Source organism: Castor canadensis, chromosome 10 (assembly GCF_047511655.1).
Source record: "Castor canadensis chromosome 10, mCasCan1.hap1v2, whole genome shotgun sequence".
Taxonomy (NCBI): domain Eukaryota; kingdom Metazoa; phylum Chordata; class Mammalia; order Rodentia; family Castoridae; genus Castor; species Castor canadensis.
The window spans coordinates 38,294,745-38,366,833 of NC_133395.1; the positions used below are offsets into that span (position 1 = coordinate 38,294,745).

Genomic DNA, 72,089 nt, shown 5'->3' on the forward strand with positions numbered 1-72,089 from the left:
AAAATGCATTCCAAATATACATGTCTTTCTTTCTCTCAGTTGCTATATATATGAGATAAAATATCCAATTTTTTATATTTTGTCAGTAATGGGACTTGAACTCAGGACCTCATGCATGCTAGACTGGCACTCTTCCACTTGAGCCACTCTGCCAGCCTTATTTTGTTTTGTGTGTGTGTGTGTGTTTCCTAGCACACACATGTGCATGCATGTCTTGGAATTTTAGAGATAGGGTCTAGTGAACTATTTGCCTGGACTGGCTTCAAACTGTGATCCTCCTTATCTCTGCTTCTTGAGTAGCTGGGATTACAGGCATGAGCCACCAACATCTGGCTAAAGTAACTAAATTTGTAACTGATATCTTACCCATTTTTTTTGTGGTCTATGACCACAATTTCATTATGACTATACCCTGTGAATTACAACAATTTTATAATGCTGGATTCTTAAATCCTTACTCTGAAAGGGAATCAAGTAAAGCTATTACTTCTGCTTGTCAATCTAGGATGAGACATTGTTTGCTTCCAAACATCTATGATAGTTTGGAGTGGCAGAGAGGATAACCACAGGTTGAATGTTAAACGTGAGTATTGGGCAAAGCAGCAAGTGAGGGCAAGAGAATAATGAAGGGCTTGTGATAGCTAATTTTGGGGCATGCTGTTTGTTTTGGTTTTTATTTACAATTGGACTTTTACCAAAATTCAAATGGAAAGACAGAAATTTGGATAAAAGGAATGCAGAAAAAGGTTTTTAGAAGGTCAAGAGGTAGGGTTGGCAAAGTGGCTGAAGTGGTAAGAGTGCCTGCCTAGCATACATGAGGCCCTGAATTCAAGCCCCAGTGCTGCCAAAAAGAAAAAAAAGAAAGATGAAGAGGTGCAGACAGTGCAAGGTTTACAATTTGCTCTGGACAGGGTGTCTGTAGCTATACCCATATCATGACTAAATCCTATTTGCTTGATGCTCACCTTTGTAAGGATCTAGATCTTTTCATATCACAAGGTGAACTCCTTAACTTGCATTTCCAAGCTCAACCTCACCTATATTTTTCAGCACCGTAATCCAAACTTTGTTTCCTCAGGAACAATATGGAATCAATCCCGTTAAACAGGAACTTTCTTTTCCCTACTACAGAATTTCTTCACGGAAGCATTTGGAAATATGATTCAGGGTGAGATAAGCAATATTTTATTGAAATAATTTTGTTTTTGCTTTTAGGGCAGATTTTAAATCTCCCTCTCTCTCTCTCTCTCTCTCTCTCTCTCTCTCTCTCTCTATATATATATATATATATATATATATATATATATATCAGAATGGAAGAGTATATAACTCTTGTGATGTGAAGGTACAACACACACAGACACACAGACACACACACACACACACACACACACACACTTACTCACACAAGGCATTACGCCTGGTGCCAGTGGCTCATGGCCATAATCACAGCTACTTGGGTGGTGGTGATTGGTTGGACAGTGGTTGCAGGCCAACCTGGGCATAAAATTCAAGAGACCTCACCTTAACAGAAAAAGCTTGTCATGGTAGTTCATGCCTGTCATTCCATCTGTTTGGTTACTGTAAAATAACAGGATCACCGACCAAGGTTGCCTGGGCAAAAAGCAAGACCCTATCTCAAGAATAACCAAATCCAAACAGGCTGGATGCATGGTTCAAGTGGTTGAGTGCCAGCAAGAAGTCTAAGTTCAAGCCCAGTACCAATAAAAAGCCCCCAAAAGCCCACATACTATATAAAGAATGAAAATACTGTCCTAAAGGAAGAATTGGACTAGAAATATAAAACAAATAAATTAATATGTAATTTACATTAGTGTGTTGAAAATATGGAGGTATTTGTCCACCCAGAGCATCTAGACATCAAGGAGTCTAGTTACACCAACTCACTATGCACAGATTTAGTGGGAAAATCCAGGCTCTTTCTCTTATCACCTTATACTGAGTCTCATTTTGACATTCACACTTAACACACAAAGCACTTTGAAAAGAATAACAATTTTACCATCTCATAAATATTACACAGAAAGAGTTTGGAGAAAACACGCACTTTTAAATGCCAAGATTTTCGTGTCTAAAGCATGACACTGACTACCTAGTATTGAAATGTCAAATATGCAGAATAGGTCATACAGATCTGAAAGAGAAGTCCAGGTGTAGAGAGAATTCTAAAGGTGCTTCCCTGTGATTACCTTTATATGTTTATTCAAGCAAATATAAATCTAGATACCATTGTGAGGAGGCTGCACGTGAAATTAGGGTACTAATTAGATTGACTTTTAAATGAGAGAACATCATAACTCATCACAGATAGTATCTGGAAAGCATAAATACATTGACAATCTGCATTTAGTAATAAATTATTTAATCCAATAATTTCTTTGAAATATTTTTAACTCTTGATAAATATTAAAATTCCCTTTTTCTGTTTCATTTTCCCAGATTATTCCCTGTCCTGAAATAAGTATTTTCTGTTTTCTTCACCATCTTCTATCCCTCACAAACATTTCTCTCTACAACCAATGCTCCTTACTCCAGGATCTCAAATACTTTTCTTTGGTTCCATGCAACTCCGTATCTTTATTACATGTTCTACTTACATATTTACTATGCATCCTGCAAAATTAATAGAAGTAAAATTAAATTGATGTGTCTCAAATTTTTAATGCTAAGTATTGACATTCATTTCATCTGCTTGCTGTACATTTTCCTCCAGATTTTCTGCTACCATGGTCAATTCAGCATGTCTGAAATCCCCTTTATAATAAATCCCTTTTCCAGTTATTTTTCACACTGGAGTATTGTCTACCCTACTACATTTCTCATATGTAACACCTCCTTTCCAATCTGATTATTCTATTACAAAGATTCCTGCAACAGTATTGCAAATAATTCCACATCTTCCCAAATCATCCTGCCTAATGCTTTATTTTACAAGACACCACTCCTTTAGTCATTCACTTGGTCAAATACATTCTAATCACATTGCATGCAAATTTTCCTTTCCATTCTTTGGCCACACCCAAGATATCACCTTAACATATGTTTTTCAACATCATGCAAACTTATCCTGAAGTTTACTGTCATCAGGTCTTTCCTCTGCCAGGAATCCTTTGGATTTCAGAACTACCTGATGACTAGACTTTTGAATACACGGTGGGCTTCTATTTTATTTATTTATTATTGTTGGACTAGGAAGACACTGTGATATATACAAAAATATTTACAATATATCATAGTTGAATTCCCCCCTCCATCATTCTCCTTTATCACCTCTTCTCCTCATTCTTGTAATAGTTTCAATAGCTCTCATTTTTACATTTACATGCATGTATACAGTGAACTTCTTTGGTGATGTTTACCTTACTCCAACTTACATTGAACTTTGTCACTCTTATACACATTCATTCCTAAAGAATTCTGGAGATAGGATCTCATTTTCTTGCCCAGGCCAGGCTGAACTGTGATCCTCCTAATTTATACTTCCCACAATCGCTAGGATGACAGGCATGCAGCTACATGTAAAGTTTTTTCCATTAAGAGAGGGTCTTGCAAATTATTTTGCCTAGGGTGGTCTGGTATCAGCCTTCCATGTAGCTTGGGATGACAGGTATACACCACCATGCCCGTTGGTAGAAATAAGGCCATATGAACAGCCTGCCTGGGCTAGGTTTGAACCACCATCTTCCTGATCAGGGCCTCTCAAATAGCTAGGATTGCATATTTCAGCCACCAACTTCCTTCTTATTTTTATCATTTAATTTGTTGATTTGATGGACAAACAAAATAGCAAAAACTATTAAATTAACATTAATAATAAATAATACACACATTTATGTTTGTATTATATTTTACTTTTTTATTAGTGTATGTGATAAACCACTAATCCATTTAGAGCATTATATAAAATTTTCAGCAAAGTAACATAACTATTGATGTGTCATGACTTCCTGCAAAGTGCAGTAGTGAAAGGTTTATTATTCTGTCAATTATTTCCAAAGAATGACCATTCTTTTCTTGAACTGGTTTATGTGTACTCTAACAATTCTAATACAACCTGACACTAAATAGAGATAGATGACAGAATAAACTAATATTAGAAAAGGACAACATGTTACTGGCTCACAAAAAAAATGTAAGAGCTGAAACTCACTTTCCATAATATGAGATGTACTGGGATTGCCACCTTACCACTGTAGGGGGAAATTTTACATAAGATGATAGAAGTGTAACGTAAGTGCGATACTGTATACATACAGATGTGTTTGTGTGAATGTGTGTGTCCAGCACAACTGAATAGGCAAAATGACAGCACCAATAAACCTCTTTTTAAAGTCTTATTAATCATCTTCATTTCTCACAGATAAAATTCATTTGACTTTCACTAGATTTTAGTGTACATATTATGCAGTGTTTCTCAGAATAAAAATGTACATGTACCATCCAATGTTCTTGGACCTCGATTTAGCAGGCCTGGGATAGCTCTGTTGTTCTGGATTTTTAATATACTGCTTTAATATGTTTCAGTTAAATGTGGTACACACAAGAAGACTACACTTACAGAAATGAAAAAGTAAACAAATAAATAAATTGTTAACTAGCTTTAACAAGTCTCAAAAATCCCTACAAAATCTCTTGGACTGAAATTAAATCTGATAGAATTTGAAAAGACAACCAGAAAATAATGTATATTTATCTCATATTTAATGACATTAGGAAATTTTCCTGTGTTGAATGTATACTCTCACTTCTAGAGAATACAAATTATAATTTTGTACTGAACTTTGAAAATAACAATGTGGAGCTTCGTCTAATGATGATGACACAATACAGGACAGTTCTAACCTTTCATTCTGAACAGCTGGGCAAAACACACAGCAAATACTTTTCAGTTATCATATCTTACCTTAACAGAGCTTAATTGACTTTTTGTGTTGAGGGCATAGAGCCTGGTGTTAAAAATTACAATTAAGTGAAAGCTGCATGCAGGTGTTCTTACTATGGAAGAAGCTTGCATGAGAAGAGCACTGGGAATCAGCACAGAGGAGATTTGAATCTCTGCATTAAAATGAGATGTGCATTCATAGGCTAACACCATCTATTAATTAAAGTGTTATTGGGGTCTTCAAGCTAACAGTTTCAAAACTTACCAGCTGGAGTAGTGTGTCTTTGTCAAACATATGAGATATTTCATAGAAGCCCCAGAAGTGTCAAATCTTAGTATCAGGTATTAAATTCTCCCATAGTAAAAATTTTTTGATGCACATGTCAGGAAAGTGGAGAATGTAACCCAAAGACAAAAATAATCTGTGAAGAGAGATAGAAGCAATGTGGTAAAATGATAAAATTAGCACAGTGTGTAATTTAAGTACTAAACTTTGCTCAGATCTTAGAGGGAAACATAAACATAGCAAGGAAAGAAAAGATAATCAAGAAAAGACCTGAATACAAGAAGGCAGATGAAAAATATATGAAATGAAAATTTCACTAGATCATGATCTGGAACAGAGGTTAGGCAATATAGAAGACAAGATTAATAAAGTTGAAGATATAGTTAAAAGAATAATTCAAAATGAAGCATGACTAGGCAAAGATGCAAAAACTAATTCACTCTCAGAACTCTATCAGAATATCGGCTTGTGCAATGTAATATGCATTTGGACTTCTGGCAAAAAAGAGGTGAGAGAAGACAACAGAAAAAAAATAAGTAAATGAGGAAATAATGACCAGAAAATGTTCAATTCTAATGAAACTAAATTCAATGTTTCAATAAACTCAGCCAGTCTCAAAAAGAATATACACAAAGATAACTACACCTATTACACTGTCATCAAATTCCTAAAAGCCAATGATGATGAAGAACTCTACAGAACAGTTAGAGAAGTATTAGGATCTTAAACACAGAAAAACAAATATAAACATTACAACAGACCTTCATCAGAAACCGAAACCTAGGCATAGAACAATGGAGCAGTGTTTTTCTGTACTGAAGGAGATATAAACTATCAACCTATATTTGTATACTCAGTGAAACTTATTTTTCAGAGATAAAGGTGAAATGAAGACATTTAGATAAAGGCTGAGAACATATGTTCCTAGCAGATACTGACTCCAAGGATTATTAAAAACAGTGTTTCAGAATAAGAAAAATACAATTAGTAGGAGACTTGGCAAGATAAAGATAAATAAAAGTTATCATGAATGACAAACGTGAACATGCACAACTCCTTTTTTTCTCAATTTCTGCCTTGTTTCTTGACATTTGACTAATTTAAACAAAAAATTGTATACTGTGGAGTGAGTCACATATGTCAAAGTATAACAGGTGAAAATAACACCATGAAGATGTAAAGTGAAAATGGAATTATATCAGTTTAATTTTTTCCCATCACATGTGAAACAAAACAATACTGTATAAAGATAACTGTGATCAGCTAAAGATGCATATTTTATGTGTACATTAAAGTCAGTGAAAACATATTGATTGCTAATAGGACAACTTAGGATAAAGTGGAATACAAAAAAATCAATTATTCCATAAAGGAAATGGAAGGAAAGCTAGAAAGTAAAGAGCAAGTTAGTAGATCCAAACTGAATAGAGATAACTGCACTGAAAGATAATCTTAAACCACAAATGATCATTTCTAACTGAAAGAAGAGATTGTTGAGTCTTTTTAAAATAAACTTGACGCATGATATGTTGTTAAAGTATCAATTGGAATATACAAGTAAAATATGATAAAAACAAAATAACAAAAATATATACTCTCACCTATCCTCACCCCTTCCTTGTGTGCTCTCGCTTTTATCATGTGCTCATAGTCCAATCCCATTGTTGTGTTTGCCCTTGATGATTTGTTGCCCTTAACACAGAGAAACTAAAGCAGATACCTTAAAAGCAACTGAGGCCAATAGGAAAAGGGGACCAGGAACTAGAGAAAAGGTTAGATCAAAAAGAATTAACCTAGAAGGTAACACCCACACACAGGAAATCAATGTGAGTCAATGCCCTGTATTGCTATCCTTATCTCAACCAGCAAAAACCCTTGTTCCTTCCTATTATTGCTTATACTCTCTCTACAACAAAATTAGAAATAAGGGCAAAATAGTTTCTGCTGGGTATTGAGGAGGTGGGGGGGAGAGGGAGGGGGTGGAATGGGTGGTAAGGGAGGGGGTGGGGGCAGGGGGGAGAAATGAACCAAGCCTTGTATGCACATGTGAATAATAAAAGTAAATAAATAAATAAATAAATATATATACTGTAAGTCAAATCATTGTTATAGTATGTCTGAGTGGCTGTATTAATATCAGGCAAAATGGATTTCAGTAAAATGAATATTGGAAATGAAGATGGGTATCAAAATGTAGGTGCCTCAACTTTCTAAGGCATAAAAATTCAAAATATGTACTCAAGTTAATAACATAGCTTAAAATAGATGAAGTAAAATGCAATAGAATCAAAAGAAGAAATAGACAAATTGGTAATGTAGTCACAGCTTTACTCACTTCATACTGAGTGACTATTGGAACAAGTAGTCAGAAACCATTAAACATATAGAGTACTGGGGAGCAGAGTGTAAAAAAGAGTGTTGGAGGAGTGAATTCAAGTATGATACATTTGATACATTGTAAGAACTTTTGTAAATGCTGTAATGTCCCCCTACCCAGCACAACAACAAAATAATAAAAAGAAGACGCAGACAGCACTGTCAGCCAAGTTGACTTAAAGGACATTAATAATACACTCTAGCCAATGATAGCAAAACACACATTCTCTTTGTACAATCTCCAGTATAAACAACATGGTGATATTTGGATGTATTTAATTTTCTTACATATAAAAACAATATTCTGCTTACATGGGAGAATGCTCATATAATTATGAGTTTCATGCCTGAGAATGTGGAAACGAAATGCTTTGCATATGGAATCAAAGAGCTGTCTGACTGTCTATCATCTATTGATCCTAATCTTCCAGGTTTTCTAAATCTTTTAATGTGAATTGAAGGGACCAGCTCAAAAAAAAAAAAAAAAAAACAAAAGAAAGAAAGGAACGTGTGGAGAGCTGAGTACATAAGCACAGCTGTATCAAATAAACTGCGACTTGAGTTTGGTACAGCTCCAGCTGCAGAAGTGGGCATGATGCAGTACAGCTGTTTTTCCTAACATGTTCATGTTCAGAGAGAAGGAGTCACAGGTTCCTCCTGTTCCTGAGAATTACACTGTCACTCCTCCTCCCCCGAGAAATGCCATATCATGTTGCCACTGTATATAATAAACTCGCTGGAGGTGGAGGTGGGCTGTTGTGCGTCTCCACTGAGTGCTCAGCCTACCTGGCCCATTATGCATGTTTGGCCTTCTGTCTGTTGTCTTTTCTGCATCTCCTGGCACCCTCAGTTAGGTTTCTAGGACAAGCTCATGTGGGACACAAGAAACATGAAGTCTCTTTTTCTTCTAATCTGGCTTCTTAAATTTAGTCAGCTAGTACTGATACAAATATCTGGTTGCCCAATACAAAGCATGAATTACTGCATTCACATTCATTTCATATTTCATCACATACACATGTAATCTTATACACATTTTTTATTCCCCCCCAACACTATCTTTCTTATCTCCCACCCATACATATAGAATATATTCCCTGATCTTTTTAGACCCAGGGTAAATGTTTCCAATCAGTAGTGTGTTAAGTAAGCACATTACTCATAGAATTTATATAAAATGAGTGTTAATGTTTCCTATGTTCAGAGAAAGAAGAGAAAAAGTCAAATAATAAAAGTCATATTTAAATCTAAGTGAAAAACATTGAATATTTTCTTCCTGGAGAATTACTGCATGTAACTTTTAATTATAAAGTAATAAAAAAAACCATTTGATTTTATTTTATAAAAAATGAGGCTGGATACAAGTGTGCTTCATTAACAAAAATTTTGAATAATTTGATGGATGCAAAATTTAAAAATGAACTAATCCATTTTATAAATTTAATCCAAGCAGGTTCTTTTCCAATGAAGGATGTGATTTTTCACAGTACTCTGTTCTTCTATATGTCATCTTTGATTTCTTTTCAGTTTTTTATTTCCTTTACTGTGGTTGTCGGTCCAGTGTCTGATATAGGAGAACAGCCCTGACATTTAAAGCAGAAGGGCTTGAATACCATGAACTTGGCATTCTGAGTTACATTTTCCAGCTGGAAATTCTTGACCCTCACATCTTTCTAAGGATTAAACCATTTATTTAGAAAATCATAAAAGAAAGCAATGTTTACTTCTTTATTTCTATCCTTTTTGCTAACATCATAAACTAATGTAAAATAAATGCTTTGTTTACACAGTTATAAGAACAAATAATGTGATTCTGAGCAATAAAATATTTCTCTTTCACTTATGTTACCTCTGTACTAGCAAAGATAACCCTGTTTTTTAAGTCAACATAAAAATACAAGGATATACATACTTTAGGTTCATTTGTTTCGTTCAGAGTATGGATATTTTGAATAGTTATTCAACACTCTCAAAATTAGCTATTCGTTTTGCCAGGATTTGATTATTTTAGAAGTACTCACCCAATTTCATGTGGAACTGCAAATATGGATGTATTTGCTGTTTAAAAACTACTTAAGAATCTAATTTGGAAGGATAATTATGTCGTGTTCAATAGGTAAAAACAAACAGGTCAAAACATGAATAGTGCTATATTTATCTCTTACTGAGAGAATGAATTTTGAATAGTAATATGTAGTTATAAATATAGCACATTCTTAATATTTTTAAGAATTAAAGAAATGCTGCTTATAGATATATTTGTGTTGCAATAATTAGATTTCCAGCTTCAGAATTTATATATAAGTATCTGTAATCAATATATGACAATATCTCCCAAAACCGGCCCTTTATCTAAGGTGATCTCAAGTCAGTAGAAAGCATTAATAAGCAGCATTACAATGTGTCTCTGTAAGCAGTCGTTCTCAAGTGAGATTCTTGGCCAGCAGCATCAGCTCACAGGACCTAGAGAAATGCAAACTCTTAGGCCTCAAGTGATTATGGTGCTTGCTAAGTCATGAGAACCACTAGCCTGGAGTATCTCGGCACTCTCTACTGCTTACTTCTCTGTGACCAGTTACAAACATAGCTGCAACAATCTTCCTGACACTTTGGCAACAGTATACCTCACATCACAGAATCATGGTTTGTCTTTTCTAAGGAATAAAAACTAAAAATGCTCAATGATCTTAAAAATTAATTACTTTGTTACATTTTCTTATAAACCTACAAACTTGTTTTTGTTTTATCTTGTGATTCAGAGCAATGGTGCAGGTTCATGCCACTTACATGTTGTAGTGAGGCATGATTTTTCTTATTTTCATTGGTGCTCATGCTCTTATGCTACTGCTTCCTAGCAGTCTAAACTTAAACCTCTTCCACTAGCATTTTTCATAAGCACAAATAGGCAATAATGATATCCTGGAAATTTTGTGAAGATTAAATTAAATAATTCTTATAAAGTGCTAGCAACAAACAATGTAGGAAATCAACAAATGTTCATTATTCTCTCTAAGATTTCTTATCCATAATATATTTTTCTTGCAAGTATCTTAGAATTTAATTATGTTTAAATCCATCTTTCTAAAATGAGTACTTTTACTACAGCATCTTGGATAAGTATAAAAATGCACTCTGTTATCTTCCTCTGAATATATAACATTTTTGTGAAATAGCTCTAGCTCATTTAATTATGTTTGTCTGTGGGTGCAATTCTACCTGATCTATTTTGTCTTTTAGTGAAGGTATCAAGTGCTTAAAAGTATCATTAGCTTCTGTCCAGAAAGCCATATATCCTAGTAGAAAGCTTTGCAGTTGGAATGCACTTATTTATAGCCAACCATCTAGTCTCATTTCTACAATGTTCTTTTCACCTTGGAAGAAGAAAACATTATTGAGGTATTTTTCATCATTGTTCTTCATTTAGTTCTATATTAACAATCTTCCAAATGATAATAAATTTATCACCTTAATTTTTAGATATTAGATATTTTTGCTCTAACATAACAAAGATCTACGTTATTTTTTACCTTGGTTTAGGTTTCAGTAATTCAGAAGAAATCATTTTCAATGTATACCTTTTTTTTCTCTTATGCTTTACCAGACCCAAAAGTTGCTACTAAAACTTATCATCTATAACATATACCTAAAGGCATTCCACTATTCCACCATTTTCTGAAGTCATAATTTATTTTATATATTCAATGACTCTAACATATTTTTTCTTTTATTCTAACTCTTTACATTATGTCCTATTGACCTTAATATGAAATAGTATTTTGTTTTATATTTTCTAAAAATGTCAATTTTATTTCCTTCAGGACCACTTTTATACTCTTGATTTACTTACTTTTTGATTCATCTTCCATATATATTTTTAAAATAATATATTGAACTAATATTGAAGATACTGGAGACAGTATAACTCGATTTTCTTAAATTTTATGGTCAAGAAGCTTGTATGTCTATAATTTAAATAATTATTTTATTCAGTAAAGGGTTTTGATACTTTAATCCCCACTTCCTATTCCATGTTAATAAATAAAAACACTAGAAATTGTATGTACCATGTTATTATTTTGTTGTTATTTATATACAGATTTCTAAATAAATTATCCTAGCAGTCAGTGACTGAAAACTCAGGTATGTCAGTTTTGAGAAATGTTTATACATAAAACTCTTTGATAGTTTCTGCTCTCCATTATGTCACAATCTCTTCTGGGGATTTTACTTAAATTGGCCTACTTTACCTGTCCTTAATTTTCTCTTCTATTATTTTTTTCTCTTTTTTCTTTATCTCCTTTCTCATTTTGTCACTTTCCTTCATTTTTTCTTTTCTGCTGTCCTCCCCTCCTCTTGCTTCACATTTATTCTGTCTTTCCCTTCCTCTTTTCCATAACTTTAACTTTTTGTAATGTTTGTATATCTTATTTTGAAAGTATATGATACAATAATTCAATTACTTTAATTTACATTAGCTATTTCTTGTTTTTGGGTATAGCTTACATAGCTTTGTATCCTATTTAAAGAGGTTGGACATCTTTCAAAACTCAGAGTTGGCACATGATTTGTGTTCTTTTCTACTTATTTTCAAAGAAGAAACCTTGATATATCCCTTATTAACTGAGTAAGACTGATGCCAGCATTCTTGCATTTGAGTAGTAATATTTAGCTGGTAGACAGTCATTGAAGTCTCCTATTTTAATTCTATACCTAAGTTAACAGATATGTTTGGAACCTTCACGTTCAGTTTACTAGCTTGATAGTTTCAGAACAAGTGTGGCTATTTTACTCTACAGAGATTTCAGCTTCACATGTAATTGTTTTATTGAGGAGTTTTATCTTTGTTATCATAGATACTTTGCAGCATCTGACTAATAATTAGCTTTCTGTTTTTACCACTATTCATTTTTATTTTCAGTTCACTTTTTACTTTGCATGTATCATTCTCTTTTTTATTCTGACTCATTTGATTTGCTATTTAATATTTAAAGTTAATTTTTTCTTCTTTGTAATGGAGTTTATTAAAGGAGCATAAATTCTTACTTGTATTTGAGTCACTTCATCCTATTTCAAGTCTAATTATTTGATATATTTTATAAATTGTCATCTTTTATTATAAATGTTTTACTTACTCTAGCAATACAATATAATTTCTTCTCTAGAAAAGAACACTTTAGTCTATCCAGAATGATTAAACACTTATGAGTGGATGGAAATTATACAGGAATTATATCCTTAGAATAGGTTTGCTTAATGCAATATCTGTTTTCTGTACTTACTGCATGACACATAGGCAGGGAACTCTTCATTTAAAAATTAATTGATTGAATGAATTTCAATTTTCTCTGTCAGTCATATTTTGTTTATTGGCTCATTTATTAAGTAATCAAATGGAGAAAACTTAATAGAAGAGGAAATAGCCTAAATTTTATGCTATTGTGTTAATGACAAGGATACAGCATCATTCATATTTGTGTATACAGATTTACTTTATTCAATTAACAATATTTTTGTCCTACTCTGATCTATATACTCTGGTAACAAAGACCATGACACTCTAAAGTTTACTTTTTAGGTTATAGAAGACAAATTAAAAATTCATACACATATTATATTGGTGATTAGTTCTTTTAAAGTAAATGCTACAGCTTAGATTTTAAATGACCATCCAAAATGCATGAGGTGAAGGCTTGGTATCCATCATAATGCTATTGGGTGGTAGTGGGACTTTTAAGAGGCAAGGTGAGTAGGAGATCATAAGGTCACTGAGGGCATGTCTTTGAAGGGGACACTGGGATCCAAGTCCTTTGCTCTCACTCTCCTTTTCTTCCAGGCTGTGAGGTAAGCCAAAAGCCCAAAGCAACAGGACAAGCGGACATAGACTGAAACCTCCAAAACTAAGCCAGCTAAACCTTTTCTCTTTATTAGCTAATTATCTCAAGTATTTGCTAAAGAACAGAAAACTGACTAACACACTATAAAAGGATAATGGGATGATGACAATGATATTGCTCTTTCATGTAAGGTATTCAAAGTCAATTTCTGCCATAACTGATATTCTAACAGATTCTTAAGACAGTGTGAGATTGGGTCATGTGAATACATAGAGAGGGAACACTTAGGGCACAGTAATTGAAAATGTCTGGGATGGAGAATGACTGTTGATTTTGTGAGATTACAAAGAAGTAGGACTGACTGAAATGCAGAAAATAAGAAAGAGATGATATTTAGAGATAAAGTTAGAGAGCAGGTTCTAGCTCCTGCAATTCCCTATGGATATAATAAGGACTGTGGTGTTTGAGTGAGACTAAAAGTTATTAGAACGTTTTGAGTACAGCAGTGACATGATCTGACATATATTTTAGTAGGATAATGAAAAACACTGAAAGAGAAAACTGGAAGCAAATGTACAAATGATGAAAACAAATTCAAGACCACATAAAAAGATGACCCCCAAATAACCTGGAGGTAGTGATGTAAACTACTAGTAGTGGTTAGTTTCAGAATAACATTAGAGGACATGGCAACAGGACTGTTTTGTGGAACAGATACAGAGTGAAGTATTTTAGAATAATTATAAGTTCTAAGTACAGAAATGATAGACTTGCCATTTATAGAAAAATATAGAAGGAAGGAATTGTTCATCAAAATGTGGAAGGTTGGGCAGAAAACGGGCTTGTGAGTTTTGTGTAAGATACTTTTATACAACTAAACTCAGATGCAGTTTTCAGGGGACTAGGCAAGTCTAGAGTCATGAAATAGAAGTTGATATTTTTTCTTGCATTATTACATATATTAGTTATTTAAAACACAATTGTCAATTCTCCATTATTTAATTGGGTCACAAGTTTAAAAGATAGATTTTTAGGGCTGAGAGTTTCTCAAATTTGAATTGAAAAATTGTTTTTCACAGTAAGACATCCTGTGAGTTCTTTACAAATGACAGATGAATGGAATAGGAATGAAATTACTCCCTGAGCCTGAGAATCAAAAAGAAGTAAGTTTTCCTTAAGAAGCTGAGAGGCTTTTTAAAAATGAAAAAAAATTTAAAAAAGGAAAGAAAAGAAAGAAAGAGATGCATTCTTTTTTCCCTCATTTCTATGAATGTGGGAAAAAATGTGTACTATGGACTCACAAATTAGTTAACTGAGAAATGTTTATTTCTTCTACACCTGCAAGAATCTACCATTATTATGAATAAAATGTGTTAATTTTTTGACTTACCAAAATCATTATTTATCTCATGAGGCTAACACATCTGAGTGTTGTTTATAACAGATATAAAAGAACCACAGTGTCACTTATCTCTCAAATGTTACCTTTCTGGTTTCAAGATAATTATATTTCTTATATAAATATGTCTATAATTTTCATTTTAGACATATTTCTAAGCTTTTATATCAATTTTGCACAAGGTATGTACAAAATACCTTTTAAATGTATCCATGCATTATAAATATCCTGTTAGTTCTTTTAAGTATATTTACTATATTTGTCTTTATCACTGTACTCCTTGCATCAGAAAATATATGGAATATTCCTATATCAATAATTTTCTTCTTGCTTTTCTTTTTTGTTTTTCTTGTATATAGAATCTAAACTTTGTTTTATTTTGTTTCTTTTTTCTTTTTTTCATTTATTCATTTATTGACATTTGTATACATGGTTTGTACCATTTTTTCCCCATGCCCTCTGCCCCTTCCTTCTCCCCCACAACCCTTAAATTCCAGGCAGAACATGTTCTGCCCTTACCACTAATTTTGTTGAAGAGAAGACATAAGCAATAATAAGAAAGACAAAGTGTTTTTGCTAGTTGAGATAAGGATAGCTATACAGAGAGATTCCTAGCATTGCTTCCAAGTACAAATGTGTTACAACCCAAGTTGATTCATCTCTGCCTGACCTTTTCACCAGTTCCTGATCCCCTTCCCTTATTGACCTCTGTTGTTTCAAGGTTTCTGTATTAGTTGTTTTGCAGTGGGAAAATGAAACATTTTCATGTTTTGGGTTCCCTACCTGTACCCATACCTCTCATATGTGCTCTCCCCTTAGTATGTAACCACAATCCAACAAAATTGTTGTATTTGCCCTAGATCTATGCATATGAGGGAGAACATATTTGCCCTAGATCTATGCATATGAGGGAGAACATATGATTTTTGGTCTTCTGAGCCTGGGTAACCTCACTCAGAATGATGTTCTCCAGATCCATCCATTTACTTGAGAATAATAAGATTTCATTCTTCTTCATGGCTGAGTAAAACTCCATTGTGTATAAATACCACATTTTCCTAATCCATTCGTCAATAGTGGGGCATCTTGGCTGTTTTGATAACTTAGCTATTATGAATAGCACTGCAATAAACATGGGTGTGCAGGTGTCTCTGGAGTACCCTGTGTTGTATTCCTTTGGGCATATCCCCAGGAGTGGGATTGTTGGATCATATGGCAGATCTATGTTTAGATTTTTAAGAAGCCTCCATATTTTTTCCCAGAGTGGTTTCACTAGCCATTCCCACCAGAGGGGTATGAGGGTTCCTGTTCCCCACATCCTCACCAACAAAGTAGTTTCTGATGACTTCCTGGATTTCCAAGGTATTTGCTGTCATCTCCCCTTTTGCATTTCTGATTTTGCTGATTTGGGTTTTTTTCTCTCCTCATTTTAGTCAGGTTTGCCAGGGGTCTGTTGATATTATTTCTTTTTCCAAAGAACCAGCTTTTTGTTTCTATTTCATTAATTTCAGCCCTTATTTTTATTATTTCCCTACTTCTGCTTGTTTTGGGATTTGGTTATTCTTGTTTCTCTAGGAGTTTGAGATGAAGCATTAGGTCATTGATTTGAGATCTTTGTCTTTTAATATATGTACTCATGGTTATAAACTTTCCTCTTTGGACTGCCTTTGCTTTGACCCAGATTCCAGTAGGTTGTGTTTTCATTTTCATTAACTTCCAGGAACATTTTAATTTCCTGATCATTGAGCAATGTGTTGTTCAACTTCCAACTGTTTGCATGTTTTTTACTGTTATTTTTGTTATTGAGTTCTAGTTTTAATGCATTGTGATCAGATAGAATGCATGGGATTATTTCTGTTTTCTTATATTTGCTGAGGCTTGCTTTGTGCCCTAAGATATGATCAATTTTGGAGAAGGTTCTGTGGGCTGTTGAGAAGAATGTGTATTGTGCAGAAGTTGAATGAAATATTTTGTAGATTTCAGCTAGGTCCATTTGATTTATGGTATGATTTAGTTCTAGAATTTTTTTATTGATTTTTTTGTTTGGATGACCTATCCATTGGAGATAGTGGGGGTATTAAATTCTCCCACTACCACTGTCTATATATGTCTATATATGTTTTTAGTTCCTTCAGAGTATGTTTGATGAAGTTAGGTACATTGACATTGGGTGCATATAGGTTAATAATTGTTATTTCCTTTTGGTATATTTCCCCTTTTATTAGTGTGGAATGTCGTTCTTTATCTCCTTCGAGCAATGTAAGTTTGAAGTCTACTTTGTCCAAAAAAGTATTGCTATCCTGCCTGTTTTCAGGGGCCATTGGCTTGATAAATCTTCTTCCTGGCTTTTACCCTAAGCCAGTCCTTGTTTCTGAGATATGTCTTTTGTAAGCAACAAATTGTTGGCTCTTCCTTTTTAATCTAGTTTGTCAAATGGTGTCTTTTGATGGAGGAATTAAGTCTGTTAAAATTCAGTGTTAGTATTGATAGGTATGTGGTGAATCCTGTCATTTAGTTTTTTTTTGTTGTTGTTTAAGGGTTTGATTGTGTGTAGCTGAATCAATGTTACTCTCTACTTTCTTGCCTCTTCTTCTTTTTTGGTTTGGTACTGCCTGTCCTTTCATGGTCTCATTTGCTTTCATCTTCTGTGTACAGAATTCTTTGAAGAATCTTTTGTAGTGGTGGCTTAGTGGTCATATAGTAATTTGGTTTCTGCTTATCATGGAAGACTTTTGTTTCTCCATCTATTTTAAATGATAGTTTTGCTGGGTAGAGTATCCTAGGGTTGAAGTTATTTTCATTCAGTGCCCAGAACCTCACTCCATATTCTTCTGGCTTTGAAGGTTTCTGTTGAGAAATCTGCTGTGATTTTGATGGGTTTACCTTCGAATGTTATTTGTTTTTTCTATCTTACAGCCTTCAATATTCTTTCTCTATTCTCTGTGTTTGTTGTTTTAATGATAATATGTCATGGGGTAGTTCTATTTTGGTCAAGTCTGTTTGGTGTCCTGGAGGCTTCCTGTACCTGAATGGGCATAGTTTTCTCTAGATTTGGGAAATTTTATTATTATTTTGTTGAATATAATACAAATTCCTTTTACTTGTACCTCTTCTTCTTCAATTCCCAAGGTTTTCAGGTTTGGTCTTTTGATAGAGTTGGAGAGTTCTTGCATATGCCTTTCACAGATATTGAGTTTCTTGACTAATTGCTCTGCAGTTTTTCCTTTAATTTCCATTTCATCTCCATGTTCTGAGATTTTGTCTTCTGCTTGTTCCAGTCTGCAGGAGTGACCTTCCATTGTGTTTCATATTCCTGTTTCATTCTTTTTTCTGAGGTTTTCCAAATCATGGGTCACTTCCTCTTTAATATTGTCAATTTTCATCCTTAATTCATTTATCTCTCTATTTGTGGTACTCTCTGCTTTACTTTGGTATTTATTTAGGACTCCTATGAGTTCATTTACTTGTTTTTGTGTATTCTCATAGTCTTTATTTTTGTTTTCTTGGAATTTCTTGAGTGCCTCCTGTACATTTTGATTGACCATGTCTAGTAAGATCTCCATGAATTTCTCGGGGATTGCAGGATTTCTTCTTTCAGAGTGTTCTTGTGAGCTTCATTGGGTTCCTTGAAGTAGTATATCTTTGTTTTTTTGAAGTCTGTAACTGGGTAGCAGTTTTCTTCATTTCCCTCTGAATCCTGTATTAATTTATTTTTGAAGGGAAAATGATTTCCATCCCTTTTTCGTTTTCCCATTGCTCTACTTGGTGCTGTTTCTGGCCCTTGTCTTTTGTAATTTAGTATTAGCTAACTTACAATAGTAAAACTAACAAAGGAAGAAAAAAAAGAAAAAGAGAAAGAACCAAAGAACTCAATAGGGAGAGGCTGTGAACAAACAAACACATAGAAAAAAAAATTCCTGGTTCAGGAACAATAGAATTTCAATAGAAATTCAGACTTAGTAGTTCTGGTATTACACTTTCAGCATCCATTCCTAGTGTTGGCATTTAAGTAGAAGCTCTGTCTTAGTCTAGTCAGTTTTTTTTCTCTATCTTTCAGCAGCAGCTGCTTAGTCAGCAACTCCCTCAGTGAGGTGTGGCTTGTCCTCAGATTCCAGATATCAGCTCTTTGGCCCACGAGCCATCCTGCTAGTGGATTTCACTATGTTTATTTATTGGGGGCTTGTTTCTTTGCCTCGTGCCCTTTCTCTGGGGCAAGGTCAGAGATCCATCAACTGGTTCTCTGCTGTCAGCTTGTTATGCTGGTGTTGTTGGCTGCTTTTCAATTTTGCAATGTTATCTGACTTTGGATGTTGCTTACTGACTCAGGAGATGAGCTTTGTGGACTGCTATCTGCCTTATTTTAGGCAGTGGCTCATCACCCACCTACTGTCAGCCCTTCTGCCATTTCAGTCTTTGTTTACTGAAAGTTTGTTCAGAGATCAGCTCCTTGCCTCTCCCTCTTTCTCAGGTGCACTCAGATCACCCTGCTCCCTCTATTTCATGTTTCTTTTCACTTCCTTGTTTATTATTAAGTTTTTTCTTTTTCTTTTTTTGGGGGTGTGTGTGGGGGTGTCAGCTGGTCTATGGTGGTTTATCCCAGGGGTAGTTGTGGGGATACTGCATGCCACTTATTTGCTTACCTGTTGGTCTGCGTTTCCCAAGCAGGTTTGGAGCTGGCATGTGGTGGCTCAGGAGCCCTCCTGTTTTCTCAGTGTAACGTGGCATGGAGAAGCTTTGTACAGGCTGCGTGTTCAGGGTGTTGAAGTTTTGATTCTTCTTGGTGGTTTTTTTCTGCTAAGTGTGACTCCTGCGTCTCAGCAAAATTTATGATTTATGGTGCTCACACTGTCTGCTTCTTCCCTTTAGTTACCATCTTGGAAAAGGTCATTGCTTTTCTAATATATATAAAATCACTAAGATGTATTTATCCAACTACAATATAGCTAATGTTTCTGTAATCAGATGAATATGGTCAAACTTCTATTTATTCATTTTATTGTAAGTAGCAAACACACACAAATGTTGTTAAATGTATGTTTTGCTTAGCTCCTTAAAAAAGTAATATAGAATTTTCAAATCTGCTTTCTCTTGTATGTATTAAGAGAGCCCTTAAAATTTACAAAAACTTTGTACTGAATTGATTTGAACAGGTGTATCTAGATATAAAGCCTACTAGATAATAATGTATAAATTTATACATAAACAATACTTTAATGCTGATATTTTAAGTATCACTTTTAATTTATATCTTACCCTCCCCAGTTTATCTTTTAATGAACTGTAAAGAATTACCTTAGAACATGTAAAAAATCTAATTTTTAAATAGTACATTATATGTGCATAGATAGCCACAAATCAAATTTGTGGAATGTTTATATTTTATGACTTTTAGCTCTTTCATTTATGGATAATATACATGTGCATATAAATTAAACTCATTTCTTTGTATTTATTTAATTCTGTCATGATTATTCAATAATAATTTTCTCATAGCAAAAAGTAACTCAAGCAAGGTTTGTAAGGTATATTATTCTATTATTTGTAAGGTATATTATTCTACAGGGAATAAAAGTTTGTACTTTAAAAGTGTTCTCAGTGGGTAAAATTTTGAATTTAAGAGAAACAGTAAGTTAAGGGAAGGTGTTGTTGATTATATTTAGATATCCTAACCATCTCTTTTCTCCTGGGAATTGATTGACACCAAGCTAATAGAATCAGTATTTCCAAATACAAAAGTACCTACAATGCTTGAAAAATATTGCTATATTTGCAAAGTAGTCAGCTGAATAAATGTATGACATGGTAGCAGAAAGTGCAACTAATTTTTTTTAGAAAGAATAGAGCCATTTGAATACTTAAGATGTAAACATGATTTTACAATTCATATTTTTTGTTAATTAGGTTCTTATTAATTATAGTCAAAGGTCTCAAGACTAAAATGGAATATTTACTTAAATCATCTTTCACTTTATATTGAATGTTTATCATATAGTTATTGTAAGTGTGTGATATGTCCATACATATATATACATGTGTGTATATGTCCAGGTTGCCACTTTTTTTGACATTTCTTTGACTACTCCTGAGTTAAATAGATTTGTGTATTATGGCACATTAGAAATCCTTTAAAGGAACACTTTCTTAGGAAATCTTCCTGTATCTTGGGGCCAGAAACTAATTTTTAATTTATTTCTTAGTTACAAAGGTTTTTTTTTATAAAGTTCTATAAACTATTTTAAATTTGGCATTAAATCATTCACACTATTTCATTATTACACTTTTATTATTATAATAAATAATAAAATAAAATTTAATAATAATATTATTATTAAAATAATATTATTATTTTATTATTTTTAGTGTGGATAGTTTTGTTCCTTCTATATCAGTCCTAGAGACACCATGATAAATTATGTGTTGCCAAATATCCCTGAAAGTGAAGCCAGTCTGCTTACAGCTTGATCCATGTGACTCAAAACAATTGCTACATTGTCTCCAGCAGTTAAGTGATGCTACTAGAATTCTGCTCTTCTGGGAGCTGTCATGAATATTTAAATCTGGTTGCCCATTTTTTACTGGTAATGTCATCCACTTTCAGCTACTACCAAGATTTTTCAGGATTCATGTACTCTCTCACCAATGTATTTTTCATGCCTTGTTAAAGAAAGTGACTGCATGATCCACCAATATTGAAAAAGTAAGTAAGTCAAATATAAGAAGATTGTGATACAGCTTTATTTGGATGATAGAGCACTTACCTATCATGTGGAAGGCTCTGGGCTTAATTACAAGCACCACCAAAAAAATTAAGTTTAAATCAACATTTCTATTTTCCAAAGACTTTGGGATTTCATGTCTCTGAAAAGAAAATTCTGGCATCTTAATCTTGCTTAATATAGGCTGCAACTGGTTCCAATTTTCAGTAAACAAATCAGGCACACTTTTAGAAGCCCTCACAGACATTTATGCCAGTGAACAGTGCAGTTGCATCTTTCCGATCTAATGTTACAGAGGTTTTTCAAACTGACCTCAAAGACTTCTCCACTGTATTTTAGATTTCATTACTAGTCATTAAGAGTAGCACTGGACGGGATGAGGGCAGGGGGGAGAAATGACCCAAGCCTTGTATGCACATATGAATGATAAACAATAATAAAAAAAAAGAGTAGCACTGGAAATATGTCCTGTTTTGCACATTTCTATTTTTAGATTTGTCTCCTTTGAGTCAAAATTATGATAAGATTATGAAGAGATTAGCTATAACATAAAACTGAATTGGTGCCAAAAGACAAATTTGGTTTTCTAGTTAGTCATAAGAATTTACAAATATGCTTTGATGTTGTCATAACCTTTTTGGATTTTTCACTTATAACTGGTTTTGGATCCTTACCTTCTTCATTTCTTGGCTTAAAATTTGCCTTCATAACATGCTTTTCCTTTTGATTCAGATTTTACATTTGATGATCCATATTTTTAAGTTTTAAAAAATTTCTATCCTCCAAAATACAATTTACCATAGCTCACCAGTTCACAAGTACCTTATCTCATAGGTATTCTCTGGCAGAAAAATAATATTGGCTTAAAATTTTATAGTTATATACTTCTTTTTGTGTGTGTTCATTTTTAAACTCTTTTGTTAGCATACATCAATAGTAAAAATGGGTTTCTTTGGTGTAATTCTGTAAGTGCATACAGTGTAATTTTAACAAGATCCCCCAATTAGATTTTCTTCCTTTCTTCCTCCTCTTTTCAATCTGTATTTGCTGGGATGCATTATTGGTCATACACTTCTTAAGTCTTATATGTCACTCAAAAATAGTTTCCCCTGATAAGGTGTATTTGCCATACATCCTTTTATTAGGTTCTTTATATATAGTTTTTTAGTGTTTTGTTTTCAGTGGGCCTGGGGTTTGAACTCAGGGTTTCACACTTGCAAAGCAGGTAATCTACCAGTTGAATTACACCTCCAGGCCATTTTGTTTTAGAGATGGAGTCTCATGACCTATTTGCCTTGACTGGCCTCAAACTGAGATCCTCCCTATCTCAGCCTCCCAAATAGCTAGGATTACAGGTGTGAGCCACCAGTGCCAAGCTCTTCTGTTAATATCTTAATGTCATGCCTGTAGTTCAGCTAAGGTGAATTTGCCTGACTGATTTTGAAACATAAGTTGATTAATCTCTTTGTACTTATATTATTTATGCTAGAAATAATCATTAGGCTGGGTTTACCATTTAGGAAGGAAAATTCAGAAGTTGTCCTAATATTGCAAAATCCTAATGAATGCCAGAATTTGAGTGTGTGCTTCTGTGACAAATTCCCATTCCTGAGATTGGGTAAATTATAAAGGATAGAAATTTATTTTTTTACAGTTCCGAAGGCTGGGAGGTCCATGATCAAGGTGCTGGAAGGTTCACTTGTCTGATAAGGGTGGCTCTCTGATTCCAAGATGATGACTTGTTCCTGCATACACCAGAGTGAACCAGAGCTGTGATATCACTTAGAAAAAATGAAAGAGCAATACAGTCTAATGTTGCCTGAAACCTCCTTTACAAGGGTTTTAATCCCATTCATCAAAGAAGAGTCCTCCTGTCCTAATCATATCTTAAGGGATGCATGTCTTAATATCACCACATTCACCATTAAATTTCAATATTTGAAACTTGAAATGGACATTTGCAAACCACAGCAGAGTTTCCAACTACTACTTACTAATATATCCACCAGTTGGTACAAACCAATTAACTAGCACTCCTTTAAATGTGTTTCTAATCTGTTTTGAAATTGTACTAAATTTTTCTTAGTGCAAATACATTGAAAATTTGTCTCTTTAAGAAAACAATAACATAATATCTTTGAATAGAAACAACAAGATTAAGTATAACCAAAATAATGACTATAGATATTATTTAGGATAAAATTCCCCTTATCTGGCATAGTTATTTTTTGGGCATGTTTAAATTCTATTATTTCATCCTACTCATGGACAAAGCATTCAAATGTTATTCCAGAAGAATGAAACTAGTGCATACATATTTGCTACAGTTAACCTGAACACAATTGTAAGGACTTCTGGATGTCTACAGTGTATATTCATATGAGACTCTAATAAAAGTAGAGTATATTTCATTAGGAGAAAGAAAGTTCAATTGAATACAGAGAGGTCCCAGTGCACAATAGGAGATACAGTTCCTAGGGCTTTTTATCATTTGTAGAAAATGTGCTTTTAGTTTGTAGAGAGAATTACCTAGATACATCTGAGATATACTAGGCATAAGAGCCAAGTCTCAAGTTTACTAAGGAATACTTTCATTCCATTTGAAGCTGCTGTGGATTGGATGAGTGTCTCTCCAAGGGGAATGTGTTAAATATTTGGTCCCTAGGTTGATACTATTGGGTGGTGGTAGAATCTTTTAGAGATGGGACTTTGTAGACAGTCTTTACGTCATGGAATGCATATCCTTGAAGGGGACTTGGGAACTCTGGTCTCTTCTATTTTCCTTTATCTGATTTGGGAATAGTTTGCTCCAACATATGCCCTTAGCCATTGGCATCCAGTGCCCTCACTAGAAGTCCAGAGCTAGGGAGTCTTTCAGTCTTGGACTAGAATGTCCAGAACCATGAACTAAATAAATATTTTCCATTTATAAGTGAATTGCTCCAGTATTTTGTTACAGAAACATAAAGTTAACTAATATAATAACATATTAAAAACTCTGCTCTATAACAAGGTAAAGGAGGTGATAATGATAGGTATATAAATTTTCAATAATGATGTTTACCTGTGTCTCCACACATGTAATTTTTAGAAATTAACAACACATTATAACATGCCATTCACTAGACGATTTTATTCTTATTTGGACTAAAGATAAGTACTAGACTTCCAGGCATTCTGGATACCACTCAAGAGCCAAAGTAGGCAACAAGCACAAATAATAAATTGAATAGACTTAATGTTTGGACGCTTGCTTCCCAAGTGTTAGTGATAGTTTCAGAGGTTCTACAAACTTTAAGAGGTGTGACCTAGGTGGAAAAAGTAGATAATGGGGGCAGATGATTGGCACTGGTCCTTGGAAGTACCTTGTCTCTGACCCTTCCTGTACCTCTCTCTCTTCTTCATGTCCACCATGAATTCAACAGCCTCCTCTGCCACACACTCCTGCTGCCTTGATGTTCTCCCTCACCATGGGACCAGAATCAATGGAATCAAGGATTGTGAGGTGAAATCTCTCACACCATGAGCCAAAATAAATCCTTTGTCCTTTAAGTTGTGCAAAAGTAACTAATGAAGAAAACTGGTACCAGCGAAGTGGAATCATAGCTGTGACTTTCTAATCGTGTGCTTCAGATGACATTGAAACTGGTTCCTGCAGAAATTTGGACTAATTTGGGGATATAGAGTAGAGAAACCCTAGAATGGTATAAGAGCTTAATGAGCAATTCTAATAGGAACTCAGAAGACCAGAATGCCAACATGAATACTGGCAGTGAAGGCCAGAATCTCATGGTTTCAGATGGGAACTGGACTGGAGGAAACTCTACTCTATTTATATATTACATTCTGGAAAAGAATTTTTCTACATTTTGACCATGTTCTTAGAACTTGAGTGATGCTGAATTTAAAGGCAATAGATAAATTAATCTGGTAGATTAAATGTAAGACATTCCTGTATTCAGGCTGTGGTATGGTTATTGTTGGCTGTTTGTAACAAGGTTCTAGTGAGAATCAGTATACAAAAACCAGCAAAAGAACCTGAAAACCTGTAGTGTGACTGTTAAACTTTACATCCAGGGTATGTAGCACTGAGCACATAGACAACTGAGGAAATTAACTATATCCACACAATGACAGACATGTTCCATAGTGTGGATATTAGGTGGGAGGGGAGAAAGGGGTTCAAACCCACAACCCTGAAATTAAGAGTCTCATGCTCTACTGACTGAAAAGACTCAATTTAGTTGATACTCACATGACCAGAAAAGAAGTATGTGTGAAGTTGGGGCCAAGGGAAGTGTCCTTGCTGAACAGATTAATCCCATTAAAAAGAAGCCATGAACTTTGCACTGTGACAATAGGAGAGATTTCTTGAGGGCATATCAGGAAGTGACCATACAACACTTATTCCAAGTTCAATAGTATGACAGACTTTCCCTTGAGAAGACAGCACCTTTGGGTCACTGTGATTACAAAGAGAAGCAATGGAAAATGTTTCCCCAGAATTCACTTCCCTGTGTTCACCACTCTGGTGCTCAGTGGTTGCTGCAACAATGGTCCAAAGGACCTTGTATGAGGTCTTTAGATCATGGAATGCATGTTCTTGAAAGAGATTTGGAAATAGTCTATTTCCTTTATCTGATTTTGAACAGTTTAACTATTTCTCTAACTAGTGGACACCTTGGCATCATCCAAGTTATGCTGGTTTTATAAGCATGGAGAATATATGTGTTATGGGGTCACTGAGGCTTCTGTACAGATTTCAAAAGAAAGCCTATAATGGCAGCATTGTAGGACAGAATCAGATTCCCTGCAGGCATTCACTAATAAGGTAATGTGTGAAGCTATGAGGGTGAAGCCTAATCTGCAATGGAGACCCCAGGAAGTTTGTGATACCAGGAATATGGAACATCTGCTGAGGAAAGCCATAGAGAATGAGTGAAGCCATCTAAAGAAAATGTGAACCAAAATAATTCCTTCCTGATTAAGTTATTTATACCAGATCTTTGGTAACAGCTATACAAAAAGCACTATATAGCATATTGACCCTATTGACTTCAATTAAAAATAATAGTTAGGAAGAAGAAGAAGAAGAAGGAGGAAGAGGAGAAAGAAGGTGAAGGAGGAGCAGGAGGATGGACAGAAGGAGGAAGGAGAAGAAATTCAGAGTAAATCAGTAGGTACATAGCAGTCACTGGTACTGCAGGGCAAATGATTCCAGCTCCCTCATGAGAAAAGAAATGTGTCTTGTTACAGCTTAATTTTTTTCATCTTGACAGTTTTTCTCTATTACATTGTTCTGACTTTCTCAAGATTTTGTTTCTTTCCTCTAAATCATCATTTTTTTCCCATAACATTAATGGCTCATATTTGCAGCAATTAAGTAGTGTTCTTTGCCTATAAACTTAAAAACCCAGAGACCTTTTTAACCTTAACTGGTTGGCTTTTGACTGGGACAACTTTCATAAAATCTTTGTGGGATTTTATGAATGAGAAATTTTAACTCCTCATGTGACAAATGCCACAGTTATAATTCTTACCAACCATACTTACCAAATTTTTGTTGTTTGTCACTATCATATTGCTGGAGGAAAAAATACCTCCATAAGATTCTTTGGGACTCTTGTTTTATTTTCATACTTATTGTTGCTTGTCTAGGGATTGGTCTACTAGTTATTGGCTTACATCTTTCATAGTTCTTAGAGTCTTTTAGCTATGTTCTTAATTTGGTCTTTGACCCCAGGCCTCATTTCACTTTGAGAATGTTTTTTAGCTCAGAAAACTGGGAATGAGAGACAGTTAGTTTTATTATCAACCAAGCAAGTTCTTGCTCTTCTATATTGTTTTTAAACTCTACTTTCAAAAGGAAGGTTTCATTCTTTATCTCATCTTTCTCTTACAGCTACTTTCATCTACAGTTAATAATACCAAACTGTCCATTGCAACACTTAGTCTTGTGATCTCCTTAATCAGATTCAAATATTCATTGGATATACTTATTATTTTCCAAGTTACCAAATATGACAGTTTGGCCATTTATATTTTAACTAATATATAACTTCGGCAGGTAGAGGCTGGGAAAACAGAGGAGATTATAAGTAAAGGCTAAAAAAAGTGCAAGTCAGTTTTTAGCAGAGGTTGAAAAAGCGGTAAGGAAGGTAATTATGATATCAGGATGGAAAGTGGGGTGCCTGCCACCTTCTTCCAAAGGCAATTCCACTTGTATTAGGTGCTTTTCCCCCAGTATCCCACTTCCAGGTGCCTGAATGTGTTAGCTATTGCTGAGGCATTGATCTTGCTCAGTCTTAGTGGCTTTAAAGCAATGGACATTTATTAGATCATAATTCCCTTATTCCTATGTCTGGTCTGTACCAAGTATAGCTCTGGTGACCTGGCTTGCTCAAGTGACTGTTGTAAGCTAACATATCAGATGAGAGTGCCTTGTATCAAGTGGCCATATTCCTAAGTGTGTAAGGTGGCTAGAATGACATTGGCAATTCCCTTGTGCTGCTCATTACGCAACATAAAAGTTCAAGCACCAACACATAGTAAGTAAGTTCCAAAATTAGCAAGAGAGGAATTTGCAAACTTTTGGAGACCGATATTAGAACTTCCTTAGTTACATTCACTATATATTATAACTTCCTTAGTTATATTCATTATATTCATTATATATCATTATATCCTAGTGGTCAAAACAAGTCAAAAGGCCAGCCAATGGTGGGGATTTAAACTTCATATCTTTAATTCTCTCAGAAGAACTAAAGTATCTTGTGTTGAAGCACTGTTTCAATTACATCACTAACCAGGGTAATAAAGTGAAGCAATCCTATGATTTATCCTAATCTCATATGTCTTTCATCAGCTTGCAACCTAGAACCTGACTAGTGTTTGGCTAATAAGAGCCTTTTCCTTGATCTGCAAAATCACAAGTCTGTGTTAAAAGTAAAAATTTCCATTTTCATGTGCCAAAAGAAAAATATATAGTAGCACATTGTAAAGGAGGGTTTCAGATTGACTGTAAATGTAACACACAATTTGTTGCTTATTGATTTTTTCATCTTTATGCCATAAATTATTTTAATGGGTCAAATATATTAGATTGATTTTATATTGAGTAACTACATAGCAAAGCCCTCTGCCATGTATAATATTTGATAAATGAATGAATATGAAGGTATGTGTTGGATGGTCATTGTTTTATAATTTATCATGCATGATTTGTACTTTCTACAATTTTTGCATTAAAAAAATTACACAGAAACTCAAGTTTTTAATATGCTCACAGAATGATGACTCTAAATAATCTGGTGAATGAACACTGACCTGAGAACATTCCCATAATTATAATATAATAATATAGCTTATCTTAAGAACATTTAAATGTCAATTTTACAAGATATAAAACCATGAGACTACACAGGAACACAATTGTGGTACTATTATAAATTTGTATAACATATTTTCCTTTTTTTATTTTCATTCTGCTGTTACATGAATGCCTTTTTAAATATATAATATTAGATAATTAGAATGTAAAATTTTATTTAGCTTATTCTCAGTATAAAGTTTTATACAGGTATATTTCTACATGTTACACAAACACTTTCATGCATAGTAGACAGCTTCTTTAGAATAAGAAAAAAAGTTTGGTAACCAGACCAATGTACAAGTTCTGTGTGTGTGAAAGCAACAAAGTACCTCAAACTGGGTGGCTTTTTACAACAGAAATTAACCCTGCACAGTTCAGGATGTTAGGACCCAAATCAAGGCATTAGTAGTGAAGGCACTAGGGGCTGATTTACTGCAGGCTTCTGTCTGGGCTTCAGAGAATTTGGGCACTTACGATAGCATAACTCTTGTCTTCACGTGTCCACTACTGCTCCAGCATTAGCTAATGTTTTTTACTCTTTTACAATGGTATACTGTGATTTATAATAACATTTTTAATATGTGATTTTTATGTATTTCCTGTAAGTATAACTAATCTATCCAAATAACATTTTGGTGTGTATATGGCAAGATGAAGACACCACATGTATTATTTCACCTTGAATCCATTGTTTAAGAATGAGTTTATTTGTAAATGAATCAATATGAAACTGTATGTAAATATAAACAAAAGCACTAAATAGATAATCATTCCTTTGGCAGAAACATAAGATAATATTATACGATATATGATTGCAGTAAAAATTTAGGATTTAGATTAGCTATAATACTCCCGTGTTATTAAGGCTAACAAAATAATATTGAATGGATATAAGAGCTAACTTTGGAAGTCTTAATGAGTGATGAAGATTAAAATGATGTCAATTTGTCTTGATGATCTATGGTAAGAGTGTTGACATTGATGTTACTATGACTTTCCTTTTGGTATAAGAGACTCTCCTAATATGGAGGAAAAACAATTTTGAAGTTGAATGGAGAAAGTGTATGCATTATTCCTAGAGTAATGGTTAGGTCAGCATAAAATAATGTGCCTTTCACAAAGAAATATTAGATAAAACTAATTAAGCTATGCTTTTAATTAACAAATAAATTCTACATGACAGGATGTAAAAACAAAATAGAAAAGACAAAATCACATTAAAGTGTTGGTTAAAAAATATATTGGCTGCAGAGTAAACCAATAAATTAAGAGATTTTCATATTTTGATAACATTTGCCTATATTCAATTTCATCTGATTTGTGTTAGCTTAATCACTACTTAATAAACTCAATTATACACAAGTAGGTTTTGAATAATTGTCTGAAAGGTGGAACATTTCAGAAGATGTTAACTTTAAAAATGGTAAGATAGATTTCTTGACTTTATTTACCTGTTTTCAATATTAGTAAATTGATCATAATTATTTTTTAATGTTTATAAAGAACATTTGTCAACCTAAATAATATCATAAATAAAGCAATAAAATATCAGTGATATTGAAAACATTCTTTGAACTGAACTATGTATTAAAAATTAATCTTATGTAAGTTCTGCTCATACTCTGAGCTAATCATCAGTGAAATTTCCATAATTATGCACCACATTCATTTCACAGGGCAACACTTAGGATGGAAATAACATAATTTAGCATACTCACTTCAGTAAACTGTAGAGTTGAAATTATTCCCTAATAAATTTTAAGGTATATGATTTCTTGGATCAGCAGTGTCACAAAATATCTGGGAAGTAAGCATTAACATTGTAAAATCAGCTATTTTAAACAGCCCTGAGCTCACAGCTGTACATAAGCCTTTACTTAAAATAAAAACAAATGTGACTAATGAAAATATCTCTCCTCTGAAATAAGTGGCTACATAGGCAAATACTGTATTTAACTTTATCCTAGGGATAATGGCTTAAATCTAAACATCACGATCTGTATTTTAAAAGAAATGATTACTTTTTGATACAACAAATCTTTTTTAAAACACATTTTTTAAAGCTTGAAACTGACTTCCCATGGAACAGAAAAAGAAATGACATGCTGAATTTAACATAGTCTTCAGCAATTAACATGTCTTGACTTCAGGCAATGGAAGAGCAACATCTAGAGGAAAAACTAATTTTTCTCTGTGTGTTTAGGTAATTTATTTCGTCTTTTTAAAATTTTTGGTGGCACTGTGATTTGAACTCAGGTTCTCATGCTTGGCAGGCAGGCACTCTACCATTGGGTTCACTCCACCCGTCCTTTTGTGTTGGGTGTTTTTGGGATAGGGTCTCATGTTTTTTTATTTTTGGCCTGGGCTATTCTTGAGCCTAATCTCTGCCTCCAGAGTAGCTAGGATTATAGATATGAACAACCAGTGCCCAACATTAATTTTTTGTGTCTTAGTTTTGAAGTTATAAAATAAAGAATCTATAAAATTGTTAGAAGAAGTATAATTCTTTAAAATAACTTTTTTCATTGTAAAATTTATATATATATGTAATTGTTTGCAGAGTATATAATTTTATATCTAATTTAACTAATATAATTAGTTTGTAGATCAAAAATGCATCAGATATTAAGAGCTGGTAGGAAAGATGTCATCTACCCTTAAGTATTTCATAGTTTAATTAAAAAACCCATATAAAAATAATTTCAAGCATTAAATGCTGCAATTGGAATACATATAATATACTAGAACCACAAAAGAATATCTGCAATGATATCAAAAGAAGAGTGTTTTATGCTATGCTTCAACTTTGATTTTTCTGTCTAAATTATGGGGAAACATTTAAAAAATAAACCTCAGTGTTTATTAATACCCCTATCACTTTATATTGTCTTTGGTATCATTCCATCTTATATGTATCAAAAACCATACTGAGCAATGAGTTCTGAGTTGTGGATGTGTTTTTGCATCTGCCTATAAGTCTTTGTCCACAAGTTAAACAAAAACACAAACAAGTGCTACAACTAAGTTTTCAGAAATAATTCTTGTTCAGTGCCAAATAATCTGTTAATGACCTGTTAATAACTTATTAATCACAATAACCTTATGAAAATGTACTTTAAAATATATAATAATGCATTCATGTCTAGATGATTAATTATTGTATTCAACTAATAGAAAACATTTTGCAAATATCATATGCCAGACTGTCTACTGGGTTATTTGTAGTCTTTATCTCAGGGTTCTTATGGTTTGAAAGGAGGAAACATAAATATATAGGGAATAAAGAAATAACATGAAAGGCCTCTTCCAAATAAAATATGTATAGAACATATAGTGGAAGCAGTGTGAAAGAAGTAATGGACTCTAGTGGAAAGTAAATGAAGAACAGCAGTCATTTATCTAGTTACTCGTAAATAGGGACTACTAGATGTTAGAATCAACTCAAAACACAGTTGATGGCTAAGAAAAATAATTTTGACACTATATTTTTTAGTCCTACCAATATTTTACTTTTAGTTAGAATAGCAGAGTAAAATTTCCTACACTTATCATGTGATGTTCTAGTTTTTATACCTCAATCAAAAATAACATTAACACCTGGAGTCATAATGTCTTAATCTGTTTGGGTTACTATAACAAAATACCAGAAACTGTAAGAGCTCATGAAAAAAAGAAATTTATTTCTCACAGTTCTGAGAAGTCAAAGATTACAATGCTCACAGATTTGGAGACTGGTGGAAGGTCTGCTTTCTGGCATAAAGATACTGCCTTTTAGCTGTGTTCTCACATGGTAAAAGGGCCAGGCTTTCTGTAAAGCTTCCTTTGTAAGGTCACTAGTTCTATCCATAAGGGTTCCATGCTTATGACTCAATCACCTATCAATAGCCTTACTTGTTAATATCATGACTTTGGGAATAAGGATTTCAAAATATGGATTTTTTTGGAAACACATTTAGACTATAAAAAAGGAAATTTTAAAAAATTATTAATACATTGCTAAAATACTTTCCCAGTCTTTGGTATTCCAACATATCTACATGTGGTCTATCTGTAATCAATTTTTAAAACAATAGAAATATTCATCAGTTAATCAAATTCTAAATAAGAATATCTTCATTTTTTTCTTTCTATCCCTCAGAATTATTACTTTATACTTCTTTGACACTTTGAGCTGGAATTAATGTGAATAAATATTGAGGTATGAAATTTTGATGTGATCTTTGGAATTTATCTTGTTAAATATAAAATTTGAGAAGTTTAAATTATAAGTTTTTGTGGCAAAAATTATGAAAAAATGAACAACCATTCTCTGTTTTTTAATTTCCCTTCAGTGATCCAGACTATACTATTTTAATTTTGTCATACAAAAATTCAAGGTGAAAATTCTTATTTCAACAATACCAGCTAGTAGCTATTAATAGGTCACGTGTAAAAGTCTGTTGTTACAGTCCTATAACCTCATTTTATCAACTGTTCATTCTGAGACATTTTCTTAGGGTATCAATATTGTTTGAAGCCGGATAATTCTATATTTAGGAAATTTGGATTGTGAGGAGTGAGATGAAGAATAGTTATTTATTATCAAATAGTCTAGGGTTAAGTGAATAATTAAACCCAATCAAGGCCTAAAATCTAAATTAGTACGCAAAGTGAGCTGTAACTCTCTGTACAATAAAATTCCTTTTCTGTATAATTGCCTACTACTGTCAACTCTCCTAATACATGCCATCATGAGTCTACTAGTTTTACAAATGATTACATTTACACAGGTGCCAAGGTTTGATTTTTCATCTTTTCCCAGTGATTCTTTTGAAAGAGAAATGTCCTTTTCTTTATCTTTTCAAGCTACCCACAGCTTCACAAGTTGAAACAATGCAAAAAGATGAATCTGGATAAATTCTATGCCATCTTGAACTTTACATCAAGAGTTTAATACCTAATCAATATTGCCAGAGGCAAATGCAGTACAGGTAAACAGAAGGGTTTTCTTAAACATTGTGAACTTGAGCTTGCCCAATCAAATTATTGTTAACAGAATAACATTTAACACAATTACCCAGTTTGTCAATTGCCTATTTACTAAATGACTATGCTGAGCCATTTATAAAAAGCACAACAAAAGCATTTACCCTTTATATAGATTTTACATTCTTGAAGGAGATGTAAAACATATATATGAACTAGAAACCAAACCTTGTGGGTGTTTTAGAAAGAGTATGTTGTGTTATGAGCACTTATGTATTTAACTATATATCCATCTTTCTACCCATTGGTTAGCCTTCTACATTTCATATATTTAATAATTCAATTCAGGTATGAAGTGGTCTTCAAAGAAAATATATAGAGAAATGTAAATAAAGAGATCGATATAGGACAATACAAATGAAAATACCAAATGGATGAAAGGTAAAGAACAGACACAAGTAAAAAAGGCAATATTGTTACTGATTGAGAAGTACTCACAACTATCATGAGTTTAATCCCAACCCCAATATTGGATATTCATGTGACTATGGGCATATGACAGATGCATCCCCACTGGAATTGTCCCATATTTGTAGAGAGAATTAAAACAACATATATGAAGACCTTACAATAATGCTAGTCACCTAATAAAATATAATAACATGTTTGTTATTATATAATATGGCACCAATAGTGCATTCAGGGTTGTCTTAGTTCTGCTTAAAATAACAAAGCATTTTTCTTATAATGCAAGTGTAAAGAAATTCAAATTTTTCTGTTAAAAATTTAACTGTTTTGTGAGAATTACTAGTCTACATATTTATAGTAAGAAATATAAAGCATATGAATTATGGCCTTGTTAACTATTTGTTATTATATTACTATATACTTTTCAAAACACAAAAAGTTTGAGATTATTTTGCTTGTTTTTTTTTTTTTTTTTTAGCTGTTCTGAAGTTTGAACATGGGGCTCCACATTTGTTTTTCCACTTAAGCCAAGACACTGGTTATTTTGTCTACCTTTCTGCCCAGGATAATCTGGATCAAGATCTTTCTGTTTTAGGCTTCCTGCTGTAGCTGGGATAATAGGCATGCATTATCATACCCATCTTTTTTCCAGGGAGATAGGGGATTGCAAACATTTTTGTCTGGGTTAGTCTGTAATTGTGATTCTCCTGATCCCAGCCTCCTGCATACGTTGGAGTGACACACTTAAGTTTTCATTGAGAAGGAGTCTTGTGAACTCCCTGCCCAAGATTGCCTCAAACTCAGCTTCCTAAGTAGCTGGCAGTACCAGTACTAGGCTTTTTTTTTAATGTTAATTTATAGAACTAAGTTTTAAGGAAATAGTATAAAAAGTAAATTACTTCTAAAAAACATTTAATTGGAATAATGTGGAAATTCTTAACTTTTTTGATAAATGTTTAAGTAACAGTATCTAAATGCAATCTAATAGATATAATTTCTGAGGTAATCTAACACACAATAAATCTATAATTCATAAATTGTTTAAACTGTCTACAATATCATATTTCTTGGGACATTTCAGACAACTTGCTAGCAGATACTTTGGATGTATCATAGGAGTTTCAAGTGCTAGAAATTTTTGTGATTAAAGACATCTATATAGTTAAATTATAATGTAAAATTGTATGTATTTAAGTGGATATAAGTATTTTTTCTTAATTTAAGGTATCTAACCAGAAATCCTAATAGGTTATAAATTACCCTTTTTCCATATAAATATGACTCCAGAAATAAGCCCTAATTTCTATATAAAAGGAAAACAAGCAGTTTTTTAAAGAAAAATTACATGGTTCATGTTCATGCAAATAAAAATACTGTACTCCCATAAAGGTACATGATGGCATGAACTGAAAGATTATTTCATTTTGGTCTTTTTTCAAGGTACTTGTTATTAGCTCTCTGTCTTTACTATAGAAAACTCTCAATGATTCAATCTTTATATATGAAGTTTTGAGAAAGAAACTAAGTTAATTCTCCTTCACTAAAAATGTATGAGTTGAAAATGAGTGCCATTACAAAAAAAAGACAGAAATCTTACTGTATAGGGTGATTATATTTAAACCACACTTGGAAATATATTTTTGAGGATAATTTTTTTATTATAGAAAACAGTGCTATTATTTCTTCATTTTCTTCTGTGATGATTACATTCCTAAGTGTAAGACTTACGTATATATGTGTGTGTGTGTGTGTGTGTGTGTGTGTGTGTGTGTGTGTGTGTATATATAAAATGGCAAGCAATTTCAAATCATCCTAATGGTAGTGAATAGAATAGACCAATGGGACACTGGCTTCTCTTTCATCTCACTGAGCAGGATTCTCAGGATCCAAGTTGAAGATCAGGGGTTCTTCATTCCTGAATCTCAAAGTATTATTAGAATTCTGGCTAAGGCATGCTTTATTAGTCAGCATTTTATACCAAATTAGTATAGATTAGCTTGTAACTGGTTTCTATCCTCAGAGTCAAAAGACAATGAAAAACCAATAAATGTTTAAACCACATTTATATACTTCTTGATGAAATTTTCCAGAAATTGAGTGTGTAGCATAGATAAAAAGATAGATTGTGTATGTAAAGAACACTAGATTTTACTATAAAATCATTGTATAAAACCATCTAAGTGTTGTAAATTGAACATTGTACCACACCTAGTAGAATTTAAACTAAACTTTTTGAAAATATTTTGAAAGGGTAGGATAATTTGTCTTTTGAAACACAAATAGTCACAGGCAATCTTTGAGTCTGTCACTTTGAGAATATATCCATGAAATACATTTAGAAGAGATGTTTTTCGGCTTTTAAAACTATTTTATAGATAAACATATGGGTCTTGCTTTCTGTTCCTGAAAGTAAAATGGCTGCTGAGATGGAAGAGAACACAGAATATGTATTTTACAAATGATACTTATAATATTCTGAAAACCATGCTATATCACTACCTCACTTTTAAAATACTTTCTTTTGGGGGGATTCCAAGATGGCGGCTAGAGGGAGGAAGCAGAAAGCGAACCTTCTATAGTGAAATCTTGGTGAGATGCCGGTCGCCCAAGCCCAGATGGCTTGGGAAGACGTAGACAAGGTGAGCTTCACGGTACCGTGGTACTCCCACAGACAAGCCTGGGCCAGAGCAGCATAGCCCCATGGACAGACCTCCACCGGGGGAAAAAAGAGAAACTGACTAATAAGCAGTAAGAATAATAAAGACACGTGGGAAAGAGGGTGGGGCGCACTGAGTGCTGAAGGTTGGGGGAAGGGAATCCTTCCCGGGACTGTAAATAAACAAGCCGGGTGGGCAGAAGAGGCTCCAGTGTGAGCAGGGGTGCGCGCCCAGTAACCAGGAGCGGGAAAGCTTGTGAGAGTGGCGGAGGGAGGAAAACTCCACAGGAGAGGAGGGAAGACCCACTTCCCACATGAGCTGTAAACAAACATGGCAGCGTGGGGTGAGATCTTCTGGTCACTGAATGAAAATAACTTAAACCCCAGGATACTCTACCCAGCAAAACTATCATTCAAAATAGATGGAGCAATAAAAGTCTTCCATGATAAGCAGAAACTAAAACAATATGTGACCACAAAGCCACCACTACAAAAGATTCTTCAAGGGATTCTGCACACAGAAAGTGACACCCAACTTAACCATGAAAAGACAGGCAGCAGCAAACCACAGGAAAAGAAAAAGCAAGACAGTAGAGAGTAACCTCAACTTAGGTACACACAATCAAACCTTCAAACAACTAAGACAACTAAATGACAGGAATCACCACATACCTATCAGTACTAACACTTAATGTTAACAGACTTAATTCACCCATCAAAATGTACTGCTTGATGAAATGGATTAAAAGAGAGGATTCAACAATTTGTTGCTTACCGAAGACCCACCTCACCGATAGAAATAAGCATAGGCTTAGGATGAAAGGCTGGAAGAAGATTTATCAAGCCAATGGCCCCCAAAAACGGACAGGAGTAGCAATACTTATCTCTGACAAAGTAGAATTCAAACCTACATTGATCAAATGAGATAAAGAAAGACATTCCATACTAATAAAAGGGGAAATAGACCAAAAGGAAATAATAATCATCAACCTGTATGCACCCAATGTTAACACACCCAATTTCATCAAACATACCCTGAAAGACCTAAAAGCATATATTAACACCAACACAGTGGTTGTGGGAGACTTTAACACCCCAATATCATCAATAGATAGGTTATCCAAACAAAAAATCAATAAAAAAATCCAAGATCTAAAATATACAATAGATGAAATGGACATACATAATGTCTACAGAACATTTCATCCAACTTCTACACAATACACATTCTTCTCAGCAGCCCATGGAACCTTCTCCAAAATAGAGCATATCTAGGGCACAAAGCAAGCCTCAGCAAATAGAAGAAAATAGAAATTATACCATGCATACAATCTGATCACAATGCAGTAAAAGTAGAACTCTACAACAAAAGTAAAGAAAAAAAACATGCAAACAGCTGGAAACTAAATAACTCATTACTTAATGAACAATGGATCATCAATGAAATAAAAGAGGAAATCAAAAAGTTCCTGGAAGTCAATGAAAATGAAAACACAACCTACCGGAACCTATGGGACACAGCTAAGGCAGTCCTGAGAGGAAAGTTTATAGCCATGAGTGCATATATTAAAAAGATTGAAAGATCCCAAATCAATGACCTAATGATACATCTCAAACTCCTAGAAAAACAAGAACAAGCAAATCCTAAAACAAATAGAAGGAGAGAAATAATAAAAATAAGAGCTGAAATCAATGAAATAGAAACCAAAAAAACCATACAAAGAATTAATGAAACAAAAAGTTGGTTCTTTGAAAAAATAAACAAGATCAATAGACTCCTGGCAAACCTGACTAAAATAAGGAGAGAAAAAACCCAAATTAGTAGAATCAGGAAAGCAAAAGGGGAGATAACAACAAACACCATGGAAGTCCAGGAAATCATCAGAGACTACTTTGAGAAACTATATTCAAATAAATTGGAAAATCTTAAAGAAATGGACAGATTTCTAGATACATATGATCATCCAAAACTGAACCAAGAGGAAATTAATCACCTGACTAGATCTATAACACAAAATGAAATTGAAGCAGCAATCAAGAGTCTCCCCAAAAAGAAAAGTCCAGGACCTGATGGATTCTCTGCTGAATTCTATCAGACCTTTAAAGAAGAACTGATACCAACCCTCCTTAAACTGTTCCATGAAATAGAAAGGGAAGGAAAACTGCCAAACACATTTTATGAAGCCAGTATTACACTTATCCCAAAACCAGGCAAAGACACCTCCAAAAAGGGGAACTATAGGCCAATCTCCTTAATGAACATTGATGCAAAAATCCTCAACAAAATAATGGCAAACCGAATTCAGCAACACATCAAAAAGATTATTCACCACGACCAAGTAGGCTTCATCCCAGGGATGCAGGGGTGGTTCAACGTATGAAAATCAATAAACGTAATAAACCACATTAACAGAAGCAAAGACAAAAACCACTTGATCATCTCAATAGATGCAGAAAAAGCCTTTGATAAGATCCAACACCATTTCTTGATAAAAGCTCTAAGAAAACTAGGAATAGAAGGAAAGTACCTCAACATTATAAAAGCTATATATGACAAACCTACAGCCAGCATTATACTTAATGGAGAAAAACTAAAACCATTCCCTCTAAAATCAGGAACTAGACAAGGATGCCCACTATCTCCACTCCTATTCAACATAGTACTGGAATTCTTAGCCAGAACAATTAGGCAAGAAGAAGGAATAAAAGGAATACAAATAGGTAAAGAAACTGTCAAAATATCCCTATTTGCGGACTACATCATCCTATACCTTAAAGACCCAAAAAACTCTACTCAGAAGCTTCTAGACATCATCAATAGCTATAGCAAGGTAGCAGAATATAAAATCAACATAGAAAAATCATTAGCACTTCTATACACTAACAATGAGCAAACTGAAAAATAACATATGAAAACAATTCCATTTACAATAGCTTCAAAAAAAATCAAATACCTAAGTGTAAACCTAACAAAAGATGTGAATGACCTCTACAAGGAAAACTATACACTTCTGAAGAAAGCGATTGAGGAAGACTATAGAAAGTGGAGAGATCTCCCATGCTCATGGATTGGTAGAATCAACATTGTAAAAATGTCGATACTCCCAAAAGTAATCTACATGTTTAATGCAATTCCCATCAAAATTCCAATGACATTCATTAAAGAGATTGAAAAATATACCGTGAAATTTATATGGAAACAGAAGAGGCGACGAATAGCCAAGGCAATACTCAGTCAAAAGAACAATGCTGGAGGTATCACGATACCTGACTTCAAACTATACTACAAAGAAATAACAATAAAAACAGCATGGTACTGGCACAAAAACAGACATGAAGACCAGTGGAACAGAATAGAGGACCCAGATATGAAGCCACACAACTATAACCAACTTGTCTTTGACAAAGGAGCTAAAAATATACGATGGAGAAATAGCAGCCTCTTCAACAAAAACTGCTGGGAAAACTGGTTAGCAGTCTGCAAATAACTGAAACTAGATCTGTGTATATCACCCTATACCAATATTAACTCAAAATGGAACAAGGATCTTAATATCAGACCACAAACTCTTAAGTTGATACAGGAAAGAGTAGGAAATACTCTGGAGTTAGGAGGTATAGGTAAGAACTTTCTCAACGAAACCCCAACAGCACAGCAACTAAGAGGTAGCATAGATAAATGGGACCTCATAAAACTAAAATCTTCTGCTCATCAAAAGAAATGGTCTCTAAACTGAAGAGAACACCCACAGAGTGGGAGAAAATATTTTCCAGCTACGCATTAGACAAAGGACTGATAAACAGAATATATAGGGAACTTAAAAAACTAAATTCTCCCAAAACTAATGAACCAATAAAGAAATGGGCAAGTGAACTAAACAGAACTTTCTCAAAAGAAGAAATTCAAATGGCCAAAACACACATGAAAAAATGCTCACCATCTCTAGCAATAAAGGAAATGTAAATTAAAACCACACTAAGATTCCACCTCACCCCTGTTAGAATAGCCATCATTAGCAACACCACCAGCAACAGGTGTTGGCGAGGATGCGGGGAAAAAGGAACCCTCTTATACTGTTGGTGGGAATGTAAACTAGTACAACCACTCTGGAAAAAAATTTGGAGGCTACTTAAAAAGCTAAACATTGATCTACCATTTGATCCAGCAATGCCACTCTTGGGAATATACCCAAAAGACTGGGACACAGGTTTCTCCAGAGGCACCTGCACACCCATGTTTATTGCAGCACTATTCACAATAGCCAAGTTATGGAAACAGCCAAGATGGCCCACCACTGACGAATGGATTAAGAAAATGTGGTATCTATACACAATGGAATTTTATGCAGCCATGAAGAAGAACGAAATGTTATCATTCACTGGTAAATGGATGGAATTGTAGAACATCATTCTGAGTGAGGTTAGCCTGGCCCAAAAGACCAAAAATCGTATGTTCTCCCTCATATGTGGACGTTAGATCAAGGGCAAACACAGCAATGGAATTGGACTTTGAGCATATGATAAAAGCGAGAGCACACAAGGGAGGGGTGACGATAGGTAAGACACCTAAAAAATTAGCTAGCGTTTGTTGCCCTTAACGCAGAGAAACTAAAGCAGATACTTTAAAAGCAACTGAGGCCAATAGGAGAAGGGGACCAGGAACTAGAGAAAAGGTTAGATCAAAAAGAATTAACCTAGAAGGTAACACACACACACACACAGGAAATTAATGTGAGTCAACTCCCTGTATAGCTATCCTTATCTCAACCAGCAAAAACCCTTGTTCCTTCCTATTATTGCTTATACTCTCTCTACAACAAAATTAGAAATAAGGGCAAAATAGTTTCTGTTGGGTATTGAGGGGGTGGGTGGAAGAGGGAGGGGGCAGAGTGGGTGGTAAGGGAGGGGGTGGGGGCAGGGGGGAGAAATGACCCAAGCCTTGTATGCACATATGAATAATAAAATGAAAAAAAATTATGATATTGGCTTACAGACAAGCAATTACACCAAAACAGAAAACCCAGAAATTGACTCACATGTAAGTGGTGACTTGGTTTATGACAAATATGTCAAAGCAATTCATTGAGAAAGAAAAAAAATATTTTCAAAAAATGGTCCTTAAAAAAAATACTTTCTTTTTTTGTGAACTGCAAAGAAACCAATAGAGAAAGTTGAATAGGAGAAGAAAAGTTCACACAAGAGGTAGAAGAACAGAAATCAGAAGTGGAGCATTCATGGAAAAAAAGTGTTTGAGTCAAAATTTATTGAGATATGTTAAGAGACAATACAGAAATTATTAACTGCAAGCAGGGGTGGAATTCCTCTATTTGTTTAGCAAGCTAAATGATCTAAGGATGAAAGTAGAAGATACCTGTCTCTTGCCAAACTCTGGTATGCATTTCTCTGTATGTTCTATATTTACAAATATATTGTGCCTTTATATTTTGGTTTATTTTATGTAATATCTTCCTATTGTAATAGAGAAAATTATTTTCCTTAGGGAGACTCAGAACCTTATGAAATGAATAAAAGGAAGAGAGAAAACAAATACTCAGTTTTGGCATCCAAAATACAAATTTCTGAGTCCAAAGGTCATGAAAGTTTGGGTTTAATTAGAGAGAAAAGAGCTTGTGATTACACATATTTTAATTTTACACATTAAGCAGGAAAATTTTCAAATTCAGAAATTACAGAATTTTTTGATAAACCTTAAATCAGAAAGAAAGTGGATGTTTCAGGAAGAGAGTCCTAAGACATAGAAGAAAAGTTTGGCAAGTTCATTCCTTTCTGGATCTGCACAAAAGTGAGAAATTGTGGAGAGCTGATAACAGTATCTGATGTATGTACATACAATAAGGGATCAAAAGTTTGCAGGGATATGCACTGTGTTAAAACCATTGACATGAAGAATAAATCTGAAAACACTGGGGTCAGTGAGAGTTGGAGGACCATGTTACTGAAGTTTGTAAGGTTGGAGAAAAGTGAAGAGTGTCATCATGGAAATTGTTTTTAGCACTAACCACAATTTTGGGGAACCTTTGTGAATACTCAGAGACATAAAATCAAACTATCATTCTTTCACAACTGGAAAACAGATTTCCTAATCTACCCATGGTATTTATTATATATCTATTTATTTATTTTTTGTGGTACTGATTGAACTCAGGGATGCCTCCTTGCTAGATAAATGCTCTATCACTTGAGACACACCCTCAGTCTTTTGCTTTTGGGTTATTTTTGAAATACTCCCTCTCCAGTTTTTTTGCATGCTGGCCTCAAACAGAAATCTTCCAACCTCTGCCTTCCAAATAGTTGAGATTTCAGGCATGTGGCACTTGAATTTTTTAAAATTAAGTATCAGAGCAATCATTTAGCTCCTGAATAATTGTGTCATGCTAAAGCACTGAGTCACATTGTTAAATTCTTTTTTTTTCTACTTTAGGCTGAGTAGAAAATAAACCTCTAATTTCAAATGCTGTAGAGATTGAACAGTCCATTAGATTTGTGTAGCAGGAGTGATGTAAAGAGACAAAGAAGAATCATGATTTGTCAGTGACCATTTATCAGCATTCTAAGTACCTTTATCTGAAATTAGGTGGTTGCTTAGCTTTATTTTTCCAAATATGCTTCTATCCATGAATCATATTCAGTTCTACCTGAAAATCCTTAAAAACTTTTTTGTATGCACATGCATGCCATGGTGTAAATTATGCTACATTATAAAAGAGTTTTTTGCTTTAAGATACAAACTGGATAGTCCTACATACTTCAGTAGTGACTCCTTTGTCTGTTTCCTTACTTACATGAGGGCAATTGCTTCCCTGTGTGCTTTCAGGATTGTTTAAATAATTAATGTCACCATTTCTGTAAAGTGGTTTTGACCATTTTTTAACCATTAACTTTTTGCTATTTAAAAAAACACAGTCAGCAATAATCTCTGTGTTCATTTTTTTACCAGCTCTATAAGAATTATTTCACTACCTCAAAGTCTAGTTACATATATACAGTAAATATAATGACTGATGTTAGTTCACTAGACACTAAGTCAATTGTAAGTGAGTCATTTCTATAAATAATATTTTAGTCATATTCCAGGCAGTATCAATTACTTGAAAAGATAAAATAATTTTTAAAATTATCTTCAATTATTATTTTCAGGTATTTGTCCAATGGATAAATTAAAATTTTATATTCAACTGTGTTGAGAATATGCTAAATATTATTTCATATAGTGTTATAGTGTATTCAATTTTAAATGCAACTCATATAGCGATTTCCATTAAATGCTTCATGAAAATGTATTTAGTTCAAGCTACAGAATTATCAATATTCAGGCTATCAGAAGGTAATTAGCTTTTCAATAGTCATAAACTTACTTTATACAGTATTGGTTTTAGGTATGAATTAAATACAAAACTTAATATATGATCTCCAAAACAGATTATTTTAGAAAACCAACTTTAACTTAAATTAAAGGTACACTTAAAGCTAATCTTACTGGGAGTACATAAGTCACGTTTCCTATGTATTTGGAAATAACACATACATATCAAGTACTGTATATTCTCCCTAAATGTGTACTTAGAGAGAGAAAGTATCCCCTTTATGCATAATTCCTCCTGTGGTTATGTTCTGTAGCAAAAATAAAATAAGGATATTATCCAAGTGGGCCTGACTTGACTGTAAGACACCTTTAAAATAAGTGTTTTCTCTGGCTAGTAGCAGAAGGGAAAGTCATTGGTCCAAAGAAGAAAAAAGATTCTACAAATTGTTGCTGGCTTGAAGATGGAGACATTCACAAATCAAAGAATATGGGTCACTTCTAGAAACTGAAAGTGACTTCAATTCAAGACACAGCAAAGAAATAAGAACTTCAGTTTTATAATCAAAAGGAAGGTTTCCAGAGGAGCATATGTTTAGAGAGTCTAAACAAAAATTCAGCGTGCCCAACACCTTTATTTTGGCCTTGAAATACTCTGAGAGAAAACACAGTCATAGAAAGTTACAAGTATGACCTACACAGTTATGAGCTAATTAATGAGTAATGAGTGATAGTTTTAATTATGGTAATTTGTACAGAAATAGGAAAAAATACAATAGCGTACACTGAAAAGCTGGCGAAAGTGGAGAAACAGAAAAATTGTGCCTCCAGGTTTCAATGTTTATGACAAAGTAGCTAGATTCTAGTTAATGTCATAGAGGCTAGGCTTTAACTCATCAATATGAGTGACCCAGTCTTTCCATTTGCCAGTCTCATTTTTTCTTAAACTTTTGGATTTAAACAAGGTGCCTTTAATCTGCCAGTCTGTAGTCTTTCAAACAGCAGAGCAGTCACTGAACCTTAAAAGCATGTGTCAGAGGATCAATAAAAAAGTAAATTAGTGTATCAATAATAGTATTAGCTAGAGACATAAAAACAACCATCAGTTCTGACTAGTGACCAAAACAACTATTTTTAGTTTTATGCAGCTGACACTGAGGTTGAATGATAGTTAGATCATGATAGCTACAATCGGGCTTTAATGTAGAAAAAGTAACAGTGAATTTTGTTGCTGGACTGGCTTGGGGAACAGGGTTTCCTCCAAAGGGATAGATGTACACATATCATGCAAAATTGACATGATCATAGGTATACACGATTTTCGTCTCACAAGTGAAATTCATTGGTGTCTTCCACATTCCTTGTCTTTTCTTAGAGTTAACCCATTTCAAGTATAATATCTAGAGAGTCATTATTTCTCTGAGGACCAAATGTTCAGTTTCAAGGAAATGCCAGTAGTAAGTCACCATGTCAGGAAAATAACAACGCAAGGGATATCTCTAGGAAGAGATTGCCTACTTTTGCTCGAGGTTCCAATTCATGGTGTAAGTCAAAGTTGGCTCTATAATTGTAGAACACCCAAGATAAAGAGTGACCAACAACTGGAAGGTCAGCTTCTAGCACAGGCTTGATTCAGGTACCAAAAGAAAAATATTGATTTCCTTGTTGCCAATTTAAAGGGGCAACTTCAATGCCCTCCTGAGGTACACACATACCATCTCCAATATGCAAAGAATTCTGTATGATGTTCAAACTCACGTGCAGTAGAGGAGGATCAGTGCTACATGTGGAATTGTAACACATGCCCTTGAAAATATTGTGATTGATGTGTGGGACCCAGAATTTTGTTAGTGTTTATCTGCCACGCTTCTTGGTTGAGGTGTGATTATACTGTAGTGAGAGCTGAAACTGAGGCTTCTGACTTGTTAATCAATCAGTTCTCACCTGTATGGATTTTTGTGCCTCTTCTTGAACTTCCAATAGTGTCCTAAGGCTGGTAAGTTTATTTCTGGGGAACATTACAGGTATACAATAGAAGCATTGTCAAATGAGTGTGGATGGATTTTGGCTTTCAAGTGCTAATGGAAAAGATAAAAGAAATGTTCAGAACAGCACATTATATGCTATCAATCTCTGCATTGCACATAGTTGTTGTCACATTGTGTGTAATAGCTGGTGCTACCTGAGCCCAAACTGACTTCAGTTAAGATTCCATTATAATTCATTGACTCTATCAGCTTTAACTGGCTATGCAGGAATATTGTAATGAAGCATACAATTAATGCTTCCTTTAACTTCTCAATAGATACTTTAACTTCCCATTCATTTTCCAGACTTATGCATTGATTTTGCTGGTCACATGGGGAGTAGCAATAGTTACCTGTTCATATGCAACAGTCCCTAAATGAGAGACTTTCTTTTAATACTATACAAACACTTAAAGTACACAAAACTATGAGTGCCAACTATTCATTTTCACGATGACAGTTCTTTGATTTGGTCCCAACAAAGTCAATTTAGTTTCCTAACTCATGTGTGTTTACGTGTGTGTGGTATGTGCACAGAGTGATGCATGTGTGTATGCATACATGTGTGTTTACCTATAGGATTACAAAGAACTTTACCTCTCTTCCACAGGTGAGTGTGTAGTAATCAGGAAGACAAGAATATCTAACTTGTGGGGAATGATTAAGGAGAGACTTTTCTAGTATTTTGGCTGCTTATCTCAAAAGTAGCAACTGCCTCCTTTGCTGAATATCTGATGATTTCTGACAGTGCTCAGGCCTCATTTTATCCTCTCCTCTGCTGCTTCTTGCTTTTAACCACTTCTGCCTAGAGTTCCATATTATTCTGACTGTTATATTGCCTCTCAGCTAGGGGGTAGGGATTGCTGTTCCATAGTCATGATAACTTTTCTTGTTTCCGTCCAGAGAAGAGAGAGCAAAATCAAATGCACCATCCTGCTGGTTGTAATCCTAAATTATCCTAAAGCACATGGCTTAGCCTGTAAACTTTCACTCACAGTAGAGAGCCCTTATTTCAGTATTTCAGTTGAGTCCTGTGGGATGATACATGAATTGGTTTGGTGTCCATTCTTCAGGTAAACTTTATGAGGAAATACATATTGGAACAGGCACTTACTAGGACTTGAGACACAGAGCTATAGATATCTAGAGCAATTTTTAGTGCCTGTGGATTCATTTTAAAACCCGTGGATATGGTTGATGGATTGAATGTGAAGTGTGAGAGCAAGCATGGAGTGAAAAATAACTCGAATCTTTTAAAAATCTATTCTACTGTATGTATGGATTTGATTTTTTAAAAATGGAATACGGTATAAAAATATTTAATTTACAAGTAGTTGATCTAGAATTGGACATATTTTGTGACTTTATTGGTTTTATTTATCTTCACTTTATTTTTTATTTTCCCTAGCTTCTTTAACTTGTAATTAACAACAAAAAAACTCTATATAAATTCACCAAGTACATCACTATGCTTTGATGTAATTCAGGATTAGGATTTTAATACATCTGGTGTGATCAACTGAAAATGGCTCAAGGAAACTGAGGGAAATGTGTGATTAGAAAAGATTAGTATGGAACCCAAAAAAGCAAAGAGGAAAAAGAGAGCATGAAGATGTTGAAGAATAATGAAGAAGGAATGGAAACACAGTAGATTGGGATAGAATTGAAGAGTTACAGCACATGATGAAACCAGAGTTTTGGACCCAAGGGCCAAACTCCTAAAATTCCATATGCCAAGTCCTGCCACCCACTCCTAAATGCCAAATAAAGGGGCATGGTGAAGGCAGAGAAAGGAGGTTTATTACACATCTTGGGACATGCCATGGGACGAGGCAGAGTAAGCACTCAGCTCATTTTCAGCCATCTTCTGGGTACAGGGATGAGCTATAGTTTTAAGTAGATAAAAGAATTGGGACAGGGGACAAAAGATATGCATAGTGAAACAGTTCCATCACAGGTGTAATCTGGTTGGTCATTGTCTCAGTCTTTGCTCTGGGAGATGTCCCGGAGTTATCTGGGGCCAGGCAGGTGGTCCATTCAAAGGAAGGTCTGCTGTTGGGTGTAGTTTCTGTCCCTTGCATGAAGTTTTTATCTATTATTCCTGGAATCCAAGCTGATTGCAAAGTGACTGCGAAGAGAATGGTTTAGAGCAAAGACAGATATAAAATGGAGGCAGAGATGACAAGCTTGTCCTGTTTTTAGTTAATTTGTAGGTCCAGGAAGGAATCAGTGCTTTTCAGCAAAAGCAGTTAAAGAACCATTTACAATAACATATCAGAAGAAATTATGCACGATATGAAGTGTTAAAGGTGGAATGATTAAAAATGTGACTTCAGTGTGGTCTCAATATTGAACAGGGCTAGGATATTTTGTTCACCTATATTTATTTTTATTGCTGCATTAAAGAACTATCAAATTTTAGTGACTTAAAAACAAGTTACCATCAGTTACTGTGTTCCAGTAGGTCAGGAGACTAGACATGGCGTGAGCATTCAGTGCTTCAGTGTCTCACAAGGCTGCCATGAAATTGCACTCTAGGTGCAGATTGTGTTTGGAATTTCAACATAGGAATAATGTGCTTCTAGGCTTCCTCAGGTCATTAACAGTATTCATTTCCTTGTGATTATATAATTAGGAACCTCAACTTTTTATTGGCTGCAAACTGAAGACTGCCTTCATGTCTTAGAGACAGCCTACAGCTCTCTATCACAAGGTCCACTCTCCAGGCATTTCACATCATGGCTGTTAGCTTCCTTAAAGCTATCCAGAAGCTTATACAGAATACTATATAATAAATTGAATCATGTGAATGATATGTTATCATGTTTTCCATATTGGATTGCATAGAGCCAAGTCTAATCTTCCACCTATAATCAAAGAAAAAGAATGATACCTTATTAATTGCCTTAGGTATGTTTAATAAACAATGCATTCAGTTTATTTATTTATAATTTATTTATGATAAATAAACTCATAAAACAGTATTTTTAGGCATGAAATGTGGGTTTTTCCTTTGAACCCTATAAATATTAAATTTTCTTTCTGCTTCTATTGAAATTTTATATTTTACTTTAATAGTTATGTAACATTCTATAAAATTGTGTAGATATTCTATAACTATCAAATTAATTATATTTTCAAGGTCATCTATGAAGATCAATGTAAATGATAAACTAATGACCAAATTTTTTTAAAAACTGAAAATCACAGTACTTTCTTCATATACATTCAAAACTCTCTAGAGTTCAATAGATTCATATGACTCAAGAAAGAAGTGAAGGTAATAAAACTGGAAACTTGTTGAGTTTTCAAAGGTGATGACCATGGAAATAAAACAGCAGTGTTTCAAATTGACAGGATGGTATTAGTCTATGTTCCTACTACTAGACATAGATGTGTCACAGACAAAACTGTGGAGCTACAGAGATATCTGAAAGAAAATATGTTGTGTGAAAAGGAATTTTGGTTCACTTAAAGTGAAGATGCTTGCCTTTCTTCTTCTTAAACTGTTAAAGGAAAGGAAGCCATTTGATTTTATTATAACTTTTCCAGCATTTAACTAAATTCCTACTGTAGTTATTGATTTGATTCATTTGATACCTATCATTTTGCTTTGAATCTAAATCAATCTTAATATTATGTGTTAGTCTATATGTATTTGCCAAATTAACATATTTTAAGAGCATAATTGTGAGTACTGGATTTCCTTTTTCAAGTTGTTTTTCTCATCTTTTCAGTCAATAGCTAACATACAGAAAAAAGTAATAAAGTACCTTTCTTCTTCATGGACTAATTTCAAATTAGCAAATGTTATTAAAATTTAACATCACATATCTGCATTTATGCCTAAACAAGTAAAATGAGAGAAACCTGCAGCACTTTACGTTGAGGGAGAAATTATAACATGAAATGAGTTTCCTATTATTAAAAGTATAATTTCAAAAACACTGTTTGGGTTGATTGAGTTTGTAATAAAATATTTCTAAGACACAGAAATTATGTATTTGATGTTAATTTGTAAGAGATGGAGTGTACTTTCCTGTTGCCACTGTAGCAAATTGCAACAAACTTAGTGTGTTAATATATTATTTTCAGTTGTGGAGGTCCAAATAAAATTTCACTAGTCCAAAATGACTTTTAAGAAGACAGATAAATCCTTTCTTTGACTTTTCCACTGTCTACAATTTCATTCCTTCAATGCCTTGGTTCATAATCTTTTCCTACATCTTAAAAGCGAGTAGCATAGCGTATTCAAATCTTTCTCTGCCTCTTCTTTCACAATGGCTTTTCTCTTGCAGACACCCTTGTGATTATATCTGGATCACCTAGATCATGTAGGATAATCTGACCCTCTTAATAACCTTAACCTGATCTCTTCTTCAATGTTCCTTTCATTGTATGAAGTATTCAAGGCTATGGGGATTAGAATACAAACAAATTGCAGGGATAGAGTGTCATTATCTAATTTACCACACAGCAATAGGCATAAATTAGGTATATGTTTCTAATATTACTAATTTCTAATTTACCAGTTTCAAATATATCCAAAAATACAAACAATCACTTGGATATTTTTCACATGATAATAAGGGTCAAAAATGCTTATTAAATTTTGTTTTTTATTTTCTAAGAGTTTTTACTTTCATTTCTCTATGTAAAAGATTTTATTCATAAGAAACAAATTAATTCACTAATAAAAGAACATATGAAAGAGAAGGCTGGAGTGAACTTGTTTTTACATTATGGTCGCCTTTATACATAATATGTAAATATGCAATCACATGAAGAATAGGCATATAATTTTTAATGAATGACCTTTAAATGAGCTATAAGAAAATCATCAAATCTTCATATAATTAGCAATTATTATTTGAAATCGTATTCAATAGCATGTCAGTATGAAATATATTCACAGTTAAAGGAATGTGAGTGGAACTATCAGCTTTGCTGGAGTATTAGCCTAGGGATCCCTGACTTTTAGTGAGGGTCTCAAAAGACACAGTCCAATTATTTATTCCTCAAAATTAAATGTAAAATACAAATGTGAAATAATTACACATTATAAACATACTGGGTAGGACTATGGGGCCAATGAATCATCAGTCTTGTCTTTGTAGTACTGATAAGCCCCTTAGTATGCAGGGTAAAGAAATAAAGCAAGGGAGGAGGAAAGGATCAGTATTCATAGTTAAGCAATCTTGGTCAAACTGTGGCCTGATTGATCATCATTTCAAGTCTGGTTCTGCAATGTACTGAGGGCTTAGGGGAAGTTGTTATTGCTTGAGGAGTCAATTTGGAGATAATTGCTTCCATTTGGTGGTGGGGGTGGGATGCTGGGTTCTCATAATGGGGTGATCTGTTTGTAAGACTCTATTGCTTCTGAAATCCTGAAAATGTCTTCCTTAGTCTTACCTTGGTGTCTTCCGCTCTGAAGTGGGCAAAGAAACTTAGGTCTAGTCAACCTTATAATACAAGTTTTTAGACAGCTGCTCCTTGAAAGGTCATTGTCCACATGCAGAGTTATGCAGCAGTCTGACCCAAAGTTTAAAGTAGCAAATGAGACTGAAGTGAAACTGAAGACAGAGATGCCAAACTTCTTTTAGTTATCATTGGGCAAACTTCAAGCTCAAGAGTCAGTGCTTTTAGCAAAAGCAGTCTCCAGGTTCTTGTTATATCAGATCTGTACGAAAAGACTATACACTACAAAATAAAAATTTCAAAAGTAATAAAAAGGCAGTCTGCAAGATGAAGTACATGTTTATTTAAGCATTTATTTGAGAATACCTTGTTGTGAACATGGTTTAATTCATTTATTCAAAGTTTCATCAGAGTCATGTACTAGTCATTATTCTAATGTTGTATTTGATCATTTATTAATATAATAAATTATAATAAAGACACCAATATTACCTGAAAATGTAAATTCTAAATTACATTATTAGTGTAACTCACAGGATATAAACTTTCAAGTTCAAAATCAACATTGTTAGAAAAAAAAGCAAGTTTTTGAACTTTCTGTCATATATGACAGATTCATAATGCATTTTATTTCTTTCAGAGGATATTTTTTGTGAGCCAAATCATCGTTAAAAATTGCCTAATGATATATTCTGGGAACTTCAAGTTTGTTATTTTTATGAAAATGAATATTAATTCCTAGTATATTGCTGTCTTTAAAAACCACATATTGATGGAGCAATAAGTTGCAAACTTTCTGCTTTTATGTGTTTTGGTCAAGGATCTATTAAGTCAGTGTTCAATGAATTATGTGGAAGCAATATTAAGTGACCAAAGTAACTCAGATTTTATCATAAAAATCAATTTTCCTAAAAAAAAATCTTCAGGGATATGTTTTTTCCTAATTTAATTTTCTGAATCTCAAAGTGGACAAATTTCCACAGGATAGTAACAGAGGGCATGTTTTCATTACAGGAAAAATTTGCTAAATAGTTTGTAAGTTTTAAGGAAACACAAACATACCATATTTTAAAATTCTACCATATTAGCAATTCAAATTTAGTATTTTTCCTTAATGACAGAAAGTTTTGAAATATTTCAAGTCATAATAAAATAAATGCTGAACTACATATGCAATTTATTTCAACAAGGACACTATGTATCATTCATTTCAGTTCAAATTCAAATCAATAATAATATGTTTTGATATATCATCTTTTCATTTATTTGTTCAATCAATATCCCTGTAGTCATTTAAAGAAAAATAGAAACATATTTTGCATACATGGTTAAAGGAAACTCAGAAAGGACCTATGTGGACCTTCAGGAATAGAAAAATCATATAGATAAAAATAAGAAAATAGCTTATGTCAACAGTAGCAAAACAATCATTAATTTTACTTGAAATTATGGGGATTTGAACTGAGGTCCTGGCACTTGCTTAGAGAGTGCTCAACCACTTGAAGCTCATTAGGCAGCCCAAAATGATCACTAACTTAGTCAATGACTGTTTATCAAGATTTACACACTGAGGTATTGCTTCCCAAGATATAAGACAAAAATGGCAAAACTTATGCTTGTGGCAAACAATTATTCAAGGTAGGAGGTATGGTTTATTGATGACTGTAATATTTAATAACCAGTATATTTTAAATCATATGTTATACATATGTGGGTGTATAACCATATATTGGATTGTGTACATGTGGAGTTGTATGTCGAGATGTATGTGCTATCTACAGGAATGGATCTAGGTATAAATGCAAATGTGTAGGGAGATGTGAATATGTGTGTATGTGGGTTTGTAGGATGAATTAGTGGTAGTGTTCATGTATGTATATTTACATGGGCATAAGTATACGTGCATGTGCAGAATATATTTGTGCGCAGCTCCACACAACAACAATTCTGCACAAATTAAAATATCAATAGTGCTGAGCTAAGAAACATTGGTGTTTGTGTGTGTGCGGTTGTTTTTTTAGAAAGATTGAAAATTTGCACTGAGTAAGCAATCAATAACATTTTTGTGATTTTATGCTTCATGCTATTTAAAAAAAACTTAGGTTTCTCATCAGGATTCTTTTTATTATTGGTGTTCCACACGTCTAAGAAACTTCTTGCTACTCTTGCCTGACAAAACATCTGTGAAGGAATGTTTGTACCTCTTTAATATACAATGCACAATTTTCCCCAAACCATAAACAAATATATCCTAACAATGATTCCCTTCATACAAGCAAAATTATTTTTAGTTATTAAGATAAACCCATTGAATTTTATTACCAAACAATGAAGTTATACATGTTAAAGAATTCTGGAATGTGTGAGATTGGTTATATATGGAAATGGTTTGTTAATTATTATTTGCTTTATTTCTACTTAAATAAGTTCATGTATTTATATTTATATGTATATTGATATGACAAAATATATCAAATGTAAAACTATCTTTTATGTTTCCGTTAAGTTTTATTTTATTTTTAATTGATAATTGTTAATATTATTTATCATTAATGTTTTCATGTGATATTTTCATACATGTATACATTATTTTGTGATTAAACCACAGCAATTAGCTTGTCAATCCCCTCAAAAACTGGCCACTTCTTTGTAAAGATAACAAATAAAAATCATTTCCTCTACATACCTTAAAATATACAATATATCAAAATATACAATACATCATGGTCCATGACATACATTCTAATATTAAAAGTACTGTCCCTCATTCATTCATGAGTTTCTAGGAAAGTTCCCTTTTTCAGCCACGTGGTAAACTGGGCATTAGGTGAAATAGTTAATGCCACCCGACAGAAGAAACTGCTGAAGATTATATCTCCAATTTATTACTGCATTTGTCTGGAGGCACTGTTCTGATTGAAATGACACAAAATCCACTGGGAAGTAGAAACTATGGATTTGATGAGGATGCAACCCACACCTCTGATTAAACCTTTGGCTCTGTTACTACAGCTGTCAAAATAAACTAATGTGAAATATGAAAAAAAGCGAGTTCTCATTTTTAACTGACTAGAATACTAGTATAAGTTTTTCAAAACATTTTCTATTCACTATATAAAAGAAGCATTTCTTCTCTGTTATAAAGTTATAAAATAAATACTATGTTGAACATTTGTACATGTCATAGGCAAGTTTGTTTATTAGAACAAGGGCATGCATGCTACAATCTCATATGTATAAGGTTATTTCTGGCAGCCTACGTAGCTTGTTTTCAGTGCATATATTTATAGTAGCTATGTGCTGTCAATTTTTTCCTGAAGTAACAATGTGCAATGTCTCCACTGATATTTAGCTGATATTACAGTACATTCATACACAAATATATATATACATATATATATGTATAAAAATACCCTTCACTACTGAAGTATTGGAGCAATATTAAGTACATACCTTTTGGGGTTTCAGAAGATAGATGAATCAATTTAATTTATTTAGATTTACATTATAGATATTTTGCCTAATATCTACAAGATCCAAGTGGAAAAATAGCCATTGAGATAGCTTTGCATCCATATTCGAAGAAAGTTACAGTTGTAACTGATATTAATTTTTTGAAAGCTGATGATCTTAGTTTTCATGCTTGTGTTTTATTGCCTAAAATGCTATAGTTTTATTTCTCTTTTAAACAGAAAATTTACAGACACTTTAACAAGAGAATGGGCAAACAAATCCAGCTGATCTTTTTTGCTTTTTGGCTCATCTTTAATACATTATTATCTGACTAGTTTTTGCTTTGAAAATCAGAGCAACCCAGACAATACCAAAGTCACTTATCTCTTGAGGATGCACCCAGGCCATTACTATTTCCTAATGAGTAAAGGTATTCACTAGAAGGAAAGTCACAATGACATTTTAACTCATGTTAAGTAAGAAGAGACATGGCTTTCTTAATTCTGAGGATCCTATGTTGTTCACAAATATGTTTTAATCAGCGAAACAGACTGTTAAAGAATTGATACAGGCTGTACATGAAGTTTGTTAACTAGTTATTTTGGCTTTCCTGTTTTTCAGGTCCTTTGAACCAGATTTTTGTATTGAAAGGATAAATATGACTTGTTTCCCAAAATGGAACAAATATAAAGTGACACTGAACTAGTCTGTATATAAGTTTTCATACCAATAAACTCTTTCAGGGCTTTAATTTTAAGCTGGGACTACAAATTTGAAGAGGCTATTTCTTGCCCTATTAATAATGTATTTAGATTAATATTGAGTAGAAATATTATTAAAAGCAGTTTAATTGCATTTAGGATGTGTTTTAATATTAATGAAAAAAACATAAGTTAAGAAGAGCATGAGGAAATAAAATGGAAATGACCAATTTTGCATATTTTAGGAGGCAGAATGAATTTAAAGTGGTCAAAATTTTTTCATTATGAAACATGCTACTATGAAGTCATTGGCAGTTACTTCAGTAAAATACATGTATATGTATGTATAGACACATTCACATAATATGTATAAGTATAACCATTAATTAATGAGTAAAAATTACTTTTTATAAATTACTCAAAGATTTAAATCTGTTGGTGCAAAACTATTGATGTTTTAACTTGATCTTTTTAGATCAAATATTTTTAGAAATACTTCCAAGGTATGTATTCTTTTAATCGTAGATTAGAGTGGAGATTAACTGGAGATTCCTGCATGTATGCACTAAGTACGGAGTAACTTTGGGCATTTCACCTTGTTTCTCTCCATTTATTCATCTGAAAATTATGGGATCTAATACTGACTTGGCATAATCATTGAGATGACAAAATGACACATTCTGTATTAAACATTATTAGAGAATGAAATATGTCAAAATTTTAGTTAGCAGTTTTAAATGCAAGTTACATAACAGAAAGAATGCAACATAATGTGTGACAAACAAGAAAATTTAAAATAGTGCCTTCTTTCACATAAGCTAACATGTTAGTGAGAGAGATAGATCATAGTCACAAATTCAATATGTTCAGTGCTAAACTAAGAACAGTTGAATGAAGTATCATTCAACCATTAGGCTCAAAAAATACTGCAAAAGTGATTCTTACCTCAAAATTGCTTAGCATTAAGATTTCATATTTTCTGTAATATTTATCATTTTCTGTTTGTTTCATTCTTTCAGCCCAGAGAACATCTTTGGGAATTTCTTTTGTTTTTTCTTTTATTTTTTAAAAAGTTTAAAAAAATCATTTCTCCCCCCTGCCCCCACCCGCTCCCTTACCACCCACTCCGCCCCCTCCCTCTGCCCCCTACCCCCTCAATACCCAGCAGAAACTATTTTGCCCTTATTTCTAATTTTGTTGTAGAGAGAGTATAAGCCATAATAGGAAGGAACAGGGTTTTTGCAGGTTGAGATAAGGATAGCTATACAGGGAGTTGACTCATTAATTTCCTGTGCGTGTGTGTTACCTTCTAGGTTAATTCTAGGTAATTTCTTCTATGTGAAAATCTGATCCCAATAAATTCTGTTTTAATTTGAAAGTGTTTCTATTTCATAATTATCTTAAGAACATATTTGTTGGATAAAAGTCCTGGATCGATAGGTTTTTTTCTTTATTTTTTTTCCTTTCAACACTTAAAGTTGGTCCACCTTCTAATGAATAGGAGTTAAGTTGTTCTGTGGCACAGTTGGGCAGTTCTCTGGCTCATCTCTCTATACTCTCTTCATTCTTAAGGCTTTCTTTGTATTCATCTTAAAATTCTGCGTATAAAAAGCACTTTAACACAGTTTTCAGTCGTCTTTCCTTTTATGTAGGCTCTATGTAGCTGCCTCTCTCTCACTCTTTCTCTCTCTCTCTCACACACTCAGTGTGTATGTGTGTGTGTTCACATGATCACATTTGCTCTGTTCAAGTTTTCCATGTTTTTATTGGTATATTTATGTATTCCTGCCTTCTCCATTCTATTGTTTAGTCTATTCTATTGGCATTTTTTCATTTTCAGAATTTTTTTCTATTCCTATTTTTATGTTATATTTCTTACTTTTTACTCTACTATGGATATTATTTCCTGTTGTTTATAGTGATAATAGATATCAGTTAGCAGGAGTTGTCAGTAGTTACCTATTACTAGTTATCTATGATTAGTGGTACAGATTACTAGTTATGGATTATTGCAAGTTCAGTGTCCCTTGGTTGTCTTTTCTCCTGAGAATGCACATTTTCTTCTTTGGATATTCAGCAAGTTTTTAATAAATGCTTGATATTTTGAGGCTATATCTGGAGTATCTGAATTTTGATAATATCCTTCAAAGAGCCTTCCCTTAATGCCTCCCTCCCTTCCTCCTTTCTTCATTTTCTTCTTTCTCCCTTTTTTCCCCTTGTTTTATTAGGCAATCAGATTGGTAGGTCTGAAACAGTTAAAAGTATTTTACATAGTAGCTCACATCTCAGCTGGCTTCCTTTATCCATAGATGGGCTTCTTTAACCAAACAGTGTGTTCAAGAGTCTGAAATGCTCTTTGTATGGCTGTTTCCTTGCTAGAACTCCCTACATACCAAGTTTTCAGGTTATGATTGACTTCAATTCTATCCACTGTTTTTTTTTTTTTTTTTTTTTTTTTTGCTGTATTGAGTAATAGAATCAGAGCCTTGAGTTTGCTAGGCAGATGTGCTACTACTCAAGATACTCCTTCCACCTTTTCTTCTTTAATTATTTTTGAGATAGGATCTCCCTTTATGTCAGGCTGGCCTGTACCATGATCCTCCTATTTGTGCTTCTTCCATCGCTAGGATGACAGGTGTGTGACATAACACCCAATCTTTGCCTAACTGGCCTCAAACTGAGATCCCTTCATTTCTGCCACCTGAGTAGCTAGGATTACAGGACTGAGCCATGAAGAACTGAAAGGGTGAACACCTAATACTCTTGCGTTATTCCAAACATTAACTTCCTCCAGAATCTTCCTGTGTTTGAGATGTTATTTACTAGTTCTTTGTTTGGTTGTTGATGTTGTTGTTAATAGCTTGTAGTTACTATGGGTAGTATAATTTGGCTGGTTGTGTCTTATACAAATAAACAGGGATTGGTAATGCTTCCAAATCAATATAAAACGTATAAAATTTTGTTTCCAGAGAAGACAAAATAAAATTTACAATTTTACTCTGAAAACATAAAATACTTTTGTTACCAAAAAGGTTTTCTCCCTCCCAACAAACACAGAATATAAAAATCAGATACATTTTACACAAGCAATACTCTCACCATGACAGAAAAAACTATGAAGCATATCTACCTCCTCATGAGGAGTGGATGAGTTTGTGAACTGGGCAGACTTCTTTTTTCTTATTTGTTGATTTTTCCTGCCTGAAGTCTAGGGATTTTTATGGCATTTCTGAACAGGCTTGTTTATATGCAGTTAGAACTGATATTAAAGCCATATACAACACTATGATTGTACTAGATATTAAAATATTGAAATGCTTCAGAAACTTCTGGTAAAAAAATTATATCTTGTGAGTCACATGATCCTTTAGCCATGGTAATCTATACCCCTGGAAATGTTCTTGGAATTTTATATTTTTTAATGAATTTATTTCGGTATAGAACAAATCACAAATATAGAAATACATATGAAATCTAACAGTAAACACATCATGCAATTTCAACAAGATCTAGGCACATTACACAGGCATTCCAGATACTTTCTCATGCACACCATGAATTTGTCCACTTTCTGCCAGAGTGGTCACCACTGTCTTGACTTCCAGTGTTCTTCTTCTAGTGTTCCATATCAGTTCTTCTTGAGACTCATTTGGAGATTTTACACAAATGGAATCATAATAAATGTCATCCTGTACATGTGACTCATGTTCTCAACATTTTTATTTCTGAAATCTGTGTTTTTTTGCTCTAGTGGTTTCTATCATAAGAATAGTGCTTCAATGACTTATTCATTCTACTATTAAATACTTGTTTTCCATTTCATCACTTTTAACTTTAGTACTGTTGTGGATATTCTCATAAAGTTATATTTACCAAATTTCTCTTAGAACAGGAATGTAGTATGATACATTGTGCAAACATTCAGGTTTTTCTTTTTATTTTTTCACTTGGTGGTACAGGAGTTTGAACTCAGGACATCATGCTTGCTAGGTAGGTGTTCCACCAAACCTGTATTCAGTTTTACTAGGAAGTGGTGAACAGTTTTAAAAATTGGTTTACTACTTACCTTCCTTAAGCACTTTTACTCCAAATTTCTACCTTTGCTATTGTTAATCTTTAGAAGTTTAGTCATTTTATTCAGGAGTACAGTGGGTATTTTAACAAGGTTTTAATCTGTGTTTCCATGATGGTAAACAAGGTTAATTACATATTTTTATGTACTGATTGATCATTTGGATAGCTTTTTCTATGCATTCTCTTGTAGATTGTTAATGTAATACATATCTATAGCTATCTATCTTTGGATGGATTCATATTTTGTCAATATATTACAAATATGCTGTTCTGTGCCTGGCTTTTTACTCTATTAAGAGTGATTTTTGATGAAAAGAATTGTAAATTTTAGTGTTTCTCTCATAAAACTTTTTCTGTCATTTACTTTTTCTATCACTTTTAAGTATGCTTATTCTAACCCTTCTTACAATTCACTATTTCTTTCTTAGAGTAAGTCTAAGTTATTTCTGCTGTATTCTTAGTTTTAGTTTTTGTATTTTCAATTTTAAGAATTTCAATTTTTCTTTTGTAATTTTGCCTAGCTTTATCTTCATATTGTCACATGTAATACAGTCACATTTTAATCATATTAATCATAAATTTGTTAGGATACAAGTCCTATTAATCTAAATCTGAATCCTTTTTGAGTATCTCCCTACAGCCTTTTATGTCTCTTCATTCTTGTCAAAAGACTGTCTTTTCAAATGCTTGGTTGCATTTGATTCAATGCTGGGCATTGCACATGAATATAGCATACTTTAAGGTCACTGGATGGTATCACCTCTTGTCAGACATAATTGATTTTTTCTCTCATAGAATGCTGTTTTGTTGGAGGTGGAATACAATTGCATAGTGAGCCAATTTGAATCTTGTCTTGAATGTTTGGTCCTTTGCAGGTTTATCCTCATCGTATGTGTAACCCTTCCAGGTTACCAAATAAAAATCTGGTTTTGTACCAGGATGACTCCTTCCTAGAATCTATCCTTCCAGTTCAGTGCAATTACTGGGCACTCCACTAAGCTGAGCAGCATCTCAGTTTCTGCTTTGTAATTGGCAAGTGCCTCAAGGGATCTCACTTTCCTGGATTCACTTTTCCTTCTGATTCTTCACTGCTGACATTTTTTTCTTCCTTAGTATAATGATTTTTTCTTCCTCTTAAAATGCTTTCTTCATTTTTGAATATTTTCATCCATCTCCCTTTGTTCTTTGTTGCAAATTTGGACTTAAACAAGACAGTCATTTTTATACCTGAAAATATCCTTTGTAGATTCCTTAGCATCATTGAGCTGCTAATGGACTGATACTCCTCAAAGCAAGGAGCACAAAAAACCTTCAGAAATAAGAAAACATATATTTTTCTATGTAATTTTCAGTGATGTACTAATGATTTTAATAGCTGAACTAAATGATTTCACTATGTATTAATTACATTTAGTTATATTGAGTATATAGAATATAATTGCATATAAATTATATACTAAATAATTATATAATTATTCATACTTATACTTAATGCTCTTGATTTTCAGTGAAGTACTACAATCTTTTAGTGTATTCTTTACATATATATCTGTTTTTTGAGAAAGCTAACCTTTTAACTAATTAATAAAAAGGTTAATTTATCCAAGCTTTTCTAATATGTATACAACCTGATATAAATGAGTGATGTACATAATGTTTACTGAATAACAACTGCAATGTCAATAAATAAATTGATTTGAATTTGTTTTCAAATACTTATATTAATATGAACAAGTGATTTATGACTAAGAAAAGAATTATGAACTTCAAAATTTTAAGACTTATAATGAGGAACAACTAGGTTAGATAATTTAATGATTTATTTAAGACCCTATGTTTAATTTGGTTTAGTACTTAACACACAAAAGGATATATCTGAAATAAATGCACACATGAGATGTCTAGAAATACATCATTTTCTTTTTTATATTGATTTTGCTATAGTTTAATTCAGTGCATGATATCGTATCTTTTCATATCACAAATTTATAATTTTATGACTCACAGATAAATTAAAAAGATATTTTGGAAAATATTTGTATATAACTTACTGAAAATGACCCATTTACTTTCATTATTTATTTTAAGTAGTATAAAAAATGTAAAACTAAATATTAATAGAGATATTAAGTATTAAACATGAAAAGAAACTGCCAAACAAAACATTTTCATATTTCCTTACCAGGTTAGACTAGATTATTTAGAAAAATCAGTTTAAAAGATTATTAAGCACAATGTACTATGTTCATGTTATTTTCTTACTAATGTTTTTGGGCCTGTTTAGTCCTACTTAAGTTATGATTTCTAATCATCAGTTCCATGATTTATACGTGATTGTTGCATTTCCATTATCTCTTCCCTTAACTGAATTAAATTATTTTTTCATGTAGTATTTGAAAAGTAATATATTTTCCTGCTCTAGTGATTCATTTTATTTTGAAAAGTATATTTACATTTATAATATATGTCAACATCTAAAGGCAATAACTAAGTACAGCTTTTGTGTTTTAAAAAAAGTTCATTTCATAATAGCTTACTTTACATGGTTTGATCATATTATCTGGGATTACAATTTATATGCATAATTTTTAAAAGTATAATTCCTCTTATTCTTATAATTAATTAATTGTCCATTGACCCTATTAATGAATTTCTTCGTTTGTTATGTTTGCTCAAGGGAAATACATCTTCTATAATGAAATTTTAGTTGTGTCAGTTTTTGCTTAATATATATTTAGACAGTAATAGACTTAACTTTCTAGATTTTGTTCAAGGCTACACAACTTTGTAATTCTGAAGAACAAATATATGGCATGCTCTGCACAGTGAATTTTATGCTATATAAATTATATTTCATATTAAGTGAAAATCTGTTCCAAAATTATTTCTTTAACTAGTCTTTTTACTAGCAAAGAAAATTCACTTTTATTACCAGTGGTGATCATACCTCAAGTTACATTTACACTGATATTAAAATTGCTACCCCATTTTTTAATTAACAGAGTTATATCTTTTTCTATATTGTGATCTATCTTGTCCTCTTAAAGATGTGCTTCTTATTATTGGAAAATTATTGCTGGGGTTTTTATTTGAATTTTGAGCATTTTGTTTTTAAACCTTACTGAGAAATTTGCACTATATAGTGTTTTATTCTTATTTTTTTCCCCTTCACTAAACCTGTTGGATAGATCTATTTTTTTCCTCTGGGTTTCAAAGTTTTATCAGCTTTTAAAATTATTATTTTCTCCCTTCATCTATACCCATGTCAGTGTTCACTATTTTGTTATATGTTAAATTACTCTCTGTATGAGACTGGGTTTATGAAACTGAGGCTTAGAAAATTTAGGTAAATTGGTAAAAAATATACAGACTGTGCCAGAACCAGACCTAGAACTCCTATCACTTTTATTGCATAGTATAGATTATATGCTGTTTTTCTACTTAACACAAAAGTGCATGATGTTCAGTAATATGGCACAGCTTAAATTAACATTGTTTTAGACAATAGGTTAGAAAATGTTAAAAGTAGATCATTGTGGAAAAAAATGTTGAAGTAAATTAATATTTATTCAGCACCTTTTGCAAGCTATTTTCAAATATATAGTCCCATACAATACTGAGGAAACCCATAAAATAGTAATTATCTCCATTTTAAGAGATACAAAGTTGATGTTCAGGACAGGTACATTCATTTTACAATGTTAGTGTGCTATAACTTAGGCTTCTAATTGTTGCTCTGAAAATATGATCATTTTGCTTTTTGTTTGGTTTAGAGGCATAATGCTTTGCATTGTACCTGAGTAGTTACAGAAATTGCTCTATTATTCCTAGTTCCTTAGTACGTTATTTCTAAATCATGTTTTTTTTTTTTTTTTTGCTCAAATTAAAAATGTCCATTATTCATTCACTGAGACTCAAAACCTGGCAACAGACTGCAAACTGCTCCTTCTTGCCTGATCCTTCCCTGGAAATATTCTCCTGAGATACAGCAGATCATTCTGTATAAAATATGAGTGTATGTGTCATACAGGAGGGGGCTGTCTAGCATAAAAATCCAGGGAAGTGCCTTCTGTCATTTCCATGTCAATTACTTTTTACTTCCTGTATAGGCTTTGTTTTAAGGATTTTGGCAAGTATGTTTAATATTTAAGAATTAAACAAATCTTACGAACAGTAAAAATGCACACTGACTATAACTTGGCCTTGATTACAGCATAATTAGGGATTCATTGTCAAATGTTTCTTTACTCCATTCAACTAGATACTTTGATATGTCTTTTGATGAATTATGCTCCAGGCAATAGATTATTCTAGAGCAGTAGTACAAGAATAAGAGACTCTACACCCACTCTGATGATGAGGCTTTCTTTGAGAGCTTGTTTGGAGGGTCTAGTAGAAGAACGTAAGGACTTGTATACCCTTGACTATAGAACAATCCTTCTCTACAGGAAAAGGACATCCTCTTTAACCATCCCAGCATTTAAATTTGGGAGGGACACACACAGAGTGGTAATATTAACAGTGCTGGTGCAGTCTGTGATCAGAAGAATTCCAAATTCTTTGCATTCCACAAGAAAGAATCCATGGCAAGACACATGCGTGTAAAGGGAATTTATTAAAAGTTAGGGAAGAGAAATACAAAGGGAAGCATGGTGGAGCCCATGTAGAAGCCACAAGCAGGGAGAGCGTGTTCCTGCCCTTCAGGTACTTTTAAAACCTATTATAACCTATGGGAAGGGTCGAAAAGGTGATTTCATTCAATAATCAATGAGTTGGGAGGGGCATGGGTGGTTCCCAGCCTCGTGAGAGCAGTTCTTGAGCCAAAGCATGGTTAATTTAAGATGTAATTTTATTTTTTTTTGAGTCCCAAACTTGCCGTACTTTATTTAGTCTGCCTCAGTAAGAGAGGAAGAGGACACCTTGTTTTACTCAGCCAAATCAGCTGCAACTGAGCCCTGTTCTGTTCTGAGGTCTCTATCCTCCTATTGAAGTAGTCCTGAATACAGCCTGTCCTGGTTTTAACTACTATTTAACTTTAGTCTTCTTTGATATAACTAAACAAATAGCTGAGTTTTTAAGAGTGAGAGAAGAGTTAAAAAATGTGCATATTAAGCTTCAGTTGTTTTATGGTGCACACACATCAACTTCACCATTTCAAGGCTTCGGGGTATGGTTATGGAACTGAAGTTTGTGAACAGCTGGGCTCACCTGGGGCTCAACTGAGCTTGGTTTTGCTTCTTGCTTCATATATGTACTCTGTTCCCAAATTTAGGCTGCAGAAATGAATTGTGGAATTGGGAAAAAATAATATTTCTTCTCTTTTGCTTTTTCAGAATGAAAGATTAGAATACAAATTAAAAGACCAAATTGGCACTTAAAAAAGCCCTGAGCAGATAGTGTTTTACCTGAAATGTGAATTTACATTTCAAAGGCAAGGGTTTGAAATTCAAAGCTGTGAGTCCATTGTTTACATCCCAAAAGACTGTAAATGACTAGGAAGCAAAGATTTCTTCCTTCTGTCAGAAAAAGACAGAGGACTCTTTACTATATAAATTCATAACTTGGGGGTTGTACTCCTGTGGTTGGAGGAACCCACACTATAAATGGTGATTTAACCATTTATAACATTTCCTACATAACCTCAGAAAGGAAAACAGTTGGGGTTTAATGAACTGCTGAAGTTATTCATGAGGTTAATAATCTTCAGAACCTTATTGTAGCAGGGAGGAGGATCAGAAGAGAACAGTCTAGGCCTGAGTCCTGAAAAAGTAGCAGGGAGGTAAGGATGGCATAGCAGAGAGATAAAACCTGAGAAATTTGGACATAAGGAAGGTCACGTAGCACCAGGGAGGGGAAAGTCACATAGCACCAGGGTAAAGTAGCCAATAAAATTAAGTATAACTATATATGGATTAAACCTTGCTTTTTGCTTCTGTAACCTGCTTGCAAGGGTATATAAAGGGTTTATTCTGGGGGCTCAGACTTTGGACATGAGTCCACTGAGTCTGTGCTGACACAATAAAATATTGCTTCCTGCTAATTGCCTCTGGAGTCCAGTATCTCAGCTAGCAAACTCCTGCAACATTTCGTTTATATTCAAGATAATATGAATACACATACATACATTGTTGTTAAAACAATTTTTATGCTAAAAATGTCTGTATTGGTAGCCACTGCTTTTATAGTGAAGAAAAAGAGAAGACAGAGTAGTATAAATATGCAAAGTGTTTTGTAGCTTGTGTATAGAACTCTCACAGTCACTTACACTTATATTCTATTGGCCCTAAGCATATCACAGGCCCCAGAACAAAGTGAATGGGCTCAGAGAAGCATGGTAAGGATAGAGAGGAAATGAGAATTATGAACAAATATTGCAATCTTCTATGGTGTATTGGTCTGAAGTATTCCTCTAGCTGAGTGGCTGAGTGCTTGTTTAGCATATGTGAAGTCTTGGATACAATCCTTGCCAGCCACTGTAATAAATAAATAAATAAACAAGTAATTAAATAGATATTGTCAATATTTGCTTCTTTCTTGTACACAAAATAGACTTCATCGGATCTCCTCAAAATGTCATCCAATCACAGCACCAAGTTTATCATCAAGGCATTTTCTAAAAACCAAGTTTGGATCTAATTTACTTCTAGATCTGGAGTCCTTTGATCCAGACAAACAAGAACTAAAACCAAAAGAAATCATCTTTTTCCCCAAAACCACAAACCTCTGATTATGAAAGAGAAAGAAAGGATGACTACACTGGATGATCATACTAAGAAAGGTGAATAAGGGGAAGTGCATAGGCAATTCATGGACGTTGACAGGCATTCAGGAAAATCGTGGAAAGGCTTTTAAGTTCTACCACCATGAGACCTTTTTTCTTATCAATAGTTCCTACAGAGCAAGGAGATTTTTTGGAATTGGCCAATGCACCAGCCTGGTTTTTAACCTCACAGACACTGACTATCCTACTCTAACCATCCAACCTAAAAATAATGTTATTCAGTTAATATTTAGAAACGTGCTATGTCAACCCTCCAAACATACTGACAACTCTAACAGTAAAGGGACTCCACCTTGTGTATATATATGACTGTTAAGGAAGACATAATGTGGATCATACAGAGGTGGCCTGGGAACATAAAATAGACACTAATGACTTGCTTGTTGACACAACTTATAAGGAGGCCTGCCTACTAAGAATCGCAACTGAAGTAGACCTGAGGGGGATGAGATTCAACTTCCTATGTGGCGAACACATGTACTTTGCTCTCTCCAGAATCTGGAGAGGAAACTGTGCAATAGTAGCTGGTCTCCCAAATATTGTATATTGTAAGATTCACAAAATGGTATCCTTGGGATGAATTCCCAATCTGGGCTCCTTCTTAAAACAATCACTTACTCAAAATAGTTTTAAACTCAGAAAATACAGAGGCCTTTTCCTGGACATTGACCTTAACTGAGACTGGGGTGGCCATGGTCATGACAACCCCATATCGGAAAGGCCCAGAAAAGGAGAGTCCATTCTTAGATGCCTCTCCTGGTTTGTGAGAATTCCCTCATTAAAAAGATCCATGGTAAACCTGACTATAATGGTTCATGAATCCTGGAAAACTACAGTAAATGTAATTGAGACTCAAAGGCAGTCTCAATGATTTGCTATAGTGGTATTGCAAAATTGGAGATGCTGAGTTATTTTCACTGCAGCCCTGTCTGGTCTATATGGCGTGTTAAATGAAACATGTTGCATGTATATAAATTCATCTGAGATAGTTGAGAAAATCAAGGAAAATCGAAAGCCAACATTCACATTATAGAGGAGCTTAAGAACTAAGTTGCAGTTCAGGGCAGCTGACTCCACAATCTATTTTCCTATATAGGCAAGAGTCTCTTTGCTTGGATAGTTCCTCTTTCAGGGCCCCTCATAATAATTATCATACTCACTTTTTATCTTGTTAATTTAATCTAATTGTAAAACTTGTCTCCAACTGCCTACAATCAATAAAGCTTCAAATGATGATGGAATTGTAGCCATGACTGCCCTCACTAAGTTTCTGTGGAGCCTTCTAGAACAACCCCCTGGGGTGGAGCCCTAGACTGACTGCCTGACAGGGCCCACCTCCACCTTGCGGTCATCTCCTTCTTTTCTCTTTCCCTAAGAGCAGTCAGGGATTCCTCTTCAGAGGGAGGATTGTTAGAAGATATCTTGAGCTTAGGCAGTTAGGGTTGGGGGCCACAAAGGAGCAGTTAAAGTCAACAGGATACAGGTGTTAGGCAAGAGCACAAAGATGCACAAAATGGCCCTGAGAACACGAGGGTTGGCTCAGAAAAGGGCCTACCCTTGAAGTGCTCAAAGCACTACTTATCAGAACGCAGTCTCCAGGGCCCACTCAAGGACCCACCTGTCAGAAAGCTCTTTCCAGGGTCTTGGAAAGTTCACTCCAAAAGCATGCCAAAAACTGGATAAAAATTCCTAGATGTCACAGTTGCCACATCTGTTTTTCTGAGTCCTGCCCATGTGTTGCTCTTTCTTTACTTCAATAAACTTCTTTCTCGCTTGCCAGTCTGGTTTTGCCAGGCTTGTCATTCTTCAATCAACACTGGACAAGGACCCAACAAACTCAAAACCTTATCATTATGTCTTAATTTAGAATATTAGAAAAACAAACTTTAGGTAGGCAAGTATTGGAATAATCTTTGCACTTAAATGAATCTGATTATAAATAAAAACATGCAGATCAGTGAAATACACAGATATTAGTGTATTTCACAGTGCTAATCATTAATCTAGAGAGATAAACTCTTCCTTTCATTTTTCAGGTTTTCTTTATTTTATGTTTGAAAGTCTACATTTTTCATAACAATTTTGGAGTTAATTAAATTGGGAGAGTTATTAGATAAGCATAATTATTCCCACTGTTCTTCCTTTTAATGTGGTAATAAACCAGATCATTGTGTAACTTAGTGACTACTTTCAGAAGACAGTTTGGGCATAGAAACCCTTAACTGTTTTATTGTTTGAATTTTCAAAAACATTAAGCATTGCTGCTAGAAAAATTAAAATGTCACTCATAAGTAATTAAATACAAACTATAGAACAAAAATAAGCAGCAACAAAAATGCAATAGTTATGAAGAAGTTAACCTTTTTAATGCAAGAAAAAATTTTTAATATTTCCAAAGTAAGCTACAAAGCAATGAAAGTTAGCAAAATATTTTGTTAAAGAAAGCTCTAGTAATTTAAGCATAAAATAGTTCAGTAATTTTATAGAAAAATGACCCTAATGCTAACTTTATTGCTTTAGTACATTAGTCATCTAAAAATTTACCATTATGGATTTATTATTATAATTTTACATGTATTTTTAGGCACCATAAAAATACAGAACTTTTGAATATAGCTCTATGATATAATTAACCTATTATAATAAAGCCATCCATATTTTATATCTTAATTTTCATCTGAATAAACTATGACAGTCTTAATGAAGAATAAACACATTAGTGTTCTTACATTTATATTCATAATCTTTCTACAATTATTGTAACTTATAATTATCAAGTTTAACCAAATGATCAAAATCTTTTTCCACTGGTGGAAAGTTAAAAGTAGTGATTTTTTTTCCCCATGAACACTTATTTCATATCATTGTTAAAAGTTAGTGAAGCAAAAATAAATGATTTCAGCTAGACAAGGGGTACTACCTGCCACAATAAATGGTAGCCACTATAGAGCAAGTTGAACAATGTGGGACCAGGCTAAACAAACAGATAAACTTTACTTTCTGAAATAGATTCTGTTTAAATCTAGGAAATGTTTGTGTTGTTTGGTCCTTATTATGTAGGTCCTGACTTTATGCTACAAACACTAAAAACTTGTTTTAGTTGGTTGTTTCTGGTTGCAGTGCATAGTGGAGCTGGCTAATGTATGATAGCCAGAGTCTAAAATGCTACTGTGTGTCAGAGGATTCATTGACCCATCTGAGACCAAAAGTTTGGAGAGGATTAATCCTCGTCCCCCTAGACCCAATATATTCTGAACAAGCTCCTTATCAAGAATATTTTGATAATGACGAAAATCTGGTTAATATCATCATACCTAACTTCATTTACCATTGACCTAAAGGTGGGATGGGGTAGCGAACAAAGAAGAAAAGAGGGAAAGTAGGACAGTTTGAGAAAGATAGTAAAGTCTTAGATATTCAGGAACCAAATGTATTAAGAATAAGTCTACAGGGGAATATGGGTTGAGAATCAAATTTTTACTTCTAATAAAAAGTATCAGGAATAAAAAAACTTCCATAAATTACTTAAACTTTAATCAAAAATATAAAATGACCTAATTCTTAGTCTTAGCCCTTGAAAAATCTAATGAAGTTGTGATATTGTCTACATTCAATCACATTCTATAAATAATGTTGTTTCATTCATTGTCAAATAGAAAGACATCAACATGCAAATTATTTATGTAAGACTAACTTGCAAAGGTCAGGGAAACAATGTTTTGTTTCACTGGTAGTTGATTTCTCCTCACATTCTAGTTAATAGGTGTCTAAGTGACTGGATTTGAATCTTCCATATGGGTGATCTAGCTTGTGATAATCTAATAAAAATGTTTATGTTGCAGGATGATTTCCAGGTGGCATTGGCTCCCTGAGCATTTACCCCATTTTCACTTGCAGTGAGTTCCTGCAGTGTGCTGGGTGTTCAACATTATGAGGTAAGGAAGAACAGTCTGGAATATTTTGGACTCTGTTTCTTTTCACTTTAGAACAGGACTTTCAATAGATCGTATCCCCTGATTAGTGCTGCCCCTGGGCTATAAAAGCCAATTGAAATGCCTCTCAGGGTGCATTGCCTATAGTGTGATGAGGGGCAGGCACAGGTGGGATGCTGTGCACCCATTGCAACCCTCCTGAGCCTTGGAGGACTGTGTGGACTGTGTCATTATGAATTCTGGGTTTCTGTTTTCCCTTCCTACCTATGCTTGAGTAATAAAATTGCTTTGCTTAGCTTTTGCGAATGTTCTCTCTCACTGGTCTTGTGCAAGTGGACTGACACTGAGCCATGGTATGGCAAAGATGTTTAGAGTTCTCCCTTGGATTAATACTGAAGCACAGTAAACTGGCTTTGCATACACAATTTAAAAGGGTCACAGAATGTGACTTATTGTGAGTTGAAAATTATTATGAATATTAATGTGTTTCACTAAAACAAACATTTCTATATAATCATCTGTATAATACATTTCTACCATTTTTATCACCATTTCATACTGTTTCAGTTTTCCTATATAATAAGATTATTGCTTTAAGGAAAACATTATCGACTGTCAATGAGTCAGTCACTCCTTATCAGATGAAAATTCAGTTTTTAAATATCTAGAAAGCTTTTCCATATTGGGAAACTACCAGGAAAAGCAAAATTAATTTCAAATAGAATAATATGTTGGAGTTTGGAAATAGTTCTATTTAATTAGTGATCAAATTAAAATGTTTTCACAAAGATATGCTCTTACGGATGGAGTGGCTCAAGTGGTAGAAAGCCTGCCTAGCAAGCATGAGGCCTTGAGTTCAAACCCCAGTACCACCAAAAAAAAAGTAAAGATATGCTCTTTCTATAATTTTATACAAATGAAGGGGAAAACATTTTAAAAAGATGACTAAAATAAAAGGATTATTTTATCAATAATAATTTAGGGTGTGTACCAACCCATATAACATGTCAACATTAAGAAATTTTTATTTATAACTAAACTATTTCTACTTACAAAGAATGTCAACTAAACAAATCAATCTTCTTGTATATTCAGTTATTACATTATTATAATTAATAAAATACACATTATGAGGAACACTTGCCAAAATCCTTCAGAAAAAGGGGGCTTTTGATTTTGGCTTAAAGGAATATGTGTAAAATAACTGCAGAATGAAAAGCAGAGGAATACCATGATCATGAAGGTGATTTTCCCAGAGCGAGGCTTATCCATTGCACTCCGGGTGTGCTGACCCCTGCGATTTCCCCGAATGTGAGAAACTCAACTGCATAATTTGTGGTCATGGGGGACTGTGTTCTCGTTCTCCCTTATGAAAAAAAAAGCTACAATAGAGCATGATTTTGAGAC

The 72,089-nt window shown here is 33.7% G+C and overlaps 2 pseudogenes; one reads left to right on the forward strand and one right to left on the reverse strand.

Annotated features, from left to right (window-relative positions):
• Positions 1-31,784: 31,784 nt before the first annotated feature.
• On the reverse strand, positions 31,785-31,902 carry LOC141413235 (small nucleolar RNA SNORA40; annotated as a pseudogene).
• A 39,995-nt stretch (positions 31,903-71,897) lies between these two features.
• LOC141413050 (U1 spliceosomal RNA) lies at positions 71,898-72,052 on the forward strand (annotated as a pseudogene).
• Positions 72,053-72,089: the final 37 nt, after the last annotated feature.